This window comes from Akebia trifoliata, chromosome 13 (assembly GCF_017979445.1).
Source record: "Akebia trifoliata isolate Shusen 1 chromosome 13, ASM1797944v1, whole genome shotgun sequence".
Taxonomy (NCBI): Eukaryota; Viridiplantae; Streptophyta; class Magnoliopsida; order Ranunculales; family Lardizabalaceae; genus Akebia; species Akebia trifoliata.
In genome coordinates, this window is record NC_141387.1 from 5,573,808 (window position 1) to 5,645,896 (window position 72,089).

At 34.8% G+C, this 72,089-nt stretch overlaps 6 protein-coding genes across 7 annotated transcripts; 2 read left to right on the top strand and 4 right to left on the bottom strand.

The window, feature by feature from the left end:
* Positions 1 to 255: 255 nt before the first annotated feature.
* Positions 256 to 5,749, bottom strand: LOC147387518 (uncharacterized). Its single transcript, XM_086421672.1, has 2 exons — positions 5,164 to 5,749; positions 256 to 775 (listed from the first exon to the last, which is right to left on the bottom strand). The coding sequence occupies exons 1-2, from the start codon at positions 5,446 to 5,448 to the stop codon at positions 623 to 625; spliced, it is 438 nt and encodes a 145-aa protein (XP_086277798.1). The 5' UTR covers positions 5,449 to 5,749; the 3' UTR covers positions 256 to 622.
* Positions 5,750 to 13,875: 8,126 nt separating this feature from the next.
* Positions 13,876 to 16,120, bottom strand: LOC147387519 (Pentatricopeptide repeat (PPR-like) superfamily protein). Its single transcript, XM_086421187.1, has one exon. It carries the CDS (start codon positions 16,067 to 16,069, stop codon positions 14,087 to 14,089), a length of 1,983 nt encoding a protein of 660 aa, XP_086277313.1. The 5' UTR covers positions 16,070 to 16,120; the 3' UTR covers positions 13,876 to 14,086.
* A 1,509-nt stretch (positions 16,121 to 17,629) lies between these two features.
* CLUB (TRAPP II complex TRAPPC10/CLUB) lies at positions 17,630 to 39,805 on the bottom strand. 2 transcript variants are annotated; one of them, XM_086421186.1, is made up of 21 exons: positions 39,647 to 39,805; positions 32,453 to 32,682; positions 30,556 to 30,737; positions 30,102 to 30,285; positions 29,834 to 29,924; positions 28,797 to 28,960; positions 27,599 to 27,688; positions 27,299 to 27,460; positions 26,911 to 26,972; positions 25,993 to 26,083; positions 25,052 to 25,215; positions 24,678 to 24,891; positions 23,265 to 23,810; positions 22,781 to 22,993; positions 22,203 to 22,593; positions 22,021 to 22,111; positions 21,827 to 21,911; positions 21,121 to 21,310; positions 19,008 to 19,306; positions 18,375 to 18,465; positions 17,630 to 18,146 (listed from the first exon to the last, which is right to left on the bottom strand). In XM_086421186.1, the coding sequence occupies exons 1-21, from the start codon at positions 39,708 to 39,710 to the stop codon at positions 17,971 to 17,973; spliced, it is 3,780 nt and encodes a 1,259-aa protein (XP_086277312.1). In that variant the 5' UTR covers positions 39,711 to 39,805; the 3' UTR covers positions 17,630 to 17,970. The 2 variants fall into 2 exon arrangements, 1 of the variants encoding a protein (XP_086277312.1); XR_015171350.1 differs by lacking the exon at positions 19,008 to 19,306 and having other exon boundaries at positions 18,126 to 18,146.
* Positions 39,806 to 41,774: 1,969 nt separating this feature from the next.
* On the top strand, positions 41,775 to 50,335 carry LOC147387521 (Cyclophilin-like peptidyl-prolyl cis-trans isomerase family protein). The gene is made up of 12 exons (XM_086421359.1): positions 41,775 to 42,036; positions 45,142 to 45,402; positions 45,485 to 45,574; positions 46,315 to 46,410; positions 46,849 to 46,956; positions 47,120 to 47,169; positions 47,653 to 47,755; positions 48,132 to 48,185; positions 49,239 to 49,397; positions 49,496 to 49,618; positions 49,732 to 49,781; positions 49,948 to 50,335. Exons 1-12 carry the CDS (start codon positions 41,845 to 41,847, stop codon positions 50,057 to 50,059), a joined length of 1,398 nt encoding a protein of 465 aa, XP_086277485.1. The 5' UTR covers positions 41,775 to 41,844; the 3' UTR covers positions 50,060 to 50,335.
* A 185-nt stretch (positions 50,336 to 50,520) lies between these two features.
* LOC147387522 (alpha/beta-Hydrolases superfamily protein) lies at positions 50,521 to 51,692 on the bottom strand. Its single transcript, XM_086421360.1, has one exon. It carries the CDS (start codon positions 51,631 to 51,633, stop codon positions 50,674 to 50,676), a length of 960 nt encoding a protein of 319 aa, XP_086277486.1. The 5' UTR covers positions 51,634 to 51,692; the 3' UTR covers positions 50,521 to 50,673.
* Positions 51,693 to 61,236: 9,544 nt separating this feature from the next.
* On the top strand, positions 61,237 to 66,779 carry LOC147387523 (serine carboxypeptidase-like 31). The gene is made up of 10 exons (XM_086421481.1): positions 61,237 to 61,809; positions 62,501 to 62,608; positions 62,818 to 62,913; positions 63,226 to 63,318; positions 63,412 to 63,494; positions 63,770 to 64,057; positions 64,170 to 64,300; positions 64,480 to 64,575; positions 64,678 to 64,783; positions 66,422 to 66,779. Exons 1-10 carry the CDS (start codon positions 61,491 to 61,493, stop codon positions 66,566 to 66,568), a joined length of 1,467 nt encoding a protein of 488 aa, XP_086277607.1. The 5' UTR covers positions 61,237 to 61,490; the 3' UTR covers positions 66,569 to 66,779.
* Positions 66,780 to 72,089: the final 5,310 nt, after the last annotated feature.

Below are 72,089 nucleotides of genomic sequence, written 5' to 3' on the forward strand. Positions count from 1 at the left end.
TTAGTTCCTTCTTGCTTTGGTTTGATTTAGAGTAAATACTCAAGAAAAAAATACATCAAGATTTGTTTTATCTTGCATTGTTTCCATGGGTTAATCATCAAATCTGATTTCAGATTCTTGAGACCCACATCGACAACCCTTAGACATTGACATCATTTTAGATCCATTCATCATAAGAAATCCTAAGTCGCTCTTTGTGTCCCCTTGTTTCGACTGCACATTATCTAATGAAATTAAGAAGAAAATATACTAATCTATAAACAACAGAACATATTACTCTCTTCTCATTCTGAAACTAATTGTGTTCAATTTTTTTACAAGAAAGAGAAGCAATTCTATATGATAGGACAAGAACTCAAACCCATTCAAAGAACCCTAGGAACAACTAGAAAACCCGCAAGAAAATTATGAGATTCCTGGGTCAATATTCGGAGTTCAATATGATCTCACCATAGCTAATGCCAACTGGCCAAAATGACAGCAATATATACAAACTAAGAGCATTTATACTTAGGAAAATTCGACTTAAATCTCAAATAATAAAAGACATAGGTGCTTCATTGGGTATATCTTCAAGAAAATTCTCGTCTTTTTGAGTAATCGAGTCCATGTTCATGGTGTGTCAGTTTGAGATTGAATTGGGAAAATGGTTATGTTGATGATGAGGCCATGAGACACGTACTGGCGAGCATGGCACGGGAGCTGGGTGTGCAATGAAGGTAGGGATATCTTCTCCTGGCATCAACACTGACACATCTCTAGCATACACCGGCATCTACGATAATAAAAGCAAGAAAAGAAAAGGAGAATATAGACAGAGTTTAGGATTCATCTTGCAACAAGATGCAATTATGAATCATGAACGATTTGAGTCCATGTAAATCTGCACCATATGTCAGGAAAAAAATCGAGATGGTCTTGACCCAAATATTTTGATACATTCTGAGACAGCTCAAATAATGTTTCGTTCCAATATTGGCCAAAACATTATGAAAATACACGAAACTTTGAATCGTGTTTATACCAATCTAAGCATGATCAAAATTTTTTGTGGTAGACAAAGCAATACTATCCACAGAAAAATGATCTATAAAGAGAAAACCAATAGAAGAAAAGTGTCTAGATTTCTGTGGAAGAGGATCACAAATGAATCTCTAAACATCATAATTGAAGTCATATTCCAAAGTTTGGGGCGGGTTGAAGGAACTTTTTCGTCGGTTCAATTCTATATACAACCATAGTTTTTGTTATGACATTCAATTAAAACCTTCAACTTGCATGTTACTTCTAATTGAAATTTTAATCGACCTTCATTGCAAATGACCCAACACTAAGTCGATTATGACTTAACTACAACTACATTTTCATTAATGCATTTACTTCTAATTTTATCTTTCTTGGTCATTTAACTCCCCCAACTAGGGATGTACATTATACCCAAAACCCGTTACCTAGATGGAAAAATTGGATAGAACTGTAATGGGTTTAGACCGAACCGAAACCGAGAAAAATCAGTGCAAGATTGGGTTGCCCCCTTGAAACCCGGACTGAACCCGAACCGAAATAGGACCCGAAAACCGAGTTATAATAATATATTTATTTTCATTACTTTTAGCACAAATACTAACTTGGTGAGTTGGTCGGATGTCGTGGTTCTACAACATCTTTGGTTCAACTCCCTTAGAACTCACTTTTGTTTAAAAATATTTCAAATTTATATATTTGAATTTCAATTCTACCCGAATCCGGAACTAAAGAATACCCAAAAAATCGGTTTGGTCTTATTTCAAATTCAAATATTTGAATTTCAGATCTACCTAAACTCAGAACCGAAGAGTACCCGAAAACTCGGTTTGGTCTCGGTTTTAACCGTTGGATGTTAAACCCGGACTGAACCTGAAATTTTAATTTGGTTTGGGTTTACCCTAATGTACATCCCTACCCCCAACTCATCATACTCATCTTTACTAAGTTCAATCTATTAACAGATTATTTCTAATTATCCAACATTCAATTTCATAAAGCACAGTCAGTCTCATTGTCAATTCAAGTAAAGTAATGATTCCATCAAAACAATGACTCAGGATCCAATACGGTGACTCATTCCTATAAAATAGGATAAATGTCTAGGTGGTAGGGATGTACATTTGGGTAAACCCGAATCAAAATTTTGGGTTCGGTCTGAGTAAGGTTAAAACCAAGACTGACCCTAAACTTTCAGGTTTGGGTATTCTTTGGTTCCGGATTTAGGTAAAACTGAAATTCAAATATTTGAATTTGAAATATTTTTAAACAAAAGTGGGTTCTAAGGGAGTCTCACCAAAGATGTGGTAGAACCACGTCTCACCAACTCAACAAGGTAGCATTTGTGCTAAAAGTAATAAAAATAAACATATTATAATAACTCGATTTTCAGGTCCTATTTCCGTTCAATTTGGGTTCAGTCTAGTTTTCAAGAGACCAACCCAGACTCGAATCGATTTTTCTCGATTTCAATTTGGTCTAAATCCATTCGAGTTTGGCCTGGGTTTGGTCCACTTTTCTAGTTCGGGTAATGGGTTTTGGGTAAAATGTACATCCCTACCAGATGGCATGCTTTAGTTGGTGTTTAAAACACCTCGGGCTCCTAATCAAGCCGTTCATGCAGCCCAATGAGTTTATTTCCTAATAAAATCGTGTCAGTTCCTATCTATAGCAGTAGGACACCTTATGAGATCTCGACTCTAAAACAATTAGGTTTTAGTAATGATTTTTCTTTCTTTGTTTTAATTTAGAAATTAAGACACAGCAACTGACGTAAGGAATTGATTTTGCATTTCTTAATACAATCGTTAGGACATAAGATGTTGGAGGCTAAGATAACAATCTTATTTCATGAGTTTTCTAAGAAAAAATGAAAAAAAGGAGACAAATTAAATATACTTTTGGCTTAGTGGACACAACTTAGACAGGGAAGTACCAAATCAATATTTTTTTTGGTGGTGATTCCTTGGGCTGGAAGGCCTGCCCATACTAAAAGGTGGCCACACCAATTGAATGTACTTGAGTTGGCAAGTCACCCATATGTTATAGAAGTAGGGAGCATTGATGATGGTGAGCCCCACTGCACTTTATAACGTATCATAGCTCTGGTGATGACATGTGTCAACTGTCAATAGCTGTATGATATGTGACTCCATAGACACGTTGACCTAGACAAATTTGATATTTCGATATGCTGTGTTGCTGACTTCTTTGTGGTACATCATCCATAGTTCTGTATTTTTTATACTTAATTGGTTCATATTCAACATAACCAAGGCAGGAATTGTTGGGAAGAAAAAAAAGAAATAACACAATTACCTATAGATGAATAGCTGTAATCAAGAAATAATTTATTAGTATTTTCCAACATCACCATGTGCATTGGTGGTCCACTGGTGCTGGATGCCTAGTTGACTCTACTTGGTCGGGTATCGTATACCCGACTCAACTAATACATTGGACTGAGGTTTTTTTTTAATATTGTGGGTATCCCCACGCTTCGGGTAGGACAAATCCCGCAGTCACACACCCCGCCCCCTCGGGAAGTCCTACGTGTAACAGGTTGAGTTGATGGTCAACCGGACCTTGGAGGGTAGCCCCAAGAAATTCATAGCTTCGTGGGGTTATGAACACTTGACCAACTCTTTATGAGGATCTTATCAAGGCTCGGCTTGCCACTAGGCCAACCCCTTGGGGTTGGACCGATGTTACCTGATTCATTGGTGTTTTGTTTGGTTTGAATTTTCATAGAGGTAGGTAGAGAGAATTCTTTTCTTGGTTCCCTAGTTTGATTCACTTGTACATATATATAATTCAAGCTTGCTAAATACAACTATAATGTTAAAAATTAAGAGTTAACTAGAAAAAATTCTAGATGTGCTTACATAAGTGGCATAATCGAATTTCTAAAAAAAAAAAAAAATACATTATTTAATTACTATTTGATTTGCCGAATCTCATGACAAAAATAAAAATAAACATATTCGTATGAGTTGAATTTGCAAATATTTTTTGTTAAGTTGAAATTTTATTAGACAAGGGGACAAGACGGCCCCAACTAGACAAAACTCATCAAAGAGTGAAAACAAAACGACTAAGGAACATGTAAATTACAAATAGAGTCCCAACACACCAGAAAATCCTCAAAGAAAATTCCCTTAAATTCTTTAAAGGCTTTTCTCCTAAATCCTCTCGACTCATGAATATGTGTGGGCCTAGGATCCGTAAACAAAACGATGATGGGCACAATTCTCTGATTAAGTGCATGGACAAAATGATTAAATTGGCCGTGACATCTTGCCTACATGTAACCAACATGTAAGAAAGGTTGCACATGGAACTTTGCTCATGTCGACAGTTTTTTGATTTATACAAATAGAACGTCGCCATGGACTTTGACCCGACAAAGTGAAATCTTATAGATAGGAAACAAACGAAGATGAAGATATGCAATTTCAACTAAAATTAACCCCACATTATGCTAAAATTAATATTGACCACCAAGGCATCACCAATCAAACTACGTTTTGGTTATGGGCCCATCAATAGGGATTAATCATAGACTTAGTGGATCCACCACAGATGCTTTTCACTTGTATCGCGAGGAAATGCATCTATGGCTCTGTGCACAAATCCACGTCAGTTCAGTGGCGAATGCAGTGTCCTAAGAAGTCACTTTGGCATTTTGCATTGAAACCACCTAATTTAAAAAAAAAAAAAAATTCCAACTCTGGAAAAGGAATAAAAAAAGAAGGTAAGAAAGATGAAAAAGGGTTCTTGTGGACTTGGAAGTATCACGTATTTACCGTTAAATATTCAACCAAAAAGTAAAAAAAAAAACTATTCTACTGAAAAGACAAAACTACCCATTACTATGGAAGAATATAACAGACTAACATAAAGAAACAAAATAACGAATCCATGAAAGTTATTTCGTCAACAGTGTATGCAGAAGTAATAATTTTAGTCACCAGTTTGCAGATAAATTACAGAAATAGTTATAATTGCACAAGAAGGAAGAAAATAATGTAAAAAAAATATGGCTTATTATACTTAATGATCATTATGAAAATAAAACAGTAATAAAGGGGCAGTTCCGTAAGAAAAAGAAAGAAAGAAGTAGAGAGGGAGAGAGATTACCTTGGGTGATGGGTGACCAAGCTTGGCATTGAAACGACCCAACTGTGCCTCGAGATCCCCATGAATATGATCTCCAGAAGATGTTAAAGAAGTTGATGATCTGGGCCTGAGAAAACGCTCGAAGATGGCCATAATGAGAAACATGGAAATAAGAATAGCAGTAGCAACGAACCCAAAAGAAACAGCATTTACAGAGTTATCAAAATGCCTCCAATGTTCTTCCTCTCTTTGCACATATAGAGGAGCTGTTGATGGCTGTAATAAGGTCCAGCTATCTTCACCCATTCTCCTTTAAAACTTCTCTTTCATCACTAATTTAACAAAACCCAAACCCCACTAAGGTACAAGGAAATATAGGTAGCCACACACACACACCCCCCGAGAGAGAGAGAGAGAGAGAGTGATGGGTTCTTGGTTCTTTCAGGGTTTTTTTAAGCCATCATAAAAAGGTTGAAGAACCCTTCACTTCTGTCTGAGAAAGAGAAAAATTAAAGCAAAAGAAGAGAGAGAGAGAGAGAGAGAGAGAGAGAGAGAGAGAGAGGGCATGTGAGTTATGTGAGTATGTATCCCATGGAAGTTGAAAAGTGAGACTTGGATTTCTAGTCTACTCTTTATTTAATGATAAAATAATAATACATTATGGGGCTCCCAGATAAAGGTGGACTTAGGGGCATGGATCTAAGCTTTGAAAAATAAAAATGACCTAAGTCTGTTACTTATCCAGTTGGATTGATACCTATATAAAAATTATTACATTTTAAAATCATTATAGTCAGCTTTATCTAGCTTGTCCAACACATCGCAAAGTAGTCATGATTATTTGATGCTCTTTTTTCATACGCACCCATCACAAAATCGTAGATCATTTGCTTTGGGATACACAAAAAATATATTTATGATTTTATAATTACTAAATCAGATAACGTATTGGGAGGGAGAGGGGGAGGGGGAGGGGGGTTTTAAAAAGAGTGTTAAATTATTATTAGTCTGCAAAGTAACATTTGTGGAAGTTCGAATAATGGTGTTCATTACTTCCTAAAAAGTGTGTAGGAAAAGTAAATATTCATTTAACGAAGACTAGATTAAGATGATGAAAAAAAATCAAGTGCACTCTTCGTCGGTGATAATTTTTACTTAAGAAAAAAAAATACTTATAAAGAGATTAGAGATATCTTTGGCGAGAAAGAAATGGTGAAAATATAATATATGTCCTCCAAACCTATTTACATTTTGAGGCACTCTCAATTTGCATGAAGCATCTTAGCAGCCAATTAAAAATATATATCGTACAACACAAGCGTCATCTAATGTCCAACTAGGGTCACAAATAACATCATCAACATTTGAAAACATCAACCGTTCAAAATAAATTAACCCATTGTAAAATAGAATTTTAGTTCTTGATTAGTCTGCAAAGTAACATTTGTGGAAGCTCGAATAATGGTGTTCATTACTTCCTAAAAAGTGTGTAGGAAAAGTAAATATTCATTTAACGAAGACTAGATTAAGATGATGAAAAAAAATCAAGTGCACTCTTCGTCGGTGATAATTTTTACTTAAGAAAAAAAAATACTTATAAAGAGATTAGAGATATCTTTGGCGAGAAAGAAATGGTGAAAATATAATATATGTCCTCCAAACCTATTTACATTTTGAGGCACTCTCAATTTGCATGAAGCATCTTAGCAGCCAATTAAAAATATATATCGTACAACACAAGCGTCATCTAATGCCCAACTAGGGTCACAAATAACACCATCAACATTTGAAAACATCAACCGTTCAAAATAAATTAACCCATTGTAAAATAGAATTTTAGTTCTTGATTAGTCTGCAAAGTAACATTTGTGGAAGCTCGAATAATGGTGTTCATTACTTCCTAAAAAGTGTGTAGGAAAAGTAAATATTCATTTAACGAAGGCTAGATTAAGATGATGAAAAAAAATCAAGTGCACTCTTCGTCGGTGATAATTTTTACTTAAGAAAAAAAAATACTTATAAAGAGATTAGAGATATCTTTGGCGAGAAAGAAATGGTGAAAATATAATATATGTCCTCCAAACCTATTTACATTTTGAGGCACTCTCAATTTGCATGAAGCATCTTAGCAGCCAATTAAAAATATATATCGTACAACACAAGCGTCATCTAATGCCCAACTAGGGTCACAAATAACACCATCAACATTTGAAAACATCAACCGTTCAAAATAAATTAACCCATTGTAAAATAGAATTTTAGTTCTTGATTAGTCTGCAAAGTAACATTTGTGGAAGTTCGAATAATGGTGTTCATTACTTCCTAAAAAGTGTGTAGGAAAAGTAAATATTCATTTAACGAAGACTAGATTAAGATGATGAAAAAAAATCAAGTGCACTCTTCGTCGGTGATAATTTTTACTTAAGAAAAAAAAATACTTATAAAGAGATTAGAGATATCTTTGGCGAGAAAGAAATGGTGAAAATATAATATATGTCCTCCAAACCTATTTACATTTTGAGGCACTCTCAATTTGCATGAAGCATCTTAGCAGCCAATTAAAATATATATCGTACAACACAAGCGTCATCTAATGCCCAACTAGGGTCACAAATAACACCATCAACATTTGAAAACATCAACCGTTCAAAATAAATTAACCCATTGTAAAATAGAATTTTAGTTCTTGATTAGTCTGCAAAGTAACATTTGTGGAAGCTCGAATAATGGTGTTCATTACTTCCTAAAAAGTGTGTAGGAAAAGTAAATATTCATTTAACGAAGACTAGATTAAGATGATGAAAAAAAATCAAGTGCACTCTTCGTCGGTGATAATTTTTACTTAAGAAAAAAAAATACTTATAAAGAGATTAGAGATATCTTTGGCGAGAAAGAAATGGTGAAAATATAATATATGTCCTCCAAACCTATTTACATTTTGAGGCACTCTCAATTTGCATGAAGCATCTTAGCAGCCAATTAAAAATATATATCGTACAACACAAGCGTCATCTAATGCCCAACTAGGGTCACAAATAACACCATCAACATTTGAAAACATCAACCGTTTAAAATAAATTAACCCATTGTAAAATAGAATTTTAGTTCTTGATTATACTCTGAGAAAATCAAAATCTATCACCTCAAAATCAAGACTTTCATGGTATATGTTTAGAACAAATATTTTACACATTCGATGTAATAAGTAAAAAAATTAAATGTATAAACTAAGAAACATGTGTTCTTACATGTTGGATCACATAGCAAGAGATTTTATGTAATTAGGGGCTCATCTTTTATTCCACAAGGGTTATCGAGGATTTTAGTAGAAAACTTTTGTTATAACTACTTTGAAGTAAGTTATAAGGAGAGACAAAAATCTCAGCTAATCAATAAAAAAAATTTATTCTTACAATTAGATGAATTACGATACCACAATCGAATATCATATACGTCCACCATGTGACAAGAACTTGCACGAAGCTTTGAAAAAGACCACGCCTTCAAATATTTGAAGGTGATATATTTATAATAAAATATGATATATTTATAGATTTTTAAAAATTATATAAAGCATTATAGATGAATTATAAATTATATAAATAATTTTATTAAAATTTCTATCAACTTGATTGTTAGAGTGCAATTGCATATATTATTGAAACCTGTAAATTGTAATTGATCAAAGGAACGAAGAAAAGGTGGTTGAAACTAGAAAATATTTGGTACCCCACCCAACATGGTCAAATATTCATACATCTATTATCTAACTAATTAAAATAAAATTTAATGTAAAGTACATGTCATTATCAAGGGGACATACATTTAATATCCACCAGCTATAGTACTATAATACTATTACCTAAATAGTTAAGGATCATAACTCATAACTCATAACTCAAGGTCAAAAGTGAAATAATGAAAGTTAGTGGACTATAAGAAATATTTCCATAAATGGTGGGCATCTTCTCCCTCACAAGAATCCAAATCTTCTAAAATACAGGTAATTACATGGGAAAATGATAAAAAAAAAAAGTATGTTTCGTGGTCCCCACACTCGTTTGCTTTGGCTGACATGTCGTCAAGCTTTTAGTTTACGGTACCCTCCTTGAAGTGACGTGGACGACACATTCCTAATTTACCCTCACATGTTGGATGTCTCGCAGAAACTCAACAGTGGTCCCCTTGGAGGCAAGAGGATCTTACTTCAAAGACAAGACACGTGTCGTGAGCTGGTGTGGGTCGGGAATGAAAAAGCATTAAAATCACGTCCGACATATCAGCTTTCTATGTCGGTATTTCCAGGCTTTCTTTCCACAAGGTGTCGTCGAATCTCAAGGTTGTCTCCTTTCAACGGCTCAGATTTCTTCTTAAAGGTTATACATGTTGACTGTATTATTAGGTCTAAATTTTTTAGAGTCACTGTTTTGTCTAGAGTGATTTTTTTTTTTAATCTTTCGTACAAATTTTTTGTCGTTTTCGAAAGAAATTTGGTGAAAATTTTCCTTTTTTTAGACAAAATTTTCTCTGAAATTAAAATTGTTAGCATCAGATGTCAGATGTGGTACGTGCAGGGCATCTGTATACTCGTGCAGAGAAGATCACACGTGTGATGTTTAAAAGAAAAGCACAAGTGAGCCCACACGTGAGAATGAAGCTCTGGTATGGAAAATATAATTTCATCTCACTCTCATTTTATTTTGCTTCTTTTTTACTTTTGGGGACAGAAAAGTCGAAGCTTTTCTACACCATATATGCTTGCGCCAAATAAACATGGCCATGGGTTCCTTTCTCCAACCAGATCTGACCCACGGCTTCCAAAAACACGGCTGAGAAATGAGGAAATTTTTTTCTAAGAAAATAATTTAAAAAAAAAATCTTAATCTCAAATACTTTGAGTGATTTATCGATCATGAGTAAATCATACTTTTATTTTGAGTCGTGATAAAATGACATGCTATTGCATAAAGTGGCAGGAGCACATAACCATAGATCTTTTTCTTGGGGATACACAAGGAAAAAAAACTACGATTCTGTGGACTTGCCACGTCAACTTGCATGTGTCAACGTATCATTTTATCATTAGTCTTTTATTTTTATTACACTTTATTAGTTGGCGATATGTGCAAACATCAATGTATTACAAAGATTAGGATTTATGTAAAATTAAAATTTATATATTAATTTAAAATAAATGATCTAATTTTATATGATATTTTTTCATTTAAAATATCAAAAAGATTTTTTTTTTTGGGTAATGTAGACACCCCAATAAGAAAAGCTTAATTCAAATCTTCAATTTAATCTAGTGGTGCCCACGTCTTTAAAATCTATTTTTAAAAACTTTTGATAAGTTTGGTCGTGGGTCACCTATGCCTAAGACATGTTTCCTCTGGGTTGTAAGTCAGTCATGACCTTAGCTATTTTTTGTTCAGAACCTTGGGTAAGCCATCAACAAATATAATTTTGCTCAAAACTTCATTCACCCATGGCCCATTTGGTTAGGTAGTTTTGTTGGGATTTATGCACATGAGTGCTCTAGATTTGTTTAGGAAAATTATCTTTTAATTCTTCCCTTAATTGTTTTTTCCTTAAGAAAACTTAAATACTTGACAGTTTTGCCCATGTATCAAGTCTTCATTAATTTTTTCAACTATGATCTTTTGGTAATTGTATTTTTCTTCTACTCTTGACTCCTGGTCATCCTTGATCCCTATAAAGAGCCAATTACCCCTTTGCCCTCATTTTGTTGAGACACAATTAAGATAAATTGTCCTTTAAGCTCATTCTATTATTTTAAACTCAAAGTCATTATCCAATAAATCCTTGTAAATTGACGAAGTTAAAATGACAGACCATTTTGCCAATCTAAGATAATCATTTAAACTTGTGCATAATGACCTGTCCTACCTCAAGTTTGTCGAGACTTTATCCATGTAATTGACCTCTAAACCGACAAATTGAATGCCATTGCTATCCAATTTAATAGAGTTTGGCCACATTCAAAGTTATGGACACTGTTGCCCATTTACAAAAAAATTTCTAGAACTCTTAAGTGTTTTGACATCTCTACTTCCTGATGATCGTGATTGGTAAAACTCAAGGGAGATGCAAAGACCATCAATGGCAAATTATTTGAGGGTATTGGAGGTCATTCATTGAGATATTCTCGGGAATATTTTGAAATTAAGGAAATTAGATGTTTATATCCCCAAATATCTCCTTTGAACCTATAAATAGAGAATCTATCTCAGGCAAATAGGAGAGACAAGTTTGGAGTTCTAAAATTTTGTCAAATTTATTTCTTGATGCTTATAAATAAAGAATCCATCCAAAGCAAATGGGAGAGGCAAGTTTGGAGTTCCTAAATTTATTTCTTGAGGTCTTGTAGAGTAATAAAATATTCCTCACCCATCCTAAAAGCTTAGAGCAAGGGGAAGAAGAAGAAAAGGGGATTAAGGTAGGTTGTAGACTTTTAGTTTATGTTTTTATGTAGTAATTTCCCTTGAATCCCACTTCTAACTCCATTTATTTAATTTCAAGCATTTTTTTTAAAGTTCTTGTAGTAATGTAAGTTGCTTAGTTATTTTTTCTTCTAATGGCATAGAATCGTGATGAATGCACACAATCTTGGTACGCAACTGACGTGGCAAGGGCATAGAACCACATATTGTTTTCATCATGATACACAAGAAAAAGATGTGTGATTATGTGCCCTTGCCATGTCAGTCGCGTACCCAACCGCATATCAAGACCGCATGCATTCATCACTATTCAATGGCATAAGGTGGTAAAGAGTAAACTCTCACCTACGTGGGGAGTAATCTCCCTTTTTAAGACCATAATAAAATCTTTAAGAATATTTAATAACAATTTATTTTAAGTTCTTTCAATTTCAGGTACTTGAAATTCTTAGTTAGTTTCTTTCTTGCAAATGACTTAAAGAGGAGAGAGTAAATCTTCATTATGTGAAGCAATCTCCTTTTTGTAAGACCATTGAATACGTTCATTTATAGAACATAGTATGCATACACCATAAAACACATCACCTTTCATTTTTGCTTAAAAAAGGTTATGGGTCAAAAACATAAAAACTCTAAAGTCTAAACTAACAAAAACAGTTCTTAGTAGACACATTTTCATGTATAAGGTGATGGTTCCATCAAGGATCTGTTCAACCTGTGAACATGCCCCTAGTTAGATTTTGAGGAGTAGGACTTGTTAAAATCTATTTTTACATGAATTACGGTAGGTCCCGCTTGTTTCGATCAATAGTCAATACATGGCTTACTACTATTATGAAAATAAAGAGTAGAATGCATCAAAAAAGTAATAAATAAAGAGAGCTGCTATTGGAACCCAAGCTTTTACTTATTACAACCCAATTTCTTAAATTATTTTTCACATTAAAACACAAACGTTACCAAGGTTTGACTTAGTTTTTTTTTTATATTATTTATAAGTAGATCGATTGAGAGAGCTTCTATAGATATCCCAAATTTTACCTAGTGTGTGTTTGGTAACACTTCTAAAGTCTGAATGGAGGTGGTTTATCACTTATCCTTTCTTTATACAAACCCTAGAACTCTTATTTTTAACTTTTCTACGTCTCCTTTCTCTTCTACCTCTACAATTGTGCTGTCAAGGTCTTTCCACTTTTCCTTTTGATTAGGTAATTCACATCTCAATCTACTTTTCCTTTTGATTTTGTTTATTAAATTTATACTTCTTTTTTTTATATAACTAGAATCTATTCATGTTGCTGGTGTTTTAGATTTCTATCCTCTATTATGTCCACTTGTATTTCTCCTTGTTCTAATAGAATTCTTTTGTAGTGTTTTTGTTTCAATTCTACAGCAAAACTAACATTTAAAAGATAATGTAAAGTGCATTTTATTGATTTAAATTTTGTTATATAGAAACCTAAGAAACATCGTTCATAATTGTTTATTGTTTGAGTATTACCTTGTTGGAATATAATTTTTCAAGTATGAATTCAATTTAAAAACAATACTTTTAAGGTGTTTGATTTATTAGAAATCGAAATTAAATGTATGGATGATTTCATTATGCATAACATGTTATATTTTTTGATTAACAATTTATTAGAATTACAAAAGGGTAATATTAACAAAATGACCATTATGTTTTAAAATTCTGTTTGTAACTAGAAACTTTTAAAAAAGATAAACAAAAACTTTTTCAGAATAAGATTTCAGATTCTAGATTTCAGAAAATAGAAACTAGACTTCAACTTTAGAAATGTTGTCATACATACTCTTATTTTCAACTGTTCACTTATTTTCTTTATTTTTAATTGTGGTGTAATAAGTAAAAGTTGGATTGCCAATAGCAGCTCTCAAAACAAAATTTCAATAAGATGGCCTAATTGGAAGACTGCTGAAAATTTATGAAATTCTATTTGCAGACTCTTGACTCTAAAGCTGGAAAGAAATAAACAGGAAATATTATATGACGGAAGATTTCATACTTCTGGGAAGAAAATTAGTCACATATAGTTTTAAAATACAAATTAATTGACCAATAACTAGTGTTGATGCCATGACATGGGTTAGTACCATTCCTCACCCACTAAATATGGTACAAATATATCCAGACTTACACTTAAAAATAAAACAGGAAACGAGTTAAAATCTATATATAAAAAAAAAACACTCATTTTCAAACAAACCCACTCCAGATAAAGTCTCCAGACCAGTTAAGCCATCAATGTGATTCAATTTCAACTTGCCCAGATTCCTTTAAAACAAAATATAATACAAAGAGGAATGCACATTTTTGTAAATGGCCAATAACTGAACATTTTAAGTCAAATTCATCATATAAATTGAATGATAACTTAGTTCTTTTCGCAATAGTATTGCCCATCATCGACCTTAAAATGTCGGGCTTACAGATATGGTCACCAGTTACTCGCTCAGGATTAAATGTCCAAGAGAATACGGAACTTCACTCGCTTTTTAACGCTACCCCATCTGTCGTAACCTATACCAATCTTACTATGCATCAATTTCATGGCCATGTCAGCATTACCCGCCTTTCTCAATGCATTAATTAGAACCGACCGAACTCTTCCGGGTATCTCACGACCCCTATCGACAATCCCATCAGCCAACTTGCAAGCTTGCTCCACACGGCCTGCTTTGCACAACACATTGATCATATCTTCGAACGCTGTCTCGGGAATAATTCCCATTGGTGCTAACTCATCCAATACTTTACAAGCCCTCGCAACCTTTCCTGAAAGACAAAGACCCGTAGAAAGAGCCCTGAAAGAAGCAGATGTGGGTGTGATTCCCTTATCAATCATCATCTCCCACAACTTCAACGCCTCTTCATTTCTATGTTCTTTGAACAATCCATATATGAGTATAGTGTATGTGTAAACTGTCTGATCACACCCTTCATCCGCCATTCTCTTAAAAAGCGCTAACGCCTCTTCAACTTTTCCACACTTAGCAAATGCATCAATAAGTGCATTATAACAATAAGAATCCCGTGTGCATCCTTTGTCCATTCCTTCAAAAAGCTTCTCTGCTTCATCAACTCTACCAGCTTTTCCAAGACTATCTATGAGACTAGAATAAAACACAGCATTAACTGCCACACCATTCTCTCTACACAACTCAAAATACTCTATAGCCTTGTCCAATTTCCCTGCCTTGCATAAAACATTAACAATAACACCATACGTAACCTCATCTGGCTCGAACCCTTCATCCTTCATTCTCTCAAAAAGCTTCATCGCTTCCTCCCCATTCCCACTTTTCCCAAACGAATCAATCAAAGATGTATAAATTGCCACATTTGCCTTACAACCCTTCCTAACCATACCATCAAAAACAGCAAATCCTTCAATGCATTTACCGTCTTTGCAGAGCCCTCCTATCACTAAACTATAAGCGTGCGGGGGAATTTCCAAATCCTTTTCTTCCATTTCATGAAAAAGACCCAAACAAGAGTCAAAATCACAGTCCGAATAACACGATTGAATCAAAGTCATATAAGTAATCTTATCAGGCCTAATATTTCTCACCTCCATCTCCCTTAATTTCTCAATCGCCTTACGGGTTTTCCCCGCTTTACAATACCCTTTAATCATAATATTATATGTGACGACATCAGGGGGAACCCTCCCACCTTCCATAACCTCAAAAACTCTCTCCGCCGCCTCTATAAACACCGAGTTCACCAATCCATCCATCAAGAAATTATAAGTAAATAAACTTGGCTCGATTCCATTTTCTTTCATTCTACGCCAAACCCATAACAATTCTTCAACCATTCCTAAAACCCCAAAACTCTTAATCAAAGAATTGGAAGCTGACACAGTCATCAAAAAGCCCTCATCTTTAATCTCTCCAACTAAGCATTTAATACGCTCCAAATCTCCCACAAGCATCAAAATTTCAACCAAAGAAACATAAGAATCGAGTTTATGAGAGTAATTCCTCTGTTTACCAGCCCAACGAAAGAATCGAAAAGCAATTTCAGGGTTTTGCCTTAGTTTATCGGATTTTAGCACGAAAGCAACGAAATTTGGAGATAATTTGATCAAAAGATTTCGGCAGTAATCGTTTAAATTAGATTCCATGGTGGGAGAATCGTTTAAAAGGGCGACGATTCGACCAACCCAAGGTGAGGGTTCAAGATTTTTAGAGTTTATTATGAGATCAGATACGTCCATAAAGGGTTCTATCCATTCGGGAGGAGGAAGAGAAGTAGATACGAACCTTGGATTTGTGACAGAAAATGAGCTCGAATTGGACTTCGAGGTTCTTGCTTCTGCTGATGGTGATAGACGAGGTGTCTCAGATCCACCGTTGTTGTACGGAAAATGATAAAGTCGAGCATTGCGAAGAGAAATAGAAGAAAAACGATGGAATCTTAGGAGGGTTTTTCTCATTTGGAGAGTTTAACGTCTGGTTAGGTTTCTGCCATTGTTGTCAAATTTATGAGAAATTGATGTGCTGTAAGTAAAATTTGGTGGGGCAATATAATTTCTATTTATTTGTAAAATTTAGGGACCGGCTAGTTGCACGCCACTCATAACCAATTGCACTTCATGACTTAAGAAAATCCCTATTGCACGCCAAAAAAAAACAAGTTGCACTTTTGTTTCCTTCTTCTTCAACCACGCCTAGCAAAATTATTGCTTGTTTGAATTTTTTTTTGCAAAAAAGACTTGGCCAATTTTTATAAAAAATCATTTTGACTTAATCAATTAATCGATAAATAATTAAATATCTTAAAACAAATTGAACACAAGTTGTGAGGAATGCAATCAGTTTTGGTACACGACTGACATGGCAAGGACAGAAAACCATATGTATTTTTCATCAGGATACACAGGAAAAAGATGTATAGTTCTGTGCCCTTACCACATCACCCATGTAGCCAATAGCTTGCATTCATCATTATTCATAGAACACAGGTAGAACTTGGAAGATGAGCACCTAAGTAATTCTTAATTTCTTATGAATTGCAATTTGTAGGATAGGAGAGATTATATAAAACAAAACCCTAAAAAAAGGTTTTTTTTTTTAAGATTGGGGTGCAACTAGCCACTAGTGGTTTGTAACTAAGTTGGTTCACAAATTTATATTTCAGTAATTATATTTTGAGAGCTGCTATCACCACATCAACTTTTACTAATGCCACACCAATTCTTATGAAAATTCACAAAGAATTGCACACAGTTGGTGTGGCACAAATAACTCTAGATTTTTTTTCTTAGTATGAAGTACATTTATTTATCCTCGGTCAATTATATCAATAACAAATATCTTAGTTAATAAAAAATAATTATTTAATATAAAAAGCCCCAAATTTTATAATTAAAAAAAAAAAAAAAACCCGAAATCCATTTAATTCAATTGACCCATATTCTCATTTGAAACTAACAATATCATATAGTTTACCTTTATGATCAAATAAGAGTTGCATTCTAATCTGGTTTTCAAACGTGGTTTTCATCTCATCGACGTACCCACTGAGATCGAGTTGATTCGTCACCTCATTAAAACTAGTTTAATATCCTTTACATAAGTATATATTTATACTTAAAATAATAATTGTTTTTACAACAACGAACTAAATCAATATATATTCAATTATAAAAGTTTATTTTATATATAGATCACAAACATATAAATTATTAATGTGATTGGTAATTCATATTTACATTCTGACTCAGTTGCTCTGGTCATCCAAATAGATTTGAAGAACTTAATTAACAGAAGCTATGACTTCACAAGACGATATCGATGGTGACTTCCCTTTCATTGATGATTATATTCTTATCAGAAGTCACGTTATCCGGACACCTTGATTTATTCATCCTTGAAGAAGAGCCTTATCCATATTCAATGCAGAGATGTTTTATTTGTTTTCAAGAGAACTTTCAGTCTCAAGGCAGGGGCGTTGTAAGCTTGATTTCATAGTTCCAATTGTTTGATGGATCGAGTTGTCTAGACAAGTATTTCAAACATTCCATTATAAATGAAGCTAGAGTACACGATATAACATTTAATAGATATTCTGTTAAACATACAAAAGAAATACACGAACCCAAACGACTTCTATCCGAGCTAAACTAAAATTCATTTCTCAACATGGTAAAATAAGAAGGGAAAAGAATGCGATCGCAACTTCCCGGTAGATCGTCAAATTCCAATAATTGGAATTTAATTCTCCAGACAAGTAGGATTTGTTATAGATGGGAAAAACAAATCCAATTTATCGAATGGGAGTTAGTGATATGACCTCAAATATGTATTAAACCCTCAAATATGGATCTCTCAAGAGTCACGCTGGAATGCAAAACGAGGAACTGAGAGCTGGAGGCAAGACACAAACCAGGTGAGGGCCAGCAGGATTGCAGCTTATATTGGCCTCACCGACATTGGGCAACACGAGTTGAGGGGGACGAACGTATCCCGCCACCAGCGGTACACAAATAATCGATATAACAATCCTTGAACCTGCAATGTTCCAAAGGAATTTTTTAGTGTAATTGAAGCCGACATCAAAATTGTGGACTCACGATTGATGGAATTTGAACGGTGTGACATAAACATTATGCTTCCAGGTTATTCATGTCAAAGGTTTGAGCAGATTGTGGATCACATTGCAGCAACCATCGGCCCATTTTTAGTAGCTTATATAATAGTTTCTTTAAACGTAAACCTATAAGTGGGTCATTCATTTACCTTGCTTTGTGGATAAAGAAACATGCCCTCTCTTCCTCCCAGCTATCATCCAGTTCTCGGGATTAGCATTGACTTCGTATAATACCTCATCCTGTTACATATGGGAGTATATATAAATTTGTTACATTTCAACAAAGATGATCACAACAACCAAGAACTCTTAAAGACAGATTTCTGAGGTTGAATAATATCTGCCAGTAAATTTTATTCGTTTTCTTTTAAAGTTCAACACCAAAAAAATAAAATTCCCCTATTTTTTTTTAAGAAAGTAAAGTAAATTGTTGCAGGTGCCAGCTTAGCTTAGTTGGTAAAGTCTTTGGGTGATGTACCGAAGACCTGGTTTCTAATCCCACCAGCATCGAGTTACTAAACTCATTAAAAACAGGCTTACCAATAAAAAAGAGAGTAAATTGTTATTTGTTTTTAAAATGAAGACGAAAGTAGGATTATATTAGTGTTTGTTGAAATTTGCGAGAGAGGTCTATCTATAAGCTTTAAATATTCTCAATCAAGGTTGAACAGAAAAAGTTCTCATTAGCAAAAAAAGAAAAATAAGTACCTAATTTGGCCAACCAAAATATTAAAATTGTTTTTTGTTTAGAAATAGAGAAAAAAACGCTCATTAAGACTTACATTGTCAGGGGACACTGCATTCTCCTCAAAATCCTTTAACCTCTCAACTCTCCATTTCATGCTGACTAACTGCCCAACTCTGAGACCACTTGAGGGGAGTGGAAGGAAACCAACTGCCAGACATGGGTCAAGCACGGGTCTTTGTAGAACAAGAGCACTTTTGAAGAGCAATTCCTGTTCATTACCCTTGAATTGGTTGGATTCCACAGCCACAGGAGTATGCGCTCCGATGGTCCTAGCACCCGTGATCCCGTACCGAATATTTAATATACTATCTGGATGCAATTTCTCAGCTTCATCTGTAAAATCAAGTGAAGTAGTAATTATGGGAGTGGAGGTTTGACTGTACTAGTCTGCATAAGACCATGCGGGAAGCCTTCCAAACATGGTTTTTAAACTCGTCCGAGACCAAGACACATCACCGAGTTAACTCGGTATCAGAGCTGAACGAGACCAACTGACAAAGTCATTTTTTGACCGAGTTTTACGTCTCACAGTGTAATTTTTTGAGTTATCTCACGAGACGTCTCAAACGTATCGGAAAACTCGTCCGAGACGACTCGGTATCGGAGCTGAACGAGACGAGACGCAATACCGAGTTTAAAAACCATGCTTCCAAATGAACTCTTTCCATGTGGAAGAATGATATATACAACATGAGAACTCCCACTCTTCTAGGAAGTTTTCTGCAGTGTGTTTGGAAATATATAAATACACACATTGACTCATCCCAAAAAGTGTCATAAATCATAAAAGTTTTTTTTTTTTTTTTTGGTAAGTGATGATCATAAATCATAAAAGTCAATAAAATTAATTCAAATTTTAGTGAAAAATATACTGAACAAATGAAAGTTCTAGTTTCTCGTTTGGTAACTTAAGTGAGTGAGCATACTCAATTTTCTAGACCAATATCTCTTTATTTTCTCTACCAATCCCATCCATAAAGCCCCAAATCTGTAGTACCCTGTTCACCCCACCCCCCCCCCCCCCCCCCCCCGCCCCCCTCCGCCCTTTCCCAAAAACAACCCCATAATCTCATTCATATAGCCCCCTACCCATTCAACCCTTTAGGGATAAGTGCAAGAAACTTTAGTAAAGTAATTTTCAGTAATTTTTGAACTTTCTGTTTATAATAGATCATGAACTTACTATTTATGTTAAATTCCCAGTTTACCATTTTTAGTAAATTTTGGAATTCATATTTTTTTTTTTTAGGTTTGATATAGTCAACTGTGGGTACTGTCCCATGGTTAATTAGGAATTTAGTAATTCAAGTATTATTACTAAAGATTTTTATTAATCTTAATTGAGTGGTAAACAAGCCACAGAGTTGTTATGAGTCCTTTAGTAATCGCTCGAGTTATAAGTGATAGGATCAGAGTTTTACTAGTTTTACAAGTTCGCTTGTTTAAAGACAAGCCTCTATAAATATAATAGCATAGCTTTATTTTTAGAGGAATAATAAAATGGAGAACAAAATTATTACATGGCTCATATGCTATTTCTTTGTGAGCAAGTTCAATAGACAGAATCTACTAGAGTGTCTTAAACCATTCCTTCATTATGTTTTCTACCAATATCCTATCTCCCCCTCCTCTTTTATTTTACTTGGCTCTTATGCTATTTCTTTGTGGGTAAGTTCAGTAGACAGAATCTACTAAAGTTTTTTAAACCAATCCTTTATTATTTTTTCTACCAATACCCTATCCCCCCAAGAAAAGGAAAGCCCTATAACTTTAATCCTACCTGGGGATCAAAACCCCACCTTGACCTGCTTACCTATATAAAAAATTAAAAAAATAAACCATAATAACATATCGTCATAAACCCCGACCATAGTCACTATTTTCCTACCCATTAAATCAGGGCACTTTTCAACCCTCATTTGATCCAAAGAAAAGCCTACACCGTTGTTCCTACATCTACTTTGGTATCAAAGTTATTGTCCTGTATCAGTTTGGTATCAAAGCCACAGTCCAACATCAGGCATTCCTTGATAAAAGCCAACTTCATGATTACGTCCTTTTCTGGGATTCCGTAAGCAGCTTTTCTCTCACATGATCCATGTTAATAAAGAAAAAAAGAAAAAAAACAGCAGGAGGATGGGGCTTACCTCCAGTAGTCGTACTTCCTAAGCGAATGCCAAACAGGATTCCAGCTCTAGATGATGGAGAGATGACAAGTGGGAAGAAGCTTGAAGTTGGTCTCCCATCACTCTGTCCTAAATGATCAAATCCAGCTTGAAGATCCAGCCAAGCATCATAGATGGTTAACGTCGCCTTCACTTGGGAGTGTAGTATAACCTTGAATAGAGTGAAAAGAAGCCTTAGATTTGAAGACTCATCAAGCTAGGGGGACTGTTTGGAGATGGCAGGCTAGAGGAGTCAAAGGCACGCATTAAAGTGAGTCTAAATAAACAATGTTCACTAGCACATGGGAGTCAAATATCGGCCCAGAATCATTTTTCACAACATAAGATTTAAAATGGACTGATAAGGACATTCAAGAGTGTGCACTAGTGTCACCAAACAGCCCTGGAACAACAAAAATAAGCAAATCATCCTAAACAAATGAACCACGTAACTATGAAGACAGAAGACTAAATAATTTATGGGAAACGTCAACCTAAGGAGAGATTGGAGGTTTGTCTTGACATTATTTCGGTTTGTCTGGTACAGCCTTGACTCTAGATGTGTTCAGTTTAAGTGACCGAGACTTACTTCATGACCAAGACTTTAAACCATGTGTTTTATGGTGTCTCAGTTGACATTGTCATGATATATAAAAAGACAGATTTTTAGAAGTTAAACTTATAATACCTGCAAAAGTAAAGTGCCATCGTTGCACTTATCTGCAACACGTGAACTCACGTGGAAAGGGTCGGTGAAATGCACTGCAACAGTCCTGTAGATCAGGATCAGGTGTTCCAGGGAAAGGTTTGGATAAATAGCCAGCTCATTAAAAAAAATCATAAATGCATTCTGAAGATAAGAGAAAAATGAAAACATCATGCCTTTCAAATGTCTGGTTGTGGGACATGCCAAATTCAAGCTTCAGAGCTATTGTTCTCAATCCATCTACAATGCTCTGTCTCTGGGGTGCAACTGTCCACAAAAATACAGTAGCGAAAATGTTTAAACACCAAAAATCATGTGTACACATTGGAAGCACTTTAAATAGCAAAAAACTCTGAACCTGAAGATGTTCCTCTAGCCAGCCTATTGTCAATAGCACAGACTGGAAACCATAAAACAGAAGCTGTATTGCTTGCCCAATCTGGCAACTCAACTTTCCCATCTTTAAGGGTCAATTGCGTAAATTCCTCAGAAGCAGCAGAACCATTATTTCCAGCATCATCATCATTCCCAGTGTGAGTGGTGGTCTGCAAATCTTTAGTGTAGCTCTCCATCTCAATAACATGGGCATCCTCAATCTTCAGACCTGGACCAGTATCTATGTGCAAGATAGCACCTTTGAGGGAGTAGTTTATAGGCCTTATTATTATTCCAACCCACTGGGGTTCATTCATTAGTAAAGCAGATGAAATAGCGGCACTAAGATCAACTAGAGGTCTTGGCCTGAATACCTAAGAAGAATAAAGCTCATTAGATCCTTCAAAGAAGAAAATAGTTCGTTAACGTATGCCCTCACTATTATTCCAACCCACTGAGGTTCATTCATTATTAAATCATTGAATCCCATCTTTTTTATTCGCATCTAAACTATTTTCCCCCCTCTTAAATAGGTACTTATCAAAACTTCAGAGACACTACCTTTAGGATAGGCCTGGTTGGCTTCTCGTAGCTCATAAAATCATCAGTGTCTGCAGGACCACCCTTGGAGAAACTGTGAGATCTAAATCTTAAGTGTCCAATCTGCCCAGTAAGAACGCCCAAGACATAGGAACCTGGTTTTTGTGGGGGTAGGGTTACTGTAATGGTGTTCCTACCAGGTTTCAGTATGGTAGTTGTGGAGCTTGTTATGGCCTGAAAAGTAAGAAGAAAAAATGGCATTTTTAGTATAACTGCCTAGAAGCAAAGCTGAGCCTTGATAAGCTCCTTAGGAAGGGTAGGTCAAGTGTTTGAGACCCCACAAAGCAATGAATTGCATGGGCCACCTTCCAGAGTCCCATTGACCCTCGACTCAACCAGTTGCATGTAGGATTCCCTGAGGGGGCGGTGCGTGGGCCCGTGGGATTAGTCTCCACCAAAGGGTGAGGATACCCGTCATTTAAAAGAAAAACATTAACAGGCATACCTTCACACCCTCATCAGCACTATAGGTAGCTATCAATGTGAGACTGAGTGATTCAAGAGTTATATCATCAGGAAAGCCACTCCAGACTGTTACAGATAGTGTACCAGGGTCCCCGTCACATAACTCAAGAGCTGGACCAGGATTCCCAGAAAATGTTATTAATGATGATACATCTAACGGTACAGGGTGCTTCATTTCACTATGTGCAAGCCGAACAACCTCCAATTGAAACGCTTGGCGTTCCTTGGTCAAGAATAAGCCTTTGTCAAGTGACAGCAATCTCACACAAGATGAGAGGTAGCCAGCCTGATCATCGAGTATCTTCTGACACTCGGCCAAATTTGGGAGGACTTCAGCCAATAGGTCTTGCCATCCTTCACCAGCATAAAGAGCACAAACCTTCTCATACGACTTTGCAGCTAAATCAAAATTTTCATGTCTAAAGTAGACAGCTGCAATCTCACCATCGAGGACAACCCCATGCCTTTTCCACCATGAATGATGGTAATTATCAGCAGCACCTTTTGTTAGCTCCAGGTACTTTTGCTGCCCATGTACAAATTAAAAGTTTACATAAATTCACGTGTGAGAAGGGCTATTACAAATTAGATGCAACAACTGGACAAAATCCGTGGAGATTCTATACAAAAGACATGTAGAACGAAAGAAGAAACATATTGTACAAAAAAAAAAAAAAAAAAAACCATGATAATTTCCTAGTTCATGGAAAATAAGAATGATCAAAATGCTTACTCTAGGAGCTTCTGTAGGACTTGCCCTTTAGAGAACAAGTATGAGATAGGCTATTGCAAATTAGATGCAACAAATAAACAATATCCATGGAGATTCAACAGAAGACATGCAGAATGAAAGAAGAAACAAATAGTATTGAAAAAACCATGATCATTTCTGATGTGGATCAGAATGAAGCACCAAATATTTCAACCAATCCGAATGAAAATCCCATTCCGAGACATGATTCAGATATAAACTGGCAAGTACAAGGCAAAGGTGAGTTGAAGTTTGTCTTCAAAAGAATCAAATCAAGTGATCCAGGACCAATCAAGAAACATGATCAAGAAGAGGAAGTTAAAGCAACCAAACAAGTCAATATCAAGCTAAAGCGGATCCACTCCCTTAGGAGGCCGATACATATTGATGGGGATTCAGTCCATAGTCAGAGTACTCTGCTGGCAATTTCTGTTCAAGCATTTGAAAGGTATGGTTTTGAAAATGGAAGGGATACACAAACAGGACATGTATCTAAATTGTTAAATGAACTGTGAAACAAGTAATGCAAACAAGTTCAAGTCAGTCTTCATACAAGAACTACTAGGAGAAATAATGCAAGACTAACAAAGCAATTTTCTGGGCAAACAGTTCATGAACAACCTCATGCTGTAGGACACTTACCTCAAAGTTCTGTAAAGATGATAAAGACTTCCATAAATCAGGATCAGAAATTGTACGCTGAAGAGCATGCTCAGAAGCAACGTGAATCTCTGAAAGTCTCATGGGTCGATCAAGGGAGCTGTCAAAATTTACTGGTGAAGAGTTGGTTCGTGACATAGAACTCGCATGAACTTTATTTGATGGGGACATCCTCAAAGATGCATCTAAAGCTGAGCTGCCAACATATCAACAAGATATGGATTCACAAAAAATCTCAAGAAAGGAAAACAGACACTTTGTTCCAAAACAGGAAAGGATAAAAGATTCCAATGAGTCTTGGAGATTAGATAGAAATAATAGAATTGCATCTGATTTAATGATTACTTTTCCATTACCCATCAGTAAAACTAGGACGACTATCAATCATTTCAAACATATTTCCAGCAGAAAGAGAAGCCCTCCGCCTGTTTGCTTCACGTAGAAGCAAAGAAGGTTCAAGAGGCAATGGTTTCCTCTGAATACCAAAGTGCTTAGCTCTGGGATTTGTTTGAAGTATCATCTGCCAAAATAAGAATGAGTGAAACTTAAGTTTAATGGCAATATCAGATGGAACCGTGATTTTCTGCACTATCAAAAATCTAAAAAACTCATATGACAAGAAAATGTCACCTTTCCACTAGGTGTTAAAAAGTTTACATTTTTATATTTTAAAAATTCCCATGCATGTTGAACAGTAGATAAAATTTCTCTATTTGGAGTAACAATCTATTGATGAGTGTAGAGTGTTGCGTTATCTGCCTCCACTCCTGGGTGTCACGTGCTCACGTATCATGCCCTAGTTCAACCCGGACCCTCTTATATTCATAGTTGCACCTTCCCCATCAGATCAGTCTTTTGGGGTAAATGGTTTGTTAACATGGTATCAGAGCGCTAGGTTCGTATAGGTCACGGGTTTGAATTGCCTCGAAGGAATTTTCCACCCTTATAAGTGAGGGGGAGTGTTGAGCATTGAGTGTTGCGTTATCCGCCTCCACTCCCGCGTGTCACGTGCTCATGTATCGTGCCGCAGTTCGACCCATGACCCTCTTATGTTCATAGTAGCGCCTTCTCCATCAGATCAGTTTTTTGGGGTAAATGGTTTGTTGACAATGAGAACACTTGCACTAATCCTCCACTGACAATTTTCCATAAATGCTTATGTACACAACATATGGAAATGAGTGAGGCTGTGATAGAATCTAAATGGCATGCATCAATGTGTTTTATAACTTATAAGATATTATACATGGCTTTTGGCAGTAATGTTAGTATAGATAGATCATAAAGATATACTTGCCTTTTCTTTCGCAAGCACCTCGGATGAAGCATCAGGAGGTAATGAAGGCCAAACTGCTGGCTTGGGCCAAGGTAACATGCTTAATTCAGCACTGTACCAAAAAGAAGGGAAGATGCATTTAAAGTAGCATAGAGCAATACAATAATGCTAATTTGTAAAATGAAAAGATAATTAAAGGTTATGGCATGGAAAAAATTTCAAGGCTATTGACAGAACCATAGTTATTTATGGGAACAAGGTATGGAATTGAATTCTAGGATCTTTGATTTCAGAAAATTATGATTTCCAGAATCAGAATTCTTTGTGTTTAGTTGAACCTGGAGTTTCCGGGGAATTTCAATCTAGTTGTTTAGATTAATAACAAAATTTTATTTTTTGGTACCAACCCCATATGTATGCATGAAAGACATTGTACTGGGTTGGGTCCAGATTGATTCCGATCCACATTCTCTGAGCTGGAATGGCTTTTAAAACAATTCCTGGTTTGAAAATCCAAACTCACTTAGTATGGGTCTTGCTTGAATCCCATTTTGGGTCAAACCCAACCCATTTCATGCCCTATCTCCACGAGGACTCCAAAATGACATGTCTTACCTCTTGTTAAAGGTTTTTACCCAAGGAAAACTGAAGTTGAGGAATTACAGGTTACATTCCTGAATAAAACTTATAATAGCACAAAAATTGAGGAAAAGAACTTATAATTCCTGTAGTTTGGTACTCCCAAATATGCCTAATTTGGGTTTCGGGAATTCATGATTCAATTCCATGCATTTTCCCAGGTGCCCATATAAATCCTATGTCCAATCAAAAGAGATCTTGCTCATGTTAATATTGCAAAGAAAATCCAAATAAAGAGAAGGCAACTGATGTTAGCAAAGCTACCATATATTGATTGATATTCAAGAGTTGAATCTGTACCTGTTAACAGGACTTCTCTCTATGTCCGTTCCATATCCAATTAAATATGCGAGTCTCATAAACTGGCCAAAACCATAAATACCATTCATTAACTAAACCTTGGTTGTGGCAAACTTAATATAGAAGAAAATGCTATGAGACCACTTAAAATTGAATGATGCATTCAACGTCTCAGACAATCATCAAGAACTAGAAAGAAAATCTGCACCAATGCATTTAGATATTATCTGAACTGAATGTCAAAAATGATGATTTCAACACTAACGATTTTTCCAAGATCCATTATCCATTGAACAAATGGATTTTCATGATTTATTTAATGTCTGAGATTGAAGATCATACCAGACCGACATCACTAGTTAATTAATTGTTGAACAAAGAAGTTTACCTTAACCCGACTTAGTGAATAGAGATCACCCTGGAGGCGATAGAACTCCTTTTCCACATCAGGTGCCAGAAGCCCATCATTACAATGAGAATTAATAGCATCGATTAAAGCCAAGCAAGCAGTTATCACCCATACTTCACGCATACAAAAGGGCAATGCATTCTGCAAAGAACTCCAGGAAAAAAGAGTTAAAAAGAGCAAAATGGGACCACTAAAATATATTGAACTTTCTACACTGAAGTACTGAATAAGTGATAACGTATAATAAACAGATACATGAGCAAAATAAGTACTACATACTTCATGTAATGCTAACGCCTTCGAGAAGCTGATTATAAATGAATAACCCCTTGAAGCAACCTCAACGGGACGATTTAGCCTGAATAGCAACTGCAGAATGCAACAAATGATAACCGATGTACAATTTAAACATATTAACAGCATTAATATAATGCTAAATAGACTTTCTCCATTAGCAATTGAATTTTTTTTTTAATTATATAACAAGAAAGCCACCATAAGAGAACATGATTTTCCAATATGCCAATAAAATTTTCTATCAAAGAAAGCTTATTTGCAGTATACAACTTAGAGCTGAAGCTATTTTTTTATATTAACTTCTGACTATTGAAATTTATGGAAAAGAATTCAAGCTATGCAGTTTATTAGCAAGATATTTGATAGGGGGAAAAAGGCAGAACCCAAGGTGGAATAGTAGCCATATTAACAATAACAATAACTACAAAGCAGAACTACCTATGCAAGGCAGAATAAATATGTCAGACATGTAAGATGGTTAGAAGATCTCTCCTATCCTTTGCAGAATAAATATGTCAGACATGTAAGATGGTTTAGAAGATCTCTCCTAGCCATCAGTAGTTTTGAAATTTCCCATCCCTTGTCTCACTAACCAAACATTAAGTTGTCTACAAACAACAAGCACTAAGTAGCAGTAAAGAATGAAGGTATCAAATGACAATTAATATGTTACCTGACCTCCCAGAAGCATGCAATCAGCTTGCTAGGTTAATGAAACTGATTGAAGGATAAGTCGAAGTGGTGACAGTTAAATATGCCAGTTCAAGTTAAATAAAATTGAGTTTCTTTTTTTGCTCTCTTTTGTTGTTAGGTATAAGGGGTGAAGGTAGGGTTTTGATACCAGGTCAGTGGCATTACCACTCACAGTTTTTTACTACATACCAAGTTAGGACCTTCAAAATTGAGTTTACTTATATATGACACGTTAAACAAGCAATGTTCACTTAGTAAGAAAGTTGCATGCTTTCAATCAGAAAATTCAAATGATTATTGCCAAATTAGCAAATTGATACTAGGTGCATCCTTGTGGCCTTGCAAGGAATTTAGGATGATTGGTATGCAAATAGTAGTGCAAATGATGGACAAACAGAACAAATTTTCTGCAGAAATAACTTCCACTGCAGTTTGTCTTATATCCATCCAGAATAAGGTACACGATCATCATTCTCAATTTACACACCTTAGATTGACAGGCAAACAAATATTGTCTAAATTCAAACTCTCTAAACGAATCGTCTTGCACAATCTGTGACAATGGCTTGTATCCAGGCTTTAGCAGTGCTGCCTGATCATCCTTGGGATCCACTCCTCCAAAATCCCTCTTTTTCATTGCTGTAGCAGTAACTGCACTTACAAAAATTAGTTAATGAGCCATCATTACTCCAGAGAAACTAGCAAGAAATAGGGAACATCTTTCACCAACAAAGCATGTAAATGAAGCTTCTAGGTTGTTTATTATGGTCATGAAGTCATAACTACTATCTATAGACAATTTTCCAAAAGAACAGTAAATGTTAATAGAATAGTACCATCATCGTCATCTTACGCCTTATTCAAAATATTGGGGTTGGCAGCAACACAACTGAATAATATGTTTTGTGTAATAAATGAATGATAAATGTTTTGTTAATCAAATAAAAAAACAGCAATAATGATCATGCTGGCAGCTTACAGAATACAGACCATGGAAAATTAGCACTCAAAGGATTATGAAATTGTTCAAAAAACTCTTTTGCAGGGGTTTTATTTTTTATTGTACAGCTGATAAATATGGAGCACATCCAGAAAAGTAAGACCATGGTTTGCTAGATTTCAGAATGGGTTATATTGAGGCCTGTTACTCGGGGAAAGGGAAATTTTTCATGAAATTTCCAGGTAATACTTGGATCCCAGCATACAACAACCTGTGCAGCAGCCAAGAAGAAAACCAAACACTTGATTCAACTCTATCAAATAAGAGAATGAAGGGGTAGATAAAGAGAGCAAGACAGAATCCTAGCATCACTCCTAGTATATTCAAATTTCCTATAAATGGACAAAAATGATCTAAGACTCTAGAACCTTGCCAATCTTCACTAAAACTAACAGCATGGCTTTCCATTATGAATTTCAGAAAATAATAAATCCAGTTAGAAACCAAGTCTAAAATTCAGAAATGATACCAAACTTTTAAAGTAACATAGAGATACAATGACAAGGTGTATGATCATTACGAACCTGTTTCCAAATAGCAAAGTTCTAGTTCATCATATTCACGTAACGAATCTTCGTGAAGATGAGCCATCTCAAATATGAAAGCCAAGCTTTCCTGCAAAAGGAGAAAAAAACATATCAAACAAGAAGACTCCAAAATGAGACTACTTCAGCATGCAAATGTGACGAACAAATTAGGAAAGCTTATGTGAGCTCTTGCAGCCAAACACCCCATTGTGTAGATTTTCTTGACCATTCTAAAGGAAATAAGTTGTTCATTGTAGGAAATAACCTTCAAAATGAAGAAGTTACAAAAGTTCCACACTGGCATGAAGCGTTGTTCACTGAGCTTGCGAATCTCATCCTCATAGAACTGAACACGCCTATCCAATGTATTCCTGATGGACTCCACGATCTTGGAGTCCAAATCCTCCCAAAAGTTTGCATCTGGTCCATGTATATCCAGTTTGCAGCACCTAAGTAAATATGCAGAGAATCAGCAGACAAAGAAATGAAAAGAATAAGAAAGAAAAGAAAAAACATACATACTTCACATTATAAAGTGAACAACTCTTCCTCACAATAGCCTACTTTCATAAAATTAACTTCGAGGGCAACATGGCCTCATGAAAATAATTAACAAAAACTGCTCATGATGCAGTGATACAACTAATAGTTCTTCTTGGGAAAAGCAAATGGAACAATTAGTAGAAAAGAAAGCATCATAGATAAAATTACAGGCATACCTTTCTCTCTTTTTAGAACTAAAATCAACTTCAACTTTCGCATATATTTTTTTTGCTAACTTGGTGGCTTGGTCATTGCTTGGGTGAGCTTTTGATACAAATACAATAAACCACTCCCGTTCATCATTTTGAACAATTAATTTCAGACGTGGTTTTAAAATGGTCTTAAACTCGTCAAGGTCCTGTCCAAGAGGAAAACAAATGACTGCCATGCACAAAGGAAAAGTAAATAAAAATAAATTAATTTTAAGAACAGAAAAGGAAATCAACACCAATCAAAATAGAAAGCTAATATCATTAAAGTGATGCAAATCAAAAAAAGAAGTTAAACATGTTAAATTGCATGAAATTCCAAAAGTATGTCTTTGTCAGTTGGACTTTGACCTTATCAACTTCACATACAGATTTAGTGGCATTTTCGCTTTTATTAAAAATAGTCTATCCAGTCATCTTGTCTGGGGTATTCAAGGAACAGACCACATTTCTACGATCTGAACCATATAAACTAATCAAGGACCATATATCTACTTGCCAAAATCCTACACAATTTTTTTTAATGGAAGTTTTTGCTCTGCTATTACAATTTGGACTATTAGAACAAAGCTTTCAATAAGTATCCTCAAAAGGTATTACTATTATTATGCCGGTGTTCTACAAAATGATATCTTTTAGGATAGGTAGGGGGAACAAAGTCTGTTTTTGGGAGGATCGTTGGTCTGGCATATTGCCTCTTCAAGTGAAGCTTCTGAACTTGTACTCTATCTCATAAAAAAAGAAGATGTTTATTGAAAGATTGATGATTCAGATTGTGATGAGGTATCAAGAGACTTCAATTTCAGAAGACACTTCAGTGGTTGTGAGATCTAGATTTTATTAGTCAAATTTCCCTTGTATACATCTTCCTCCTAGAAGATGGTCAAATAAGTTCAGATAGTACTTGGGATAAAGTGTTCTTGGCCAGGTTGTTCTATCAAATCCCTTGCGCATGCTACTGATAACCCAAATTTCCCAGCTCTAATTATTTGGGGCCATAAAATCCCATCCAAGGTAGCGTTCTTCATTTAGTCAGTTGCTCTGGGTAAAATCCTAACTTAGACAATCATCGTTCGGGTATCATTTCCGTCAATTATCGTCCTCTCTGTAATGCCACTGGCGACTGGCGAGTATTTTAATCATGTGCTGATTCATTGCAATTTCTCTTGGGAAGTGTTGGCTCATGCCATGTCATTATTCCATAAATTTGGTTGTTTCCCTCGTTGGTTTTTTTTTTTTTGTTTTTTTTTTAATTTTAAAGTACAATCATAAGCCTTTTTGGGTGGAGAAAGAATCTTATGGTGTTTACTTATATTAAAAAAACAAAAAAGTCTTATGGTGTTTGATCTCATTTGCTGTCTCTTGAGGTATTTGGAAGGAGAGAATTAGTAGAGTTTTTGAAGGGAATGAGCATTTGTTAGAAGAAGTCAGGATTCTTTCAGCCAGCCCCAAATTTTGGGATAAGGCTTTGACAATGATGAAAATGATGAGACCCGAGATAAGCCATTGACAATTGGCCACCAGTTAATAGACCCTATCACAATGCTAAGTGCACTTGAGCATGCCATTATGTGGTCCAAATAATTGCTACTATGGTCCGATCTTTACCACCCATTGGCATAGGAGATGTAAACCTCAGTCTCAGGAGTAATTTGATTGGCTTCTTCAAAGGTCCAATCATTCAATGATTCATCTTGGCGGACCGATGTGCAACTCTAAGTTTTCACATGATTAAAATCTTCATTAGCAAAAGTTCCCCCCATTAAATAGCAGAATTCATCAAAATTGGTCAACAACCCGCCATGAGTAGAACCTCATTCTAAAACAAACAAAAGGTGACTATATGAAGAGACGAGGAGTATACCTCACAAGTAACAAGAACCACAGTGGCATATGGTTCCCGAAACCAAAATAATGGATGCTCTTGTGGAAAACGGCTACGAAGTCTCAAATCTGTAGTTAATATGAATTCAGCTGGAAGATTTTGTACATAAACAGGATTACGAGTTTTGTTATTCAAACAAGCTCTTTTGAATGGCAGGCGTTCTTCAAATCCATTTTTAACAATGTTCCACAAGTCGCTTACATCTTCAACTGGAAAGCAGCACAAGAAACAAAATAGGAGTGAGAACATCTGGCAGAATGAAAATGGCTTAAACAACAATGGAATAATAACAAAAGAGAAATTTGTGCATCTTAATAAGAGAAATTAGGAAAGCATCAAAACTTAATCCATTCTCGAATATCCTTCATATTTGTTTCGTTAAATAGCATATTCTTAACCGAAATAAAATAGAACTCTTTTATAAGGCAAAGATAATGAGCACTACTTGCATTGAGGACTCCAAATCAATGCCAAAGTTCTAGAGGATGACAATGTGAGTAGGAAAACAGTTCATCAAGAGTCAAAATGTCATTTATCTGGCTGATTATGGCGCATAAGAAGTTTGCATTCTCAGGAATAGAAGGAAGCCATGGACGAGGACAAAAAATCCATGGACATGAATGATGTTTGGGACTAGGTATCACTGCAAGACAGGTTGATAAGGTTGGGCGAACTGGGTTTGATACCAATTTTTTTATTTTTATGTATGAAAAACTTCTATGAAAGGCAATGGTCGAGGTGACCACTCCAAAGGAAGGGTTACAAGCAAGAAGAAAAACAAAAGTCAACAGGTTCCCATTCTATTACAACACCACTCCAGTATACCCACAAAATCCTCAAAGAAGATCCCTCTAGCTTTGACAAAGATTGAACTCCAATGGAATATTAGGCCCAAAATGTCAGCATTGAGTTACTGATCACATTAAAAACAAGCTTTCCCAGTGGCAACACAAAAAAAATTCATCCATAAAAAATAAAAATAAAATAGAAAAGGAAATCATGTAAGCATCACTGTTCTTCTCATCAACTCCATCATACTTGAGTGTGTCAACTTTGAAGGATAATAAATTTCTAGTTTTCTTAAATATTTTCTTTTATAGATATGAATGTTTCCTCATTCTTGTTCCCATAAGTTTTGTCATTTAGATGAAAAAATACATCTAATTCACAAGTTCTCTAAACTAAAAGTGTTGCACATGTGATTCTTGCACAGTGAGGTGAAGTGAACCCAATACATTAATGTTTGATTAATAAACAATAACCATTCAGAATCAATCTTAACCAATCATAGATTCCTCATCTAGCTGCACAAACCCACATCCACACTTTCCCCTTCCAATATGTTATGGAGAAACAAACAAGAGGCCTGCCAGAGAACTTATGATTTGGCTTATTCTAGGAGCTACAACCAAGTATCATCAATGTGTAAAAGAAAACTAGGATTGACACCCACCAATACCTCTAAAACAGATAGTATTCACTGTACTAAGATTTCACATACGGAAGATCACCAATCCCACATGACCATAAAGACCTTAGATCCCTATTTTAGTTGAATTTGTTATTAATTTTATCCTTTTGGGGTTTGAATGAAATCTTTATCTTGTTTGAGGTTGGGAAGGTTTAATCCCAAGACCTCTTTTCTCTTGTACTTTTCTTTGTTTACTCTTGGTTTTAAAACTCTCTTCTTTTAATCCAAAATCGAACAATTACAAGAGTAGAAGCTTCCTAATAAGTAATCTTGAGTACTACCTTGTTAGAAGCATTCAAGAGAATCTCCAAAATGTCACACTTGCGTATACCACATCGAGCCAAGTTGAGTCAGGCACGAGCAGGGTCCAATTGGGCTCTTCGAGCCCAGGGCATCTCTCCTATCTTTTTATTTAAATTTTCAATTTAATTATTTTATTTTATTCCAACTTTGACTTGGCCCTTTCTATCCGTTGTGTAACGGATCTTTTCAAATGTAAGTCCAATGATTCCTACACGTGTCCCACTTACCGAACATGTTGAAATGGTCTTTTGGGGGTTTAGTTGGAAATAATTTTGAGAGAACAAACTTCTTCAAAATCCAGAACTCTATATAAACAGGATTTGTGCAGGCTTCTATGCATAGAAATTTTTTGCCTTTTTTTGTTCTCCTTATAATCCTTTATTGCTCAATTATTTTATGTTAAATAAATCTTGTTAGTCACTGGAGTACATCTGAGAGTTTTATAACCTCGATTGTGGTGCTTGTAATTGAGATTCCAATTGAATCTTGAGAGGAGAATAGAATAACACCTAAAACACGAGAGCAGAAGTGATAATTCCTTTAGGAAAACATGTATTGCGTTGCATCAATGAACATAATAGTTCTTTGTGCCAGCTTACATCTTCTATTTCAAATTTAGATGTTGCCTTCGATACTACAAGAGGATCAAAACTTCTACAACTATTGGACTTATTTTTGTTATGCTTCACTTGTGCGAAATCTACAATTCGAATTTTTTTTTCCTCGTTGGTTAATTGATATAATGTAGTACTGATTAACTCGAATTATTTAGTTTCACTTTTAGATTTTCTAACAATTTAAAAAAAAAATTTATGATAGAGATGTCCGACCCATAGGGGCAGAGGCAAGGCAACTGGCCTCTTAGAGCCCCATATCTCATCTAAAATCCTCTGGTACATACAATACCCTACAAACCACACATACCAGGTAAACCGGGAAAAATTCCTGTGGGTAGCCGACGAGGCTTGAACTCAAAACCTCTCCCTTTTTAAAGGGAGACCCTGGCCACTATGCCCTACAATCGTTGGTTAATCGACATAATCTAGCATTGATTAACTCGAATTAATTAGTTTTACTTTTGAATTTTCAAATAATTTAAAGAAAATTAGATGAAGATGATCCGCAATATTAGAAATTTTAGACGATGATGAAGTTGAACCTAGAAGAAGTAAGACACCTAGAATAGCCTCTAACTTTGGTCTAGACTTTTTAACCTATTTAGTAAAAGATGATCCACTATCCTTTAATTAGGCTACGACCTCTAGTGATGCCCCCTTTAGATTCTTAGAAAATCTAGAAGTGAAACTAATTAATTCGAGTCAATCAGTACTAAGCTAATCGATTCACCTACGAGAAAAAAAAAATTGATTCGGATTGTAGATTTCGCACAAGTGAACAAGAACAAAAATAAGTCTAATAGTTGTAGAAGCATTTATCCTCTCATAATATCAAATGCGGCGTCCAAATATGAAATAGAAGATGTAAGAAAGGACAAAGAATTGTTGTGTTCGTTGATGCAACCCGATGCACGTGTTGTGCATGTTGTCCTAAAGAAAATTATCATGCTCTCGTGCTTAAGGTGTTATTCAATTTTCCTCCCAAGATTGAATGAGTAACCCCGATTACAAGCACCACAATCAAAGTTTTAGAACTCTCATATGCACTCCACTTACTAAAAAAATTTATTTAACATAAAATAACTGAGCAATAGAGGGTTAGAAGAAGAAAAATGCAGAAAGTTATGTAGGAATCGTTGGACTCACATTTGAAAAGATCTGTTACACAACAGATAAAAAATTATTAGAAAGGGCCAAGACAAAACTGGAATAAAAAAAATTAATTAAGTTGAAAAAAAAAAAAGATAAGAGAAATGATAGTCCTGGGCTAAAGAGCCTAACTGGTCCCACGGCCCTAGGGTCCAGGTTTGTGCTTGACCTGACTTTCGGCTAGATGTAGCTTGCGAGCGTGTGACATTTTGGAGATTCTCTTAAATGCTTCTAATAAGGGTAGTACACAAGATTACTTATTAGGAAGCTTTTATTCTTATAATTGTTAGATATGGAACTAAAAGAATAGAGTTTTAAAATCAAGTGTAAACAAAGTACAAAAAAAAAGGAGGTCTTGGGATCAAACCTTCTCAACAACAAACAAGATAAATATTTCATTTAAACTCAAAAAGAATAAAATTAATACCAATCCCCCACATAAATGAAATATGAGATACAACAACATTGGAGTGTAGTGAAAAAGTTGTGAGAGGCAATGGTGTCTTTTAGACTTAAACCTTTGTTTTGTGTAAATCCATCGGGTTTATTAGTTGTTCAGTGAACTAAAGTCTTGAATTGTCCAACTTTTAGTGTAAATCGAGGGAATGAACTACATATACAACTCTTCTTAAAAATCATAAAGTTCTTCGGTTGTGCTCATTCCAACCGTAAGCAATCACAGGTTTTTTAGTGCACTCTAGAGAATCATCCAACAATTCTCATAGGAAACGACACCATTTCCACGCTCATATAAGTGATTCTATCGAGAGTGCCATATATCTAAACACTCCACTTGACATTTAGCTATAGAAAGCATTAAGAGTTAGAAACTCAACCTCTCAAAGATACATGTGTACGATTGTGTCATAAGGATGGATGATGTAGTACCTCTACAAACCATACTAAAAACTTGTTTTCCCATGGAACCTAGTCCTTGGGATCTTCAATTACTTAGGTTGGGCTCCCATCGTTGGTGGTTTAATTTTCAATAGGCTTTAAACCCATCCTACTCGACATTTTATAGATCTTTTGTTAACGGATTTGCTAAATTCTCTTTGATTTTACAAATACAATAGCAATAATCCCATCTCTCAACAATTGTCGGACAATGTTGTGTCTATGACGAATGTGTCGAGACTTTCCATTGTACGAATTATTTTGAGCTTGTAATATAGTCACTTGGCAATCACAATGAATAGATACAATAGTAACAAGCTTTGGCCACAATGTTATATCCATCAAGAAATGTCTTAGCCATTTTGCTTCCTCTCCAACATTATCTAAAGCTATAAGCTTTGATTCCATAGTGGATCAGGCTATGCACCTTGTTTGGTAAATTTCCAAGACACTGCACTTACTCCAAGAGTAAACAAATATCCACTATAGAATTTAGATTCATTCAAATCTGAAATCCAGTTGGAATCATTGTACCCTTCTAACACAGCTGAATATTTTCCATAATCAATCCCATAATCCAAAGTATATCTTAGATACCTTAGAATTCTAATTAGTTGTCCACTGCTCTTTACCAAGATTAATAGAATATCTACTTAATCTTCCCACTATATATGCAATGTCCAGTCTAGTTTAGTTTATGATATACATGAGTACCAATTATTCTAGAGTATTATAACTAAGATATACTAGTTCCAACATTGTTTTTAAGTTACTGCTAGAGTCAAAAGGTGTCCTAGCCGGATCACAATTGTATTGAGTTTTTTTTTTTTTTTCAGCACTTTCCCAATGTATTAAGACTGGGACAAAGTTGTTCTCTCTAGATTTCTTATGATTTTTTTTTCCTAGGATAACATCCGCATTACCTAGGTCTTTCATTTCAATGTTTTTTTTCTCTATTTTAGTTTGATTTATCGCATCCAAACTTGCCCCAAAAATTAGCATGCCATCTCCGTCCAAGTAGATAATAACCCATGATTCATTGTTAAATTTACTATCGTACATATATCAACTTAATTAATGTTATAATTATTTGAGGTTAACAATTTATCAAACTTTTCATGCCATCGTTTGGGAGCTTGCTAAAGACCTATTTAACCTACACACTTTATTTTCTAGTTCAAAAACTACAAAACCTTCGGGTTGATCAATATAAATTTCTTCTTTCAATGCACTATTAAGGAATGCCATTTAATGTATCTCGAGGTTATAAATAGCAGTTATTGTCGCTAACAATCTTATTGAGGTTATTCTTGTTACTAGGGAATAAGTATTGAAAAAATCAGTCCCCTCTTTTTGTCGATAGCCTTTTGCTACCAACCTGGCTTTGAACTTTTCTATTGTCCCATCGGATTTCAACTTCTTTTTAAATATTCACTTACATCCAATAGGTTTACGACTAGAAGGTAAATCTACGAACTCCCAAGTTCTATTACTCATAATAGAATCAAATTCGCTACTAATCACTTCTCTCCAAAAGGAGGCAAGACTTGACAACCTGAGCAATAAATCCCCCCCCCCCCCCCCCCAAATCTCAAACATTTGGGTTAAGAAGGTGTTCTCTTTTTCCACAACTCATAGGGAGTTTTATCTGAATCCTTAAAAGAAACTTTGTTTAAGATAAAACACGCTGAAAGCAGTGTCTCCCCCTACTTGCTCATGGGTAACCAAAATTAATTAATAAAGCATTGACCATATTTTTTAAGTTCTATTTTTTTCTCTTTCCTATGCCATTAGATTGAGGCAAATTGGGAGCTGTTTCCTGATGAATTATCCCGTTTTCTTGACAAAACTTTTCATAAGGTCCACTACCATATTCTCCACCTCTATCCGATTTCAAAACTTTGATTTTCTTTTCTAACTGGTTAATCGATATAGACTAGTATTGATAAACTCGAATCAATTAGTTTCCCTTCCGGATTTTCTAACAGAAATGTCCATGCTCAATAATTTTATGAACGAGTTATCTTCTATAAAGTCCCTGCATTCAAAATCTACATATATAAAAAAAATAAAAAAATAAAATGTTATCACAGATTTTCAATCACTTAAGTCCAGAGTCAACTATGTAAATTAGTAGTTTAAAATACAATGTGTTTCCTGAAAAACTCTGATCTGTTATTCTCATAAAAAATCTTTTAACTAGAAACCAAAATCGAATCCACAGCGACAAAATCACTACTTCAATGATATCTGACAGTTAAACAGAAATCTTCATTGGTCTATATGATCTTACATTAATTTTCATTCTGTATTAACGAGTAACAACAAATGTAGCATTTTTTCTTGGATTACAAGTGAAAGTAGAACAGTCAGAGATCGTAGAAAACAAACAAAGATTCGTACAAATTTAACAAGTTTTAGCGATATTTATTAATAAAAGACTAGATGTCCGTTTAGATTTCCCTGTTTGAAAGGAAAAAAAAGATATTTTTATGCACAAAATGTCTTTTCTGGCACAAAATGGCGATCCAAACTCCAAACAGATCCAAAGTTTCACCTTCTACAGAATCTGAAGAAGGCAGTAATCTGTAATGGTGAGATAATAATCTCAAAAGTAGAGATCCGAAGATAAGAAAATATAATCCTAAAAATTACACAAAATCTATAAAAATTGAACAAAATCATAAAAGAAATCAATATGGGAGAGAGGAGGGGAGGGTGTAAACTAGGGTTTACCTGCTATGATCAGGTGATCACAGGCGTTCTTGATCGACTGAAATTGAGCTAAGAAATTAGCCATGATCGATCCTGGAAAAACATGTACAAAGTAGATCGGAGAATTCTAGCAAGAAATGGTTTCTGCTGAAACTCAAAAGCAGAGCAGAGTAAGAACCTATGAATGATTCGATACACTCGTGTCCATTTTATTTCAGTAATCCCATAATTTCATAGTGCCACGTGGAAATGCTAACTGCCTCATGAGTCATATTGTTTGACTAAACTGGAAAATCTTTACACCAAAGTCAAGGCTGATTGTGGATTTTCATCCAAATTGTTAAAAGGCCTACTGGTGGATCGAGGTCTTAATATGATTAAGATGATTTCAATGTCTGGATCCATATAGGGATGTCAATGGGTAGGTTCCTAAGAAAATTAGAACTACAACCACTATATTTTCTGATCCCGAATCTTGTTAGTTTTGAGTTGATTCTAAAATCTATCGGATAGAATCTAATGGTTCTGATTTTTATCGGTTCAACTCTATGTTAGACCTGACTCTAATCAGTTCCAATAAAAAGGGAATCAGAATTGGGATTTTGGATTTTAATTTTGATTTTAGGTAAATGTGTACCTATTGACACCCGTAGATCCATATTACATAGTAATTCTTCAAATACTATATGACCTAAAATTATGGTTTAATTCAACACATTCACACAAAAAAATTATGATTTTTTAACATGTTTTTTTTATAGATGATTTACTTTCTATCTCAATCACATTATAATTTATTCTTTACTTGATGCTATTTGAAATTTATTTTATATTATTTTAAAATAAAAAAAAATCAAAATATTTGACAAATATGTGTAAAAGTGTTCAAGTATTCTTGATTTGTTACAAAATTTTATATTCTTTCAATAGTTCTCTTAATCTCATGTTTCTAATTTTTTTTTTTTTTACTAATTTCACAAGTCAATCATATTGTTATCAACTAGCGACCAAACTTAATCGGGCATAATGGTCAGGAGCTCTCTTCAAAGTGGGCTCTAACCCAACACCGCCCCCCCCCCCCCCCCCCCACCCACGAAAGCAAAGAAAACAAATAAATTTCTATTGATTTGACACATTGTAGAGGAACTTTGAGGTTGTGGATTTTTTTTATTTTTTATTTTTTTATAACAAAGGGTATCCAGGCCAGCTTGCGCACATCAGACTAGTCCCTATGCCCCGCACTCAGGCTATACCCCACTACGTGGAGCAGTGCGTGGCCACTAAGATTTTTTATGGGTAGTGGGATTTGAACTTGAGATCACAGAAAGAGCAGATTCCTTGGCCCCAAGTTATTACCATTCAGCCACCCCCTTATTGGTTGAGGTTGTGGATTTAAGTCAAGTTTATCCGTACCAAATTAAATAAATTAATATTATATATATTAAAAACTTGGTTTACAAAAGGACAAATTTCAAGATATTTTGGAAAACAAGTCAAAACAATAATGAATCTTTATTAGATTGAGAAATATTCCAGAAACATGTATTAAATGTTATATTTTTAAATTATATTGGAATCATTTATGTATTATATTTTTGTTAATCAATATTTCTTTCGACTTAAATTTTTATGTAAACTCATGAATGTATATTTCGAATCATACTCGAATTAATCCCTAAATATATATATATTGAAAAAATTATTGAAAGAGGATTAAATATTTTTACATTTATAAAAAATATATATATTTTTTAAATTACAAAAAACGAATTAAGTTGTTCATAGTGTCTTAATAAGTAGTTGGACGGTCCAGCATCTTAATAACTTACTTTAACATCGCCAACAATTTAATTTCTATTTAAAATTCTCGGTGGTCTAGCGAGTTATTAAAATGCTTTTAATGATTTAATTTATTTTTGATAATTTAAAAAAAAATAGTTTTTTTATTATAAATAATAAAATATTTAACTCCCTTTTGGTAATTTTCCCTTTAGTTTTAAGCTCCGAATAGGTAACTATGATCTCCAATAAGACTATGTATAAATTGTATATAAAATAAACTATAAGGGTTATCCGGTAATTTGTGCAAGAATCCAGGGGTCTTTAAGTCGTTATATTTTCCTCGACCGTACAAAAAGAAATCGAAAGGTTCCCGATAGGCTTTGGATGAGAGTGAGACCACCCGCCAAAACCACTGCAACTCCAAGCTTCCACCTTTCATGGCGTTCTCCTTATCTTCCGCCATTGTCTCTCACAGAGATTCTCTTCGTCACACACTTCTGCCCACTTTTCGAAGACATGCGTCCCTTCCAACTCACTCTGCATTTCGTTTGAAACGAATGAGGAGACAAGACTCAGCAAGAATCTTTCGCCTCCAAATTCGCTGCATTTCTACTAAGAGCCCTTCAAATGTATGTTCAATTCTCCTCAATTAATTTCTATCTTTCGAGTTTTGGCTAAACTTTATGGGTTTTGATCTTTACTTAGTTTAGTTTGAGATCAAATGCTTGTTCGTTTGCCAATTTAAATTACAATTCTAGTTGTAATTTGGCTGCATTTGGAGAAATTTCTATAATTTTCTCTTTTGTAGAATCAAAATGGTTTAGATTGCATAATGGAGAAAGTTGTTCTTGTTGGCGGCCCAAATTTTTTTCGACTTGAAGATATAGCTGCTATGGGCATTACAACTTTTACTTATTACACCCCAATTAAAAATAAAGAAAATAAGTAAATGGATGAACATAACTAAAAGTTGGGGTGCCAATAGGAGCTCTCTTGTGGTTTTATTTTTTTGCTAATTTTCTATTTTTTGGATTTAAGATTTTATACGAGCCTAATCATAATTGTTAACAACTAATGAAATAGTTCTAGCTTGTGTGATAATGTCTTTTAATGTTGGTTATCAATATATATATATATAATATATATATATATATATATATGGGTCAGGTTCAAGGGCCATGTGAGAAAACATGTAAGAAAACTTTCGTTTTTCAAAATAAGGGTTAGAGGTTTTGGATTGAGCTGATTTTTTGCAAGGATGGTCACTATGATGAGAAGATCATCCTCACAAAAAATCAGCTCAATCAGAAATTTCTAAATCCATCAAAAGTGATTTACAAATTAGTGATAAAAATTGAAAAAAAATCGACGGTCCACATTCTAAATCACTTTTAATGGGGTTAGAAGTTTCAGATTGGGCTGATTTTTTTTTTTTGGATAATCTTCCCATCATAGAGATCATCCTCACAAAAAATCAGCTCAATCCAAAATTTCTAACCCATATTTTAAAATTTTATTTACCGCCGAAAGTTTTCTTACATGTTTTCTCACATGGCCCTTGAACCTGACCCTATATATATATATATATATATATATATATATATTATATATATATATATATGAACAGCGTTCCTAAGACTCATATTGGGACTCACATTGCGACACACCGTTTTGTCTTATATGGGCAAAAATATTTGGAATGGGCTGATTTTTTGTGAGGATGATCTCTATGGTGAGGAGATCATCCTTGCCAAAAATCAGCTCATTATGAAACTTCTAGACCGTCCAATTTTTGTTGAAAAATTATAGACCGTCCAATTTTTGTAAATCAATTTTGATGGGGTTAGAAGTTTTGGAATGGGATGATTTTTTGCCAGGATGATCCCCTCATCACAGAGATCATCCTCACAAAAAATCAGCCCATTCCAAATATTTTTGCCCATATAAGACAAAACGGTGTGTCGCAATGTGAGTCCCAATATGAGTCTTAGGAACGCTGTTCATATATATATATATTTGGAATGGGCTGATTTTTGGTGATGACGATCTCCTCACCATAGAGATCATCCTCACCAAAAATCAGCCCATTCCAAAACCTCTAACCTATGTTTTGAAAAATGTTTTGCCAAAATGTTTGTTGCTGAACATTTCCCTATATATATATATATATATATTATATATATATATATATATATATATGTATATATATATTTTGTAATGTTGAGAAAGAATCTTTGTAATGTTTGAACTTTGAATGGTGTGTATTAATCTTTAACTGGGGTGTAATAACTAAAATATGGGGTGCCAATAGCAGCTCTCTAAAGATTGACAATGAGTTAGCTGACATCATATATACATGAACACAACATAGAGAACAAATCCATGCTTATAGAGTAGTCACATTTCGATGTGCTCCAAACGATTCCCGTTACTAGATTCTGTGATGACCGAGGTTTAAAATCACGTTTGTAGGCAATGTCTTGATTGGGAGGATAATCAGACCGTCTTGACTTAGATATTCCATAATATTCTCAAAAGGAAAATGCTGAAATGACTTCTTTTGACATTGTGCTGAGATGTTGGTGTATAGAGAACAATTGATTTTTTTTTTCTTGTATCTCGAGGAAAAATTATATGGTTATCTGTATATTGCCACGTCAGCTCAGTGTTGAGTGCAGTGTCGAAGGAAGTCAGTTTAGAATGGCTCTTCTCGAAAATTCAATGCAAATGGACTCCTTTTTCTACACTTCTAAGTATTATACTAGGATGATACTGACTTAACAGCCCCAAAACTATAATATGATGAGGTTTTGATGGACCAGCATTCTCCTCTGAATATTTTGATATTATGGGTGAAAGAAGACTGATCAGTTTTCAGTAAACAACTTTTCATTGTAAGATTGTAGTGATTACACTTGTAAAAGTGATTAACTGGAATCAGAAACGTAGTACATGTTGAGTTTAGTCCCACATCGCACACTCATTGCCTTGTCTCTCGCCTTATAAGCTCCCGGGCCTCTCCACTCATTGCGAATTGGTTTTGAGTTGGACCCCCAAATTTATCAGTACACACTTTGTTAACCAACCAACTACTCCAAAAGACTGATCTGTTGGAGAGGGGGAGAACTATTAATATAAGAGGGTCATGGGGCTTAACTGGGGTATGAGTGGAGGAAAATATACACTCAACACACTTAAAGGTTGTATTTTTATATCGAAACATAGTATACTGTGGTATATATTTCACAGTCCACTTGGTCCATTCCAAGCATGTAGAGGTTGAAAACATGCCATGAACTGTGAGGCATCAGTGATAGGTGACCTACAGTATTTTGTGCCATGATACTGAATACCACCTCATGACTAGGCTGCTGCCTAGCTTTTAACCGATCTCTTACAATGTTGTTGTCATAACTTGGTTGGTGGTATGGGCTATTTTTATTTTTTCTTCTTCTAAAATTATTAGACCTATTCTGATTCAAGCATATATGGCTCATATTTGGTGCAAAAACATCACACTGATACCAAGTTGTCTCGATCTCAATATTACATGTAAAATGCACAATCTCTAGCAAAATAGGCGGATTCATGGTTCTAGTTTTGATGATTATTTGCATTGCTTATGTTAATTCAGTCTGATCTCAGATTTATCATCCTAGGGTAGCATTCACGGTCCCGCATCACCAAAGCTTGAGAAACAGATTTTCCAATGTTGATTTCTTCTTTGGATGCAGGAATCTTCAGACCCTTTTGATTTTCTGTTGGCATCTTCCTTCTCAATGTTGTCCCATGGAATGAAGAGACTGGAAAACACACTTGCTGTTGTCCTGATTTTCATTCAGATTTCTTCTCCGTTACCTTTGTTCGATTGGAACCCATGGTTAATTTCTCCTGCAAGGGCAGTGCTTTATTCGCCGGACACCAAAGTCCCAAGAACTGGGGAACTTGCTTTGAGAAGAGCAATACCAGCAAACACGAACATGAAAACTATACAGGTTAATTGATTTCTCTGTATGCTAATATAAGTAAAGCTATGACTGTAATAGGTGTGTTGGATGTCTTACTTTTTCTTTTTAGGATTCTCTGGAGGACATCTCGTACCTGCTGAGGATACCACAGAGAAAGCCTTTTGGTACAATGGAGGGTAATGTTAAGAAAGCTATAAAGGTATTGTTCTTTTTTGTTTCTCTTGCTTCTGATGTTTGATTTCTCCTATAAATAGCAACTAGAGTTTGCCTGTGCCAATCCTCTTTGGGTTAAAGGAGGAAAAGACGAAAGATAGTAAAATTAGAGGGGTATTATTGAAAGGGGGGGGGGGGGAGGTAAGACAATAAAGTTAAAGGGGGGAGAAGAGGAAAAACAATAAAGTGGGGTTGTGTGGACCCTACTCCTTTGTCTCAATCTTTATACCTCATAAAATTATAGCAGAGTGGGGTCCACCGTTGTGTTTTGTGATATTGATGGTTGAAAAATAACTGGCTCAACAAGTGAGCTTCGAGGTTGGTTAGTTGGATGATTTTGTTGAAGAACCAAACTCAATTGAATTCTAACACATATCAGTTAGTACAATGTTTATCCATTAAGTATTGATCCTCATCATTGAGTGAGTTTTGTAACATATCTTTAGTGGGTTATTTTTATGCGAGGTACACATATACACAAAAGATAATCTTTTTTTTTTTAATGATATAAAGATAATCTTTTGTTAGTTAAAATTTCTCACTTTGAGAGAATATTCAACATGTAACTCCTATTCTACTTGCTCCCATGTCTCTAGGTCTTCTATTTTGTTCCTCTTTAGGAATATGGGTCTACCTTAGGTGTGTAAATTCCCATATCTGTTCTTTATCTAAATTGTTTATATTTACTAACTGTTGGTTTTAAATTTTTGTTTTTTTCTCTTTCAGATTGCGAAGGATGGGAAGGAATCCATCTTGGGTAGCATACCAACAGATATGAGGGAAAAGGGTTCGGTGTTGTATGTCTCTCTTTTAGATGGGAAGGTACAACCTTACAATGAAGCAAAATAATCAAGTTCCTACTTTGTTTACATATCTTGATTTGAAGAAAGAAATCTAATGTTGAAAGGAAACCATAGATATCTAGGATAGACTCGAATAAAATCCAGTTTGAAGTTCATTCAGTACCTATGAGGGATAGTGGCAGCAATGCTATTCAAACCCTGTTTACAGGGAGACAAATAAGTTCTTTTGTTGTTTGTGCTGCTCTCAGATGAAAATTTTTCTTGCTCACAAAACATATGCTCTTGGGGTTTTAAATCTCACTTTATATCTTTCACAGTTACCAGTTATGTAATTGTTTATAAGTCTCTTATTATCATAAAACATCATGGAAAACTTTTTTCCTTCAGTTAATGTGAACTTACAGTGAAAGAATCTAAGGTCTATAGAAATAATCTCAGTTACCTTTTGGTTTTCCAGGGTGGATTGCAAAGCCTTCTTGAATCGATAAAGGATAAGGACCCAGATAAAGTATCCGTAGGTCTTGCATCCACACTGGATACTGTTGCGGAGCTGGAACTGTTACAGGTAAAGACCATCTGAAAAAATTACATTGAATTAGATAAACCATACGGCATGGAATTGTATTGGCATTGATTTCGCTAAACTGTCGTCAATTATTTACAATATTATGCATTCATTAGCTACTTAATTTCTGATAAGAATCAGGTGCAAACTTTTGGAATGTCAGGCTCCAGGGTTGTCATTTTTGTTGCCTCAACAATACTTGAAATATCCAAGGTATTACTTAAATCTTTAAATTTTTTCGAAAATATTTCATTTATAATTCAAGAGAGTTACTATTTCACACCAACTTTTGCTAATGCCACACCAACTGTGTGCAATTCTTTAGTGATTTACATAAGAATTGGTGTGGCATTAGTAAAAGTTGGTGTGGCAATACCAGCTCTCTTATTTAATTATAGGTACCATAGATGTATCTATGTCCCGTCTGGTAGTTCATGAACATATTTAAGTTTTGCCACCCAAATATGGCACTGAGCATAGTTAGGGCGTTATTTCTTCAACAAAGTTCAAAATTGATCTTTTTTTTTAGTAGCCGTAATGAGGGGTGATAGTAATTTATTATGAAACCCACTGTTCTATGTAGAAAATAAAGCATGCACAATTAATTGATCTGGCAAATATTCCCATTTATGTTGCCTAAAATTATAAACCAGACCATTTTTTATTGGAATAGTAAAATTTTCATGTGATTTGTAGGCTTACGGGAAGAGGAACTGTTGAATTCACCATTGAGAAAGGAGATGGTTCAACCTTTTCTCCAGTTGGTGGAGAGGAACCAAAAAGCCTTGCCACCATTCAGGTTTGCTAACACTCACATGATTCTAGAAGGATCAATTTATGACTTGTAAGCTTTTGTGGTTTTATTCTACTGTGTCATAAACTGTTTTTTCACATCTAAGGACCTTAATACATGATGTTATTGATAGCCAAGGAAGTGTTGGCCTTCACGAACTGGTGCTTGAACCACTACTATAAAATTTTAACATTAGCTCTTGATACCCTTTGACGTAAGTTTTTGGGCAAAACTACCTAAGAGGTGACCAACTGATTAATAGTCCAGATGGATGCCTTGGTGGCCAGTGTGGTACTCAAGATGTATTTTGACCATTTACCCTTGCATCTTCTTTGGATATTGATTTCCATATTTTTTTTTCACTTAATTAACATGGTTTCAGGTTGTTATTGATGGGTATTCAGCGCCATTGACAGCGGGGAATTTTGCAAAACTGGTAAGGTAGTTGAACCTCACTTGAGCCTTGTGAATTTGTATGTTTGGATCTTTCATTTGTAATTTTAAAATTTTAATTATACTACATAACAAAATATCATGCTGCTTAGGTTCAAATCTCGTTGAACCACCTTCACGTTGACAACCAACCACCTTGCTTGCCAAGCAAAAAAAAAAAGTTAAAATTTTTTTACTAGTTTCTGCCAAACAAGAACCAACTCTTATTTGCAAAAATCTGTGGTTTAGTGTCTTGGTTATTGTTGTAGGTTCCAGTAATTCGTACCCTTGGTTGAGGAGATCAATCTCCTTTTCAATGAAATTTTACTTATCAATAAAAAAAGATTCAGATTTTTCTCTGAAATTACATTTTCTACCTCTAAATGGGCTTAATACTTAAAGAACAATATCTCAATGGGTAAATTACACTTTCACCCCCTATGGAAATAATTCTATGTTGACCCCCTAATGTTTTGACAAGTGCACTTGCCTCCCCCATAGTAATGTAACAGGCTCACTTGCACCTTTTCCGTCAATTAAACAGTTAAAATGCGATTTTTTACTTTTTGTAAATACTATTTTACCCTTCTTTAAAATATAATTCTTTGTCATTAACAAAAATATCTTTGTGAAAAAATGGGTTCATGTGTGAGAGTGAGAATGTTTAGAGGGGGCACTTTTTTTTTTTTTTTAATTTATTTTTTTCAATGAAAAAAAAAAAAAAGACAAAATAAGAGGGTAAAATAGTAAAATGAAATCCAAAGATTATCAACGTTTGTCATAGGGGAGGTAAGTGCAATTGTCAAAACTTTAGGGGGTGGACATAGAATTATGCCAAACCATAGGTGGTCAAAGTGTAATTTATCCTATCTCAATTGATCAAATTAACCATCTGGACGATCTGGTGTCCTTTATGAGTTCCAAACACCGACATTGGTCCCTAGGTCACAAATTCGTTCATTAAATCTCACTTTGTTGTTGAATTTGAGCATATTATCATTGGATTACAAGATTCATTTAATATTCGCCTAGAAAATGAAAGAACAATCTCTTTCAGGTGGTTGATGGGGCATATAATGGGGTAAAACTCAACTGTACCGACCAAGCCGTTCTTTCAGACGATGGGCTCGGGAAGAACAATGGTTATAGTGCCCCATTAGAAATAATGCCAGCTGGACAATTTGAGCCATTGTACAAAACACCACTAAGTGTTCAGGTTAGTTTGTGCTGTCTTCCTTCCAATGATTTATCGATACTCTCAAGAACTGTTTTTTAGCAACTGATAGTTCACTTTTTTCTTTCCTTGTATGGAAGGATGGGGAGTTGCCTGTGCTTCCATTATCTGTTTATGGAGCAGTTTCCATGGCCCACAGTGAAGTCTCCGAGGAGTACTCGTCACCATTTCAGTTTTTCTTTTATCTCTACGATAAGAGAAATGTAAGTAAAATATTACACTGACCTTTTGATGTTACTTTTATATATTAGAATTGTTTTACAATTCCTGGACTTTCTAGTAATTTAATGAACATGGCCTAATCTTTATTCGACAGGCTGGCTTAGGAGGGCTGTCTTTTGATGAAGGCCAATTTTCTGTTTTTGGGTACGTTTTTAAATCTTTGATAGATATTAGAGAACCTTTTCTGTTTGTTTCTATTCGTAAGTTTGTGTTCCCAATTACTTGCATACTTTTGATCATCTTTTTTTTACTTGATTTGGGTTCAGATAATATGATTCCGTTCTCTTACATACAAATGTTTCATGTACAGATACACAACTGCTGGGAGAGAAGTACTTTCACAGATAAAAACAGGAGATTTGATACGATCAGCAAATCTAGTGGAAGGTCGAGAACGTCTCATATTCCCAGATGAGAAATGATCTCTTTGACTACAGATTTGGGTCTTTATTCCATTGTTGCTCTTAGGATGGCATGGAACCAATTTCCTTTATATCTATTGCTGTCAAATTCCTTCTTTTTTCACATTGTAACAGTAGATCAAAGGTCTCTAGAGTTAAAACTACTGCAGAAAGATTGAGTACTTGGCCAAGAAAGGGGACAGCGTTGTCATTGTTTTATGTTGTACTTGAGCACTGAGAGTTCAATTTTTGCCATATTTCCAATAAGTGATGTTCTAAACACCTATCTTATGTTCTCTAGATGCACTAATGGGGTTGCACCTGCCCAAGTTTATATCCTTATGTTCCCATTTTTTGATCAAGAAACTGAAACTATAGTCTACTCTTGAAGGATGAAGTCAGCCCCATCACACAAATACTCTCAAAATGCTAATTAAATCAGAATTTAACATAGAATCCCAAGTGCATTGGCTCAAAATAGATGTGCAAAGTCTTTCATTGTAATTCTTTCAAAGAAACATGAAGACAAAGAACTGCAACAGCAGATATCCAACTAGAAATTTTAGATTTTTAGTTATATTCTAAAGTTGAAAAAACTAACAAAACAATACAAAGTACTCAATAATTTAGGTAATCTAGTCAACTTCTCCACACTTCTGATTCAACCAGGACAAGATATCGTGACGAACAATCTCAATATTTTCTTCAGTCTCTCCAAACAACAGTGAATGCATCATCCCCTCGTAAATTTTTATAGTCTTGTCCTCACTCTTTGCCGCTTCATACAGAGATCTACTCACATCGGGATCCGTAACAACATCAGCACTCCCATGTAACACAATAAATGGAAGACTCACCTCACATAAGCTACTGTTTAGATAATCAGTAATTCTCAAGAGCTCCAAAACAGTACCCAATCTTGGTTTCCCCTGATATCTCAGGGGATTCATCCCCGCTATAATCTTCTTCACTGGGACCTTAACTGATTTTTCCAAAAGGTCGCCAGTAGGTACGATTGGTGAAGTCGGCAAGAATTTCGCTAAAAAGGTGAGAATTTCCGGAATTGGCCATCTGGGTTTCACATTATCAGAGATTTTACACATTGGGGCGGCCAAGATTGCACCTTTCCAAGCATTGGGATCTCTAAAATGGATTAAAAGGCAAATCGCTCCGCCCATCGATTCTCCGTAGAGAAACGAAGGCAATCCTTGAAATTCAGGATTATGTTTGATCGAATTGAAGAAGGAGAAGCAATCATCGACGACGAGGTCAACATTGGGGACGAATGCTTTGAGGCCTTCAGAGAGGCCATGACCTTGAAGGTCTAGGGCAAAGGAGGCGAAACCCATTTGAGCGAGGAAGATTGGGGTGGACTGGAAGGTCCAGCTGATGTCGTTGCCGTAGCCGTGGATCATACAGATGATGCCACGTGGAGGGGAGGAGAGGGGAAGCCATGATCTGGTGAAGAGGGAGAGGCCTCTAGGAGAGGTGTAAAAGGATTTGGAGGCACGGATGCCTTGGGATTTGTAGAAAACTTCCTCTGTTTCAGGTTTGTTTCCCCAAAAATGGAGGCGTTTTGGGGGGTTTTCTTCCATCCCAAATGTTTGGAGGAGATGATTTGTGTGATTGGAGGGAGAGACTTTGCCTTCGGTTTCGTGACGGGGATGATTCGGTTGGGTTTGGGACTTTGGGTTGGTTGGTTTCGTTGACCACTACGGGTGCATATTGATCGGGTCAAACTGAGAACTGAATCAAATCAAGGCATTTTGGATTGGTTTGACCCGATGTTTTAACTCATTGGTTTGGTTCAGATTTACATTTTTAAAAAACCAATTGATTAGGTTCGGTTCTCGATCCAAGGAACCCTAAAATCGAACCAAATTCATTATATATATACATATTTATTTAATAAATACAATTAAATATAACAAAAAAAAAAAAAAAAGAAGAGTTTTTACTATTTGTTTTTTTTTTTTGTATTTTAACAAATTTAATCACCAATTTGAGTGGTCTAAATGACATGGTCCTAACCATCTTATGACTTTTAATTTTAGAAAAATCACCCATGTTATTAAATAGATACTTGAGATTATAGGAATATTCATATTATATTGTGAATGTTATTATTTTTGTTGTGCCTTTTGATTGAAATCATTGAAGGTTATGAGATTTTTAATCATAAGATTTGATAATTGATGTCTTGATATCTATGTTTAGGAGATACAAGAATCAAATTAAAGTTGGTTTGATTCCAAAGGTAGTCAGTTCGGTTCCTATTCTGCATTTATAGGACCGATCAAGTTTGATTCTATTATAATTTTACCCCTAACCCAAACCAAATCGAACCATGTGCACTCCTATTGACCACCACAACTAAGCCATCATTAATACTGCTCTTGGACTAGGTCTAGACTCGATTGTTGTAAAGGAACTTTTACGGTTGTTTCCTTCTTATTCAGTTTAAGTAGGGTGTGTTTTTATAGAAAATCACATTTTTCAATTTTTTTTATTGGTTTTGTCCATCCAAAAATCCAGTAAAGTGTAGAGTGCGGTTTTACTTTCCCACCTATACCTAAAAAAATGAAATCCACCCAAAAATTCCATCATAAATAAAATTCATAATTTATTGTTATTCTTCTCCACTACCATTGTTGCAACTGTAACCGTCACCATTGTCAATGTCGACCACTCTGCTCCTCTTCACCCTCTGCTTCTTCTTCGCCTCTACCCCTTGCTTTGCCCTCTATTCTTTTTTGTCTTTGCTCCTTGCTTCACCCCTTTCTTCTTCTTCTTTCTCCTCTTCACTTTGCCTTTCATCGTCCACACTCCCACTCTCTTTTTTCCTCTCATTCTATTTTTTTTACTTATTTTTTCTTATAGTAATAACCAAACACCAAATAAATTATTTTTCCACATGCTCATTTTCCCCAATTCTATAATTTTCATGGAAAATGAAAATTCATGCAATCAAACAAACCTCAAAGATTTGTTTGCTTGGCAGGGAATTCAATTTTATGAAAAATTATAATATAAAAAAATAACATGGAAAATGACTACCAATGTTTGATTGCATCTAGGAAAAGAGAGTTGGTTTTAGTAAAGTTTTAAACTTGTTGAATCAATTTTAAATTTTGTTGAACCAACGAGCATCGAGCACAATGGCCAAGGCATCCCTCCAAAAAGGGAGGAGTCTTGAGTTCAAGCCCTCTCGTTGGCCACTCATAAGGTTTATCCTTGCTTACAAAGTATGTGTGGTTTGTGGGGTATTACATGTACTTAGGGGATTTGGGCGAGATATGATACTCTAAGAGACCTGTTGCCTCGTTCTTGTTAGTCAAGTCTCAAGTTCGGAACCTGTCATAAAAAATAAAAAAAACAATAATTAATTTGGCTGACATGACTTTACTTGATGGGGACGGTTCATGAGACATAAGTAAAAAACAATGATTTTTCAAAATATGGGTTAGAAGTTTTGGATTGAGCTGATTTTTAGTGAGGATGATATCTATGATGAGATGATCATCCTCACAAAAAATCAGACCAATCTGAACATTCTAACCCCATTAAAAGTGATTTTGAATGTGGACCATCAATTTTTTACCAATAATTAGCAATTACTTTTGATGGATTTTGAAGTTTTAGATTAGGCTGATTTTTTGTAAGGATGATCTTCTCATCATAGAGAGATCATCCTCACAAAAAATCAGCTCAATCCGAAACTTCTAACCCATATTTTGAAAAATGATTGTTTTTACATATGATTTTACTTATGTCCCAAGAACCGCCCCCTTACTTGATTGGATTTGGAGGTGATTATTCCCCAAAATTTGATGGAAATAATTAATTGAGTCAACTTTGTTGAGTCAGTCCAAAAATTCACACGTTCAAGACAAAAAAACTCGATTGTGTTATTTAGTTGTACATGATATCTTGTGAAGAAAAAAAAAAAAAAAATCAAATATTTATTTTAAAATAATAAAAATTGTATTTTAAATATTTATAAATTTAATATATTTTATTTGATTTGTTATACTAGTGAGTTGTCAACTTAACTCACCCCATGGACATCCAAGTCAATTTTTTGAGTTTTGAAACTACAGTCTATTTTTCCTCCCAGTGTGAATAATCATTTGGACAAGACCTTGATTCCAAGGAAAATAGATAACCAAATGCGTAAAGGAGGGGCAAAGAATTATGTTGATCCTCAAGAATGTTATGTTATGTAAGAGGCTAGAGGACTCCCTATACTTAAAACACCATTATTGGATTACTACTCAATTGCCAAAGGCACCAACCAAGCCATCCGGCCTTTCTTCTATTTTTGGGGATCAAATTCGATGCAACATCATTATTATTGCACTATAATAGCATCTTGAAGATAATCTACTTAATTTACGAGCATTGAACAATCCATAGTAACGACTTAAACACACATCTTAAGTTAAGTACCCTAAATTAACTCCTAACTCCTTTTTTCCCCTTCATAAGTGAGAACGAGTTTTGAACTCAAATCATGGTATCAACCTATGTTATTGGGTTCGCTAATAGTCGTGAATCATTGCAAACTGAATGAAGCACTTTGAAGTTCGGTTCGTAAAAAATAGTGAACCTAACGAAACCTCTTATGTTGGTAAATTTTGGAGATGTCCCATAATTTGATCAATATTAAATATAACCTTCATTGAGAAATCTCAGGATCTAGTCAATATTATAGATGTCTCCTTGTTTTTAAACTAATGATATGACCTCTTGACCTAAGTCTTCTTTTATGAGATTAACATAAATAACTTAATATCTATCACGAAAGGTATCAAGTTCGTACAAGAGTGGCGAAGTAACCACAATGTGAAAAAAGCCCAAATTTGATGGACAAAGGTGTCGAATTTTTTATTGTCAAATTTTTGTTTTCAACAGGCAGAAACTGTCAAATTAATGAAGGATGAGAGAAATTAAACAACTCTAAGCTGTCAAATTTGGGAACATCAAGAATTTCAATGGTTTCTAGACTGTCAAAATTCAGTTTTTTAAATATGTGGGCCTTGAGCCGTCAATTTTATTTGTAGAAATTTTCAATTTTCACGTAGTGAACAAACGAGGTAACATAGTTATCAACTAAGCTTTGTAGTTTCATTTCCGTATTTCTTACCAACTCTCAATAGGAACTCCAATATGACTCCACCTTCCAAATAGGGCCTTACATTTTTTTTTTCCTTTCGCGGAAAATGTTAGCAGCATGGTAATTAGGAAGAGTCGTGATAATTTATTTGACGCTCTTTTTTCAGAAACCTCCTATACACTCCCATCACAAAATCATAGATTCTTTGCTTCGGGATACACAAGAAAAATATTTATGATTCTAAAACTGATAGATTGGGAAATGTGTAGGGGGTGTCTAAAAAAAGAATGTTAGATTATCATTAGTCAATTAGGAACTTATAATGCATGGATTTTCAATGTAAAGTGAGACATTTGTGTCCACAACTATATATGGACAAATAATTTGAGGATAGGCCACGTCCCACTCATCCTCGTTAATATGAGATAAAAGGCCATCTTGTCGGTATAATGAGATTTATTAGCATTCAAACTCCCAATATGAAATATGGTGTCTTATCTCTAGAATGAATGAATCCAAGAAAAACCGAAAGGAAGAATCCCTCGATGGGAAAGCTTGGATTTTTTTGGATAAGGATGGCTAAAGGAAATCATGAAATTATAACAATAACACCTCTTACAACCAAGTACTCCATCATTCTCAATAGTCACATCTTATATTGATCACTTGAGATGGCCGACATGAATTTTATTTCGTGATTTTACTATTTAATGAATAATATATATTTAGTTAAGGCATGTTCTTTTATATAATATAATGAATAATGTTATTCTTGTTTTGCATTTATAAATTTTCGTAAACATTATCAAGTAATATTGATTAATCAAATCAAAGTTCATACCATTTGGAATCAAAATTTAGATCATTAAGATCTCAGCATGATTGGCAAAGGGCTATTATGTAAAAATTGAAAATTTTGATAAGAAAATTCGATGGGCCAAGGCCAAAGAATTTTAGAAATCCAAATTTGACAGTTCAAAGTCATTGAAATTTAATGCTCGTCATATTCGACGGCTCAGAGCCGTCGAATTTCTCTCATCCTCCATTAATTTGACAGTTTCAATATATAAAAAAAAGAAGAAAAATTGACAGCCTGTGACCATCAAATATGATTTTTTTTTTCATGTTGGGGGGGGGGGGGGGTATCCTTTTTCCTTGTAGTTATATCTAAACTGAAAGAAAAAATAATAGGTAGGTGTAATTATTTGGGGAGGTACAAATATATATTATAGTTAGTTATTACTGGTAATTTAAGTAAATTTGCTGTTTTAACCATCTAATGTCCTCTAGCGACAACCATGTTAGACTAATTTTTCATGATACATCATCCATGATTAATGTTGTTTTCTTATCCCAACAGTAAAGTAGGGCTGCAAAGTTAGACTTGTGTCGATTGGGTTGCAGATTATACACTAACATCAGCAACCTCCACATATTTCTTCCATAAACTATCCTGAAAATTATTCTCATTTTCTCTGCAACAAAAGAAAAGGTTTTGTTATCCTTGTCCAATGGCTATTTTTTGTAAATAATTTTATGAATTTACATATGTCATTGAACAATGACAATGAAACTCTTGCTTTCAGCACTAGACGTCAAAATCAAAATATTTTTTTTTGAAGAATTTATGGAAGAAGTCTAGTCTTACAAAAGCTGCTAACTTCCATTGAAGTCTTGGACAACATTCTTATATGGGTCCCGTTCGGCACCCTAAGTTTTACCACACACTTTAACAAATGCGTTTTGTCTTACATGGGTTAGAAGTTTCGGAATGAGCTAATTTTTGGTGAGGATGATCTCTATGGTGAGGAGATCATCCTCACCAAAAATCAGCTCATTCCAAAACTTCTAACCCCATCAAAAATGGTTTACAAAAAATGGACGGTCCACAATTTTTTAACGTGTAAACATAGGGCTAAACATTTCGGAATGGGCTGATTTTTGGGGAGGATGATCTTCTAATCATAGAGATCATTCTCACCAAAAATCAGCCCATTCCAAAACTTCTAACCCATGTAGGACAAAAAACGTTTGTTAAAGTGTGTGGTAAAACTTAGGGTGCTGAACATTTCCCTTCTTTTATATATATATATATATATATATATATATATATATATATATATATATGATCCTATTCAGCACCAAACATTTTGTCCAACCATTTTTGTCTTACATGGGTTAGAAGTTTTAGAATTGATTGAATTTTGGTGAGGATAATCTCTAAGGTGAGGATGATCTCTAAGGTGAGGAGATCATTCTCACCAAAAATCATCCCATTTCAAAACTTCTAGCCCTATGTTTACAAGTTGAAAAATCGTGGACCGTCCATTTTTTATAAATCATTTTTGATGGGGTTAGAAGTTTTGGAATGGACTGATTTTTGGTGATGATGATCTCCTCACCGTAAAGATCATCCTCACCAAAAATCAGTCAATTCCCAAACTTCTAACCCATATAGGATAAAAATGATTGGGCAAAATGTTTGGTGCCTAACATTTCTCATATATATATATAGGGTCCCGTTCGGCACCCTAAGTTTTACCACACACTTTAACAAACGCGTTTTGTCTTACATGGGTTAGAAGTTTCGGAATGAGCTGATTTTTGGTGAGGATGATCTCTATGGTGAGGAGATCATCCTCACAAAAAATCAGTTCATTCCAAAACTTCTAACCCCATCAAAATTGATTTACAAAAAATGAACGGTCCACAATTTTTCAACGTGTAAACATGGGGTTAAACATTTCGGAATGGGCTGATTTTTGGGGAGGATGATCTTCTAATCATAGAGATCATCCTCACCAAAAATCAGCTCATTCCCAAACTTCTAACCCATGTAGGACAAAAAACGTTTGTTAAAGTGTGTGGTAAAACTTAGGGTGCTGAACATTTCCCATATATATATATATATTATATATATATATATATATATATATATATAATATATATATATATATATTATAAATATTATTCATCAAATTTAATTATTACACCATTAATTCTTTTTCAATCATTAAAATAAAGGTTGAATAAGTTGTAGAACAAACTCAAATACGGCAAAAGAATTATTTATTTATTTATATACATAGTTATATGGCTCTAGCTGGCAAGGTTGTGCAAGGCCTTAGCCCAAGTCCAAACTAGATTTTGATCGAGCTATTAATCAGAAATTAATATAACATATACTGTATCTTAGGTTTGAAGCATCGATTGAATGATACATAGTGATACATTTCTGCTCCCTTTAAATGATGGAGTTGATTTGTCTTCCACATATTATATTATGTAATATTATAATTATCTTTATTTATTCCATCTGAAAAATTTACTGATACCTAATAAGCTCACACGTTTAATGATGAAAGACATGATGTTCCATCTTTTCCAACTAAATAAAAGTTGGAATCCAAGTCATGATTCAACAACAAAATTTGCTGTTTCTCGTTCGATCTCTAACTTGACTTCTCTCATCCACAGTCACCCCCTACAAGGCTCCCCACAAAACTCTTTTTCTACTCTTTCATGATGATATTTTAAAGGAACCACCATGTTAGGAATATATACCATTTTGTCTTCCACGTGTCACTCCTAGAATATGAAAAATGGTAAGTAATGACATAGTCAATCAGTGTCACTCCTAGAATATGAAAAATGGTGAGCAATGACATAGTCAATCTACCCAAGGAAATGCCAGGTGTCACTACTAAGATTCTAGTTTGTGTTTCTTAATTATATCAAATTTAAGTAGGATCACCATTTTTATTTTAAGAGAACGATGGTCTAGGTTATATAGTAACCATACTACATATACATTGTAACCCAAGACAATTTTCACCACGATGTGATGATTCCATGATATTGGCTTTGCTTCCATTTTTAATGCAGTCCAAAACCATGGTAAAAGCTTTTGATTCCATTTTGTGCTACTTAGTAAGCCCACACCCACACACCCCTTATCTATGTTGATCAAATGTCTATATGTTATTCAAAAATACGATCAAGTGACACATGATTATAGAGTATAAAATTTTAAGAATTTTAAAATATAAATTTAGAAAAAGATATATGATTCTATCATTGGATTTCAATTTAAATTTGGGAGTCCAGTAGATGTATAAATTTTCAAAGTCTTAGATCTGAAAAATAAAAAAAAATAAAAAATTATGCTTTTTTGTTTTAAGAATAATACTAAACTAATTCAAAAAAGACACTCAACACAATGTGAAAAAGTCTAAATTTAACGGTCTTAGGCAATCAAATTTCATAAAATTCAACGGACCAAGTGGTCGAATTGGCATCAAAATTTTCATTGTCAAATATTTTTTTTGACAGGTCGAAACTGTCAAATTAATGAAAGATGAGAGAAATTCAACAGTTCTAAGCCGTCAAATTTAGGAACATCAAGAATTTCAACGATCCTAGACTGTCAAAATTCAGTTTTTAAAATTCGTCAGCCTTGACCCGTTAATTTTTTCTGTCAAATTTTCCAGTTTTCACGTAGTGCAACACAATCATTGATGTGGCAATGTGGACAAAACCAAAGATTTTTTTCCTTGTGTATCCCAAGGATAAAAAATCTATGATTCATCCACATGCTCATAGAAATCCAAGAACTACCAATCACATAAATCCGCGTGTATTGAATGGCATCCCTAATTTACAAAACTTCCTTTGCTACGCTTGGCGTGGCACGAAGGATTTTGTGAGCCCTATGAGCAAAAAATCACTCTCGTGCATATTGCCAGGTCAATGAGTGAGTTCGATTGTTTTTTTTTTTTTGAGTCAATTTAGCACGATTTAAAAAAAAAAAAAAAAAATTAAATCTAAACCATTAATTATAGAGAAAACACATGAATTATGCGATCTAGAAGCCACAAATTCCAAGCAATCCAGTTGTTCGCTTAGCAAATTTTTTATATTTTATTTTAAATTTATTGAAATTTTGATTACAAGACAATGACTTTTATCTAATAGGTTTATATAGACAATTATAAAAATCATGGATGGTTCAAAATATCGTTTCATTTCAGAATGTTTTGGCCGAAACATTTCGATCTTTCGACTTTTCGAGATGAAATAAGGTGGAAAACGAGATTTTGAAAGGTTTTTGGTGATTTTGTTCCAGATCCAAAGTAGAAAGAGTAGATTTCGGTGTTTTAGCCGTAGATCCAGAAGAATATTTTGTTCATCCTCCTTCCTTCTCCTTCTTTTGCGATTTTTTTTTTTTTTTTTTCTTCTTAAAAAAATAAAATAAAACCCCCTTTTCAAGTTTAAACCCGATGAAATGTCCCCAACCTTAGTCTTTTACTTAAGACCGAGTCATATAGGTTTGCATAATCATTCTTTGCGAAATATTTGAGAAACTCCAGTGTTTTTAAATTGACGAGATACCCCTTGACTATGGTCTCTTGTGAAAGACTCTTACTTAAATATTAATATTAATATATATAATGTTTCGGAATGTTTCAGTCTTGTTTCGATTTTTGGAAAAACTGAAACAATGAATAGAAGTGAGATTTTGAATCATTATAAGAATGACAACAATGACAAAAAATCCTATTTAACCTTGATGTATCCAATCCATCCACAAATTTACTTGGTTCTAAAAATTGAAAGACCCATCATGTCTTCCAAGAAAGAATTTCTAGCTAGAATGTTTCTGTCTCGTTTCGATTTTTGGAAAAACTGAAACAATGAATAGAAGTGAGATTTTGAACATGATAAGAACGACAACAATGACAAAAAATCCTATTTAACCTTGATGTATCTAATCCATCCACAAATTTACATGGTTCTAAAAATTGAAAGACTCATCATGTCTTCCAAGAAAGAATTTCTAGCTAAGAAAGGAAGATTTTCTTAGCTAAATGATCAAACATAGGAACTATAAATTGACCTCACATTATCTAACAACAGATTTGCATCTCATCATTTTCCCAAGCAGGGAAGGCCCCCACATGTTCCCAAACATGGAAAAATTCTATAACTAATTTCCTAGGTACCTAAACACATTTGTTACTAGGCTTAAAAAAGGGGGGGGGGGGTGATTTAACATGGTTAAAATGAATTGCAATATAAATAAATATGGAGTCTGATTTCAACAACCCAGACTAGCAATGGAGTCTCCACTCATCCATACCTACCCCTACCCATGCACCAAAAAGTACTCAACTCAAACCTACGTCAGATTTCCATACAGTTGACAACCCAATAGAATCAGTTTGCCACCTAGGACTCTTCATCCATTTCTGATTGTAGAGTACCTTTGATTAATGTATACAAGTAGTTCTCATTTGTATAAATAGACATGGTGGTGTTAATGTGTTTTCTCATGTTATGGTGTTATACATTCATACTAAAAGAGTTATGGGTGTGAGAAGTTATTTGTGTTGTGTATTATGGGCTCTTCTTGCTCTATGTGCTGTGGAGACTGTTGTGTGTGCAAGACATGGAACATGGTCTTATGATGATGAGGTGAACTTACTAGGAAGTGAGGATCTTGTTACTGACTTGCCTGGCCAACCTGAGGCTGGGTTTCGACACTACGCAGGCTACGTTACCGTTAATGAAAAGAATGGGAGAGCACTGTTTTACTGGCTCTATGAGGCATGGAATGACCCTGATGAGAAGCCTTTGGTCCTCTGGCTAAATGGAGGCAAGTATTTGTTATGTCATGAAGCACTTTGGGTACAGTAATTTCCTAATTGCTAACAAGTTTTGTTAGCATTCCTAGCATGTAGTAATCTATCATAATTTTAATTCTAATATCAAACAAATCCAATCTTCATTTATATAACAAGTTTAACTGTTTTTATGGATAGAAACCCATATGGCCACTTATATTCTAAGGTACATATGGTAGAAAGCCATTGAATTCCCCATATACGAAGCAAATTAAGCCCTCGACAATTTCATGTTGCATTGTCTTTAGACAATCCCACATATCAAACTACTAAAATTTTAATAGTTTAATGAATTTCACTGATAAAATAGTACAAACCATCCCCCTCCCCTCCCAACCTCTCCCCGTATATGCACAAACACCTCCACCACTACCATCAACTAATTATTTTTTAATTGTTTGGTTGGAAAGTTTTTAATTAAAGCTAAGTGGACGGCGAGTAGCTGCGAACAACTACCCCCAATTGGAAGCTTGTCATGAGGAGTGAATATTAAGTGTTAAACACTATTTATGGGATCATAATTATTATTACTTAGTGGAAGTTACACTTTTCTCATTTCCAACTCATCTAAATTCTAGAGTAGTTTCATAAGATGATATCCTTTCTTGGGGTGCTTTGACATCATGCTCTTGAAAAGGTAACATGGTTTTATATATGTTTCAGGTCCTGGGTGTTCCTCTGTGGGGTATGGAGCAACTCAAGAGATTGGTCCTTTCCTTGTGGACACAGATGGACATGGACTTAAATTCAACCCTCACTCATGGAATAGAGGTAGTCTTCAGGCCAGATATTCATAAATACATACATACAATTTCCTTCAATTCATCCATCCACACAATTACACATATGCAGACATGTATATTTACTTGGTTGATTCAGACCATCAAGTGCCCACACATGCGTACTTAGATGGAAATCTATCAACACTTTTTTTTTTCTTATTCTTCTGTTTTTTTTTTTTTTGTGTGGTTATGATACAGAAGCCAACATGTTATTCTTGGAATCCCCAGTTGGAGTTGGCTTTTCATACTCTAACACAAGTAGTGATTATAGTATCCTTGGAGATGACTTTACAGGTGAGTTTCATATTTATGAGTTCTGACAACAATATAAGATTGCTCCAATTAACTGAGCACTGTAAGAAATAAAAAACGTATGTGGTTTAGATAGAGAATTACATCAATATAAAGCAATAGGAAAAATGGTAGACATTTCCTAATTAGAAAGTGCTGGACATGTAAATGTCTAGTGCATGCAGATATGTACATATTTGTTGACTGGGAAAGTTTAGGCATTTAGATATTTAATTTTAGATTAACAAAGGATTATTATTTGGTTAATCTCCTTATTGTAAGTTGGTTTCCTGTTCTACTGCCAATGTTTATTAGCAAAGGATACATATACTTTCTTGCACAAGTGGTTCATCAAGTTCCCGTTGTATAGAAAGCGGAGTTTTTACATTGCGGGGGAGAGCTATGCTGGTTTGTTTCCACATTCTAATCCTTCAATCCTTTTTCAACAGATTTCTTTATCAACCCTAATAGTTTCTTTAATTAAAATTAATACATGATCAGGAAAATATGTTCCAGAGTTAGCCAACCTCATTTATGACATGAACAAGGATCCTTCGCTACATATTGATCTCAAGGGTTTCATGGTATGATCCTTACTGAAATCATAGATTTAGATACTGTTTAATAATTACCCATTTCCATACAATATTTTCTCTTATTGAAAAACATGAAATTAACATGGATCTTCTTCCCTTCAGTCAATCTTTTACAAATTTATAACATAATTTAATTAATTCTTTTGTTATTAAGATTTCAACAATAATTTATTTTGATCTTCTTTTCCATTCATGGAGAATCTTCAATAATAATGATTTCATAGCTATGGTGCATCAAACTAATTACTTTGTTAGAAGTATAGTTGGGCAATCCCGAAACATCAGACAGTGACGATTGGAGGGGATTGGTGGATTATGCTTGGAGCCATGCTGTAGTATCTGATGAAACTCACAAAACTATCAAAGATTCCTGTGATTTTGATAGTGACAAGACATGGAGTAATGTTGATTGCGCCAAGGCCGTGGATGAACTACTCAAACAATACAAAGAAATCGATATATATAGCATCTATACCTCAGTCTGCATGAACACTTCAATGGGTTCTGGTGATAAATCGATGCAAATCATGTTCAAGCCTTCATCTAAGATGGTGAGCTTAGTCTGAATTCCATTGCTTTTCGTATTGTTTAGGTATATAGTGGCCTCTCCAAGTAGAGTTCGAATTTTTGGGGAAAAAATGATGAACTTCTTTAATTTATTAGATGCCAAGGATCATGGGTGGTTATGATCCATGCCTCGACCAATATGCAAATGCTTTTTACAACAAACTAGACGTTCAAAAGGCTCTCCATGTGAGTGATGGACATCACCTCAAGAAATGGAGCATCTGCAAGTAATGCTCTACCTCTCTTTTCTCTTAGTAACATAGTAACCCTAATCTTCTTATTTTATTCAATGGAGGTCGTATAGGCGTTGCAACACGTGATAATATCTAAAATCCTCTAATGAGCTTATTATAATTAAGGGTTTTTAAAATATAACTGAATTATTTGTTATATTATGTGGGTGCAGTTATAAAATATTTAAAGAATGGCCAGATTTAAAGCCTACTGTTCTTCCCATTTACAAGAAACTTATTGCAGCAGGACTAAGAATTTGGGTCTACAGGTAAATGTTCACCATCTAATTCCCTTCTAATAATCTCTCTATTTATGTGTGTTGTATTTATCTAACAAACTTTATGAGTTTGTTTGTATTTTTGATTCTCAGTGGAGACACAGATGGAAGAGTTCCTGTATTGTCCACAAGATATAGTTTAAATGCTTTGGGACTACCTATCACTAGGGCATGGAGGCCTTGGTACCATCAGAAGCAGGTAATATTGAGGATTTTAAATAGTTCAAGGAAGAGTCTGAATCTTGTATTCCCAAGAGTTGGTTAGTGACCCGACTCCATTCCTTCACTACGTGAAAAAGGGGTAAATTTGATGTCAAGGTCCATCAAATTTGCTTGGATTTAGCCAATTTCGACAGACCTTGATGTGAAATTGACCCCTTTTTCATGTCGTGCTTAGTAGACCTACACACCAAAAATCAACTTGCTTGGTGTGATTTTTAGCTGTTGGATTCAAATAACATTTTTTGTTGGGGCTTGGAAACCACTCATGAGTATTCATAAATTGCATGATGAAAATAAATGCTCGAACCCAATGACTAAAAATGACCGATGGGGCTGACTTTTGGTGTGTAGGTTCAATATTTAATTATAGTTGCCTTTTGGCCAGCTATTTATTTGAGATAAATATAAGACCCTAATTTTTTGCTCATTTTATAGTTTGCTTTAGAATTAGTAAAGTTCAATTTATCCAAAAAAACTTCTATAGATGATTATATGGGACTGGATCATTGTTGAATTGGTCGGATCATGTCTAGGTTATTCAATGTGTTGGAACCTTATTGGATCAAAAGTAAGTAGAGCCACCATGGATCGGTTTAGGATGGATCCGGATTCAATCCATTGACAGCGTATATGCCTTCATTCCGAAATCATTATTATTGTAGGGTTAGTAGGCATACTGTTGAGTTTAGGCCCACATCAGATATTCAGTGCCTTGTCTCTCTCCATATAAGCTCCTGGGCCTCTCTATTCATTGTCAAATGATTTTGAGTTGGACACCCAAATTGATCATGGTATTAGAGCGGGTTTCTCTTTCCTCCATATCACCCAGTTCATATCTCCACATACTTCGGCTCAATCCAGTCCACACATGCGGGGGCATGTTGAGTTTAATCCCACATCGGACACTCATTGCCAATTGATTTGAGTTATAAACCCCCAAATTTATCATGTTACACTCAAGGGAAGGGTTGAATATATCAGAGTTGTCATGTTGTCACTGATGACCATCAGATATCGTAAAGATTCAAAAATCCATATTTATTAATGCTACTAGAATGATCACGATGATATCTATGTCTTGGACCCATATGATACTAGGTAGAAATCTAGAGAATACCGAACAGGCTTAGAGAGTAGATTGGAGAGTTGACAATTTTGTCTCATACATCCTAATTAATCTCCTTTCATAGAGGTTACTCTATGTGTCTCCAAGACTCTCATTCTCAATTGGAGGAACCCTTGTGTGCTACATAGTTATATTTAGGTGGTATCCACAACTATACAGTTTCAGTTTCATTTATAACATATTTTTGTAGTGAAAAACTTAAAATGTAAAAGTTCAAATGGTTATATATGTTCCATTATTAGCGTTAGAGAGATTTTTTACTCACAAGAAAGTTAATCTGAGATTTTATAGAATCCCGGATGACCAATAGCACGAAGCCTTAAAGAAGGTTGGTTTTAAATTGACGATTCCCTCAATACACATCGGTTCCTGAGATTGGTCGATCCTGGATTCTATGAAATCTCGGATTGACTTTTTTGTGAGCAATTTTTTTTTTAGATAATTATTGTCTCTATTAGAATTTATGGAAGTGGATTTGGATGGATTTAGGTGAGTGGTTGGTTTCAAGAGTATGAAGGGCTCACATTTGCTACATTTAGAGGAGCTGGACATGCAGTGCCTATTTTCAAACCAAGCAACTCTCTGGCTTTCTTCACATCCTTCCTTGCTGGTGAATCTCTGCCATTTGAGCGATAAATTGACATGGAATCATTGGTTGGAAATGCAGTCTTCCCACAATTTTTCTATTAAGTACTACTTTTAAGTGAAATGAAATCCATCAGCCTAGATGGTTGAAAAAAAATGCTTCAAGAGATTATTAGAAAAATATGTGAAACTCTTTTAACGAAATCCATAATTCCTGCCCAGCAGAATATAAAATATATATGAGAAAGGTTTGTATTTTATATCTAGCCTTGCTAGTACAAAAGAAAAATGGGTAGCTGTTCTCCGATTTGAAAGTCTCTCACTCTCTATAACAAATATGTTTAATTTCTTTTCTTGCTAGAGAACTTTACAGATTCAAAAGTACAAAAATAAAAAAATACAAAGATTAGTGAATGTTGACGTTTATGGGATGTGGGATGTCGTGCTTTTGGTGAGGATGAACGGGCAAAAGTCTACATGTTTTTCGTTTTTTTCTAAATATATATACATATGGGAAATGCTCAGCACCCAACCATTTACCCAACAATTTGCCCAACATGTTTTGTCCTACATGGGTTAGAAGTTTTGGAATGGGCTGATTTTTGGTGAGGATGATCTCTATAGTTAGAAGATCATCCTCACCAAAAATCAGCCAATTCCAAAATTTCTAACCCCATATTTACAAGTTAAAAAATTGTGGACCATCCATTTTTAGTAAACCATTTGTGATGGGATTAGAAGTTCTGAAATGGGTTGATTTTTGGTGAGGATGATCTCCTCACCATAGAGATCATCCTCACAAAAAATCAGCTTATTCCAAAATTTCTAACCCATGTAAGACAAAACATGTTGGGCAAATTGTTGGGTAAATGGTTGGGTGTCGAATGGGACCCTATATATATATATATATATATTATATATATATATATAGGTATAGGATGACGTTTTGACAAAATTCTAGACAAAGCATTTTGTCTTATATGAGCTAAAATTTATAGAATGGGCTGATTTTTAGTGAGGATGATCTCTATGATAAGAAAATCTCACAAAAAATCAGCAAATTCTGAAATTTCTAACCCTAGTTTATAAAATGAAGAATCGTGAACCATCAATTTTTATCGTTAGTTTGTAATCAATTTTCATGGGGTTAGAACTTTCAAAATTGACTGATTTTTTATGAGAATGATTTACTGACTATAGAGATCATCCTTATAAAAAATCATTCAAATCGAAAAAAATTTAGTCATATAAGACAAAACTTTGTCTAGAATGTTGGCTAGGATTTTGACAAAAGAACGCTACCATATATATATATATATAATATATGGGTCCCGTTCAATGGTTAACTTTTTGACAAAATATTTTTCAAAACATGAGTTACAAGTTTTGGAATGGGCTGATTTTTGGTGAGGATGATCTCTACGGTGAGGAGATCATCATCACCAAAAATCAGCCCATTCCAAAACTTCTAACCCCATCAAAAATAGTTGACAAAAAATGGACGATCGACGATTTTTCAACTTGTAAACATGGGTTAGAAGTTTTGGAATAAGCTGATTTTTGGTGAGGATGATCACCTCACTGTAGAGATCATCATGACCAAAAATCAGCCCATTCCAAAACTTCTAACTCAAGTTTTAAAAAATGTTTTGCCAAAAAGTTAGCCATTGAACGCTACCCTATATATATATATATATATATAGGGTCCCGTTCACCATGCTACGCTTTACCAAACGTGTTTTGTCCTACATAGGTTAGAAATTTCGGAATGATTGATTTTTGGTGAGGAGAATCTTCTAACCGTAGAGATCATCCTCACCAAAAATCAGCCAATTCCAAAACTTCTAATCCATGTAGGACAAAACACGTTTGGTAAAGCGTAGGGTACTGTACCCTACGCTTTACCAAACGTGTTTTGTCCTACATGGGTTAGAAGTTTTGGAATGGACTGATTTTTGGTGAGGATGATCTCTACAATTAGAAGATCATCCTCACCAAAAATCAGCCCATTCCGAAATTTCTAGCCTCATGTTTACAAGTTGAAAAATCGTGGACTGTCCATTTTTTGTAAATCATTTTTTATGGGATTAGAAGTTTTGGAATGGGCTGATTTTTGGTGAGGATGATCTCCTCACCATAGAGATCATTCTTACCAAAAATCAGCATATTCCAAAACTTCTAACCCATGTAGAACAAAACACGTTTGGTAAAGCGTAAGGTGGTGAAAGGGATCCATATATATATAGGTCCTGTTCGGCACCCTAAGTTTTACCACACACTTTAACAAACGCGTTTTGTCCTACATGGGTTAGAAGTTTCGGAATGGGCTGATTTTTGGTGAGGATGATCTCTATGGTGAGGAGATCATCCTCACCAAAAATCAGCTCATTCCAAAACTTCTAACCCCATCAAAAATGATTTACAAAAAATGGACGGTCCACGATTTTTCAACTTGTAAACATGGGGCTAGACATTTTGGAATGGGCTGATTTTTGGGGAGGATGATCTTCTAATCATAGAGATCATCCTCACCAAAAATCAGCCCATTCCAAAACTTCTAACCCATGTAAGACAAAAAACGTTTGTTAAAGTGTGTGGTAAAGCTTAGGGTGCTGAACATTTCCCTATATATATATAGAGCAGTTCAGCAGCCCTAAAGTTTGCCAAACATTGTGCCAAACATTTTTCAAAACATGGGTTAGAAGCTTTGGAATGAGTTGATTTTTTTGTGAGGATGATCATCCTCACAAAAAATCAGTATATTCCAAAACTTCTAATCCCATCAAAAGTAATTTACAAAAATTTGGGTCATGATTCTTCAATTTGTAAACTAGGGTTAAGAGATCATCCTCACAAAAAAATCAGCTCATTCCAAAACTTCTAACCCATGTTTTGAAAAATGTTTGGCACAATGTTTGGCAAACTTTAGGGTTGCTGAACCGCTCCCATATATATATATATATATGGGGTCCCGTTCGACACCCAACCATTTACCCAATAATTTGCCCAACATGTTTTGTCCTACATGGGTTAGAAGTTTTGGAATAGACTGATTTTTTGTGAGGATGATCTCCTCATCAAAAATCAGCGCATTCCAAAACTTCTAACCCCATTACAAATAATTTACAAAAAATGGACGGTCCACGATTTTTCAACTTGTAAACATGGGGTTAGGAGTTTTGGAATGGGCTGATTTTTGGTGAGGATGATCTTCTAACTATAGAAATCATCCTCACCAAAAATCAGCCCATTCCAAAACTTTTAATCCATGTAGGACAAAACATGTTGGGCAAATTGTTGGGTAAATAGTTGGGTGGGGTGCTGAACATTTCCCATATATATATGTATATAGTTGGTGTTAGGTTCACAACTTTATCCTCACAAAAGTTTCACAATACATTTTGTTTTATGTGACTTAAAAGTTTTAGATTGTGCTGATTTTTTATGACGATGATATCTGTGGCGAGGAGTTCATTCTCACCAAAAATCAGCCGAATCTGAATCTTTTAAATCCTTCAAAAGTGACTTACAAATTTTTGGTAAACAATGGATGGTTCACAATTTTAAAATCACTTTTGATGGACTTAGAAGTTTTAAATTCGACTGATTTTTTGTGAGGATGATCTCTTCACTTTTGATGAACTTAGAAATTTTAAATTTGACTGATTTTTTGTGAGGATGATTTCCTCACTGTAGAGATCATCCTCACAAAAAATAAGCCCAATCTGAAACTTATAAGCTACATAGGACTAATGTGTTGCGAGACTTTTGTGAGAATAAGATTGTGAGTCTAACGTCCCCCTAATAAACAAATGTAGTGGTTTGAGTAATGCTAAAATCGACTACCATAGTTGTTAAATTTGTAGACAGCTTTTCATAGTGCTAGAAATAATGGAATGAAATAAATTTTGGACAGTATTTTTCAAATTCCGTTTGATATGTCATAAAATTAACAATGTTGGTGGATTTGTATTGTCCAATATGATCTCTATTCAGCTCCCATCACAGGATGTAAGAACCAGATATAAATTATAAGTAAAACATTTGGGTTATGACATGGTCCGATGATTTTTCTTATATCTGCCCTCCTCAGTCGGAGTACGACTATGAAGGTGGGCAGCTTATTCCAAATTTTGAAGGAAGTCTCCTCGATATAAGACATGTGGCATTTTGAATTGATTTCACAGCTTACAGTTCTGCCAAAATTTGAAACACCTCCTTAGAATATGCCACGTGTAATTCAATAGAGACGGTTCCTTCAAAATTTTGAAACGGGCTGCTTGCTTCAAAATTTTTTCCCACCTGAGTACTGTAACCATGTATGTCCCAAAATATAGCATTGAGATAGGCTGAATATATTTTTGAGGCAGTAAAGGATGCACGTCATAAGGCCCACATTAATATGAATCAAAGGATGATTATTATTATTATTTTTATTTTTTTTTCTGAGGATAATCTCCTCCCGTTGGGAATCCTTAATCATCATAATTAACGAAGCATTAATTGCCTAAAAATCTGGGTAGTACTTATGTCACACCCTCGCCAGTGCACTACTGTTTGGACCTGTGGTCGATCGGGCACTGTGTTGTATGTATGACTGGTCTCGTGATTGCATGGTGGAATAGCAAGGAGTGAGGTGAAATTAGTCTCACGTCGACGAGGGAAAGTTTAACATTCTTGATTATAGGTAGTTCAATTCCCTTACTTTGTAACAACGCGTTTTAAAATCAAGAGAGAAAAATCAAAGTGGACAAATTTATTATCTGGTCAAGGTATAATTGTGCAGAGGCATGTTGAGTTTAATTGTGTATGGGGTTGATGTTGCTCTAGGTATGCCGGAATTAAGCTTCTCTCTCATGGTCCTTCCATGTAAAATAGGTTCATGATCATACTTTACTCACTACGTGAAAACTGGAAAATTCAGCATAAAAATTTGACGGGCCAAGGCCCATGAATTTTAGAAATTGAATTTTGACAGTTTAGGACTATCGAAATTTTTGATGTTCCCAGATTTGACAGTTTAGAACTGTCAAATTTCTCTCAACCTTCATTAATTTGACAGTTTTAGCCCGTCGAAAAAAAAAATTTGATAATGAAAAATTCGACGCCGATTTGAACTCTTGATCCGTCGAATTTTATGAAATTTGATGGCCCAAAGCCATCAAATTTGGGCTTTTTTCACATTATGAGTACACATGATGCAAAGTTGAGAAAACGGGTAATAGTGGAGTTCCATTCTTGATTCATGTGTCTTAGTCTCTCCTGAATTTGAAGGTTCTGCTTTTTGAGTCGCACTCGTTGGTGTAACATACCCATAGACTGCGATTTTCCTTGTGCATTTTCTTGGTTCCTTAAAATAAACTTAATTAGAAAGAAATTATAAATATTTTAAAATTAAAAAAAAAAAAAAAAGGCAATTAAATGATCCTACAGGAGTGCAAGTCCCAACAACGCAAATCCTACAATATATAACTTTTGAGTTATAATGACCGTAACATTTTTCGGTTGCTCAAGGTTAATTGTTGGAACAAAAATACCTGAGGTACTTAATAAGAAATCATTATCGAGTCAG

Coding starts and splice junctions, on each gene's coding strand:
- LOC147387521 (XM_086421359.1), top strand. CDS start 41,845: ATGGCGTTCTCCTTATCTTCCGCCATTGTCTCTCACAGAGATTCTCTT. Junction 48,186..49,238: donor CGGGGAATTTTGCAAAACTG/GTAAGGTAGTTG, acceptor AATCTCTTTCAG/GTGGTTGATGGGGCATATAA. Junction 49,782..49,947: donor GGCCAATTTTCTGTTTTTGG/GTACGTTTTTAA, acceptor TTTCATGTACAG/ATACACAACTGCTGGGAGAG.
- LOC147387518 (XM_086421672.1), bottom strand. CDS start 5,448: ATGGGTGAAGATAGCTGGACCTTATTACAGCCATCAACAGCTCCTCTA. Junction 776..5,163: donor TTGGTCACCCATCACCCAAG/GTAATCTCTCTC, acceptor TTATTATCGTAG/ATGCCGGTGTATGCTAGAGA.
- CLUB (XM_086421186.1), bottom strand. CDS start 39,710: ATGGCTAATTTCTTAGCTCAATTTCAGTCGATCAAGAACGCCTGTGAT. Junction 23,811..24,677: donor CATCTTTACAGAACTTTGAG/GTAAGTGTCCTA, acceptor GTACATGGGCAG/CAAAAGTACCTGGAGCTAAC. Junction 22,112..22,202: donor GGCTAGAGGAACATCTTCAG/GTTCAGAGTTTT, acceptor TTTTGTGGACAG/TTGCACCCCAGAGACAGAGC.
- LOC147387523 (XM_086421481.1), top strand. CDS start 61,491: ATGGTGTTATACATTCATACTAAAAGAGTTATGGGTGTGAGAAGTTAT. Junction 63,319..63,411: donor TGCGGGGGAGAGCTATGCTG/GTTTGTTTCCAC, acceptor ATACATGATCAG/GAAAATATGTTCCAGAGTTA. Junction 63,495..63,769: donor TTGATCTCAAGGGTTTCATG/GTATGATCCTTA, acceptor TTAGAAGTATAG/TTGGGCAATCCCGAAACATC.
- LOC147387522 (XM_086421360.1), bottom strand. CDS start 51,633: ATGGAAGAAAACCCCCCAAAACGCCTCCATTTTTGGGGAAACAAACCT.
- LOC147387519 (XM_086421187.1), bottom strand. CDS start 16,069: ATGAGAAAAACCCTCCTAAGATTCCATCGTTTTTCTTCTATTTCTCTT.